We start from the raw sequence: 69,827 nt of genomic DNA on the forward strand, positions 1-69,827 counted from the left end.
GAGCCCTGGAGCAGCTGCCCAGGGAGATTGTGGAGCCTCCCTCTGTGGAGACACCCCAAACCCACCTGGACGTGTTCTTGTGTCACCTGCTCTGGATGACCCTGCCTTGGCGGGGGGGTTGGACTGGATAATCTCCAGAGGTCCCTTCCGATTCTGGGATTCTGTGGAAACGAGCCTCAGGCTCAGCCGCCCCCGTGGCTACAGGGAAGCTGCCGGGCGAGCGGCCCAGGGAGGTCAGCCCTCGGTCAGGGGGGCAGGATGGCGCTTGCCAGCTAAGCAGGTTTTGTTCTCGGTGCAGAAAGAGTCGTTTTGTTAAAACACTTTGAAAAATTGGCACGTCCTTCCTCTCTGCCTGGCTGAGAAGAGCTTCCCGGTACTGCAGGGCAAACACCCCAGGTCTGGCCTCTCACAGGGCTGTACAGTGAGCAAAAGAGAGTGGGAATCTTTATCTGATACTGAGTTAAAAGGAGCAAAGACATTATTTTCAATGGCAACCCTCCATGTGAGGGGTAGAACAACTCATAGGCTGAGGGACCTGCAAGGACTGAAAATCTCAAGGACTGAAAATCCCAAGGACTGAAAATCCCACACTTCATTCAACCCAGCCCTAAGCACAGCTGTTCTTTTTGTCATTTGTTTAATAAATTTAACTATAATCGGTTACACCACCGTAGTGCAAAGACCGCATCAAACATTTGTCTCTCCTTACATCTCTTGGCCTTTGACATCTGCTGAGTTTTCCTCTCAATGTTTTTCTGCTTTTTTTCCAACATTAATCATAACTTAGAAAAACGAAGAAATAAGTGAGGAAATTGCGAGGTGAGTTTAGAATAAGGAAATGCCACTTGGCCCCAAGTGGAAGGACCTTCAAAATCTGAAGTGAGTATCAGTGTTCACGCCTTAGAGGATGGTCCCACATGGAGATAAACTCCATGGGAATTATTTCACAGGGCCTTACCAAAGAAAAAAAAAGCGTTTCTCATAGGAGAACAGGATGTGGTATAAAATTAATACAGTGATCCACGGAGCACATCCTGGTGGTCTTGGTACAGATGTGGAAGCCAGTCATTCCTGAGCTCTGATCTAAGTTTAAAACTAAGTTTTAAGATATTTGACTCAACTCTCATCTCACCTCCCTAGCTGCAGAGGACTGAGTCAGTTAAGTTTTGGGGAGTCCTTGACCTCCCCATTCCTCTTCCCTTCACGTAGGAAGCTCTCCGAAACTCCTGGGTACTCCATTCCCGATCTCCTGGCACAGGAGCATGGCTCTCAGTGCGCTGCGCAGTGGGAGGGGCTATTCCTGCCTTGGATGATGATGTTCCCTGGAGAGGGCTCAGCATCATCCAGGTCAGGTGTGAAGCCAGCTGCATCCTCCCAGGCTTCATCTCTAAGGCAGGGTGCATAAGGTCTTTCTCTGCTTGGCTTTTTTCCTTCCTCTTTGCCACTTCTTTCCTTAGCTTTCCTGGAAAGCCCAGGAATGACGGGAAACAAATGCTGCCCATTTGCGCTCACAGCTCTTCCCAGGAGGCTGCTAAGGAAGCTTCTCATTTTGAGTGCTTGTGCCCCACCAGGCAGGACAATGGACTCTGGAGATATTCCTTTAACCATTGCCTTGCTGGCAGACCCGAGCTTAAGTCACACCCCTCTCTATGCCACAGTTTGCACAATTTTTTTTTTTTTTTTTTTTTTTTTTTTTTTTTTTGGTAAACTGCTTTGAAATCTTCCTGGAAGGAACTGCATGCTGAAACCGAGCCTCCACTTGCCACTTGCTTCACACGTTACCCCTTCCTTCCCCTCAGGGCCGTCCCCAGCTTCCTTACATAGAAAGGTGGCTTACTCACCACATGCCTTTTGTGTTGGATGATTCAACTTCTGATGTGTGAAGAAGGGGCAACCACGTAGGAAATGTGACTTTTTAAAAAAAGGGGGGGATTCCCTTGGCAGTGCTTTCCACAAGAGAAACTAAAGAATTGTGGGTGGGTCTGTTGAAAAGATCACAGCTTGTGGAGCTTCACGAGGAGACCGGAGGGACAAAACCAGCTTTCAGCAGACTTTTCCCCGGCCTGGACACACTCAGCGAGAGAGGCTGGGAGGGATCTGTGGGCTCTGGAGAGCCCATGGACACGCACTATTGTCCTGTGCTATGATGACCACAAGTGTATTTCCACTATAGCATCATTTACCCACTGTGTGGGGTATGAATACCCATGGAAACTTGCAGCTACATAAATACCACTGCATTTACTGTGCAAAGCAGGAGGTAAAGGGGACTCCCCAGAGAATGTCTTTCTGCATTATCTGGGGGGCAGAAAGGCCAGGATGAACTTGGGGAGTCAGAAATCCAGAGGGAGCCTGCACAGCTGCTGCTGGTGGTCTCCACCACTCTTCCTGCTGTTCACGTCCCTTGCTTTCTTGACCAACAAATTCAGACAAAAACCAGCCAGGCTGTGTCAAGGACTGGAGAATTCTTTGCTTTCCACAAGTATGGGTTTCGTGATTAGAGGCCCAGGAGTGTCTGCCCTAGACAAGCCTCTATAATCTGATTTAAATGCCTCATGTTTCACGTGGCAGATCTGCCCAAGAGCATTAACTGCTGGGGTGGTTCACCTGGGCACAGGTGAAATCTCAGCTCATCTCTGACCGTGTGTTTGGTGCTGTGGGTCACTCACAGATGTTAGGAAACCTGAATTTACCTTGGACATCTTCTGTAGAATTTACACAAAGTAGCTTCATAATAGAGGAATATCCATAAGCTTCATCATAGCTTGCCAGAGGAGACTAGAAATAGGAAGAACCCCACACCTGACCTGTGAGGGGGTGTTTGGGGGATCGGAAGGATTTAAAATTACCGGAATCTTTGGAGCTCAGCGAGGCTGAAGAGTTCACACATCAGTGTGAGCTCCTCAGTTATTTCTCCTGGATCTCCTTGCAAGACCATTTTATTTTTGAAATCACTTAAAGACTCAGATTTCAAATGTTTCTCATGAATAAGACACCTGTATTCCTCAGTGGAACTGTTAAAGCCAGTATTTTGGGATGAAATGACCATTTTTATTCCTTTATGGGGCATGGGCAGTTGTTGGTAGTTGATCCTTTACTTAGCACCACACCTGGAGTATTTCTGGGTCCTTCCAGCACCACTTGTGTAACGAACCGAGTTGTTTTGTTTTAAACTGCAAATGGTTCAGAGGAACCATTGTAGATTATAACAAGTTTTCCTGTTTTACCTATCAAACCAAGAAAATGAGCCACATTTTTTCATGTGCTCCTTACTCTGATATTATGACCCAAAGAGTTCCTTGCATGTACTCCTGCCAGTATCTGTCTCTCTCAGAGAGAACAAAAGAAGCACTTTTGTTCACTAGCATCATCAAAATGCCTGCATGCCTTTGCTGTCCTTTCTCGTCCTTCCTGAGTCCACTCTGAACTCCCATTCTGCTGCCTTTTGCCTCCAGGACCATCTGTGCTACTGGAGTTTGTCACCCGTGGCATTTCAGAGGGGCACCAGCATCTGAGCTTGGTTTGGCAGAACCAAATAGCACCTCAGCCCCTGAATTATGAGACACTGCAAACATGAGAAACTCTCCTTCAGCTGATACCGTGAAGCATGAGGCAGGATAACTTTGATACCAGTGTGGAATGACAGAGGTTGCTCATCATCTGCATGGAGCAGAGTGTCTGATCTAGCAGCTGCCTGACTTACAGGGGAATTCCACATGGGAATGACTGAGCAGACACAGGGGAAAGGCCTGCCAAAGCCCTGGCTTGTCTGGATGGTATGAAAGAGCAGAGCTAAAGATAAAACACTTCCACAAGAGCAGCAAAGCAATTGGGAAAGCAGTCTGTGCCTTCAGGGCATTGCTGTTCATGGAAAAAGCTCTGCTCCGAGCTCAGAGCCAGCCTGCTCCCCTCAAGTGTGAGAACATAGATCCTAAATTGAGAGCAGTCACAAACACCGTGGTGGAGAAGGCACTGCACTGAGAAACAGCTGCACACGTGTGGGGAACATGGGTGCTCCCCATGGGACATGGAAACGTGGATGTGAAGTGTGTGATGTACATATGGCTGGGGGTGTAAATGTGCCTGTACAATCTGTTCCTGTGTCCTGGGCACACAGGGAGAATACCAGCGGTGTTGGGTGGGATCGGCTCGTGGACACCGTGGTGTGAGTGCCTGCCCAGGACATGTACAGGTGACACTCTGGGCACATTCATGTGTGAGCACACACTCCCGTGTGTGTGTTCTCTGTGGTGTGCGGGAAGGTATTCACGCAAAGGGCAGCGCCTTTTGGCTGGCAAGAATTCCTGGGAATGCGTCATCCGAGCCCTGGCACAATCAGATTCTGTGTGAGTGAGGACTCAGCCTCTCCTCCTGCCCAGCTGTGCTGGCAGCTAAGCTGGGGGCAGCAGAGGAAACTCTGCCACTTTCTGGAGGAACCAGGCAAAATCTTGCTGGAGTTCTTGGTTTCCAGTGCTGCCACTCGGGTACTGTTCCCCCCCTACCCCATGGTATGAGTCAGTTCCACTGTCAGGAAGCACTCTAGCTACGTGATCTTCCTCTGGTCACTGTCCATCACAATTTTCCCACAAGATAAAGCCACCAACTCCCCAAAGTGCCCATCTGGCTCCTGCATCCACAGCTGAGGTGTCCAGGGTTGGTGGCATGATGGGCAGATGCCCAAAGCACTGCTCAGCCCTCACACACACACAACACTCAGTCACAACACCTTGGCCTTAGTTTTACCTGACTCCACAAATTCCAGAATGATCTTATGCCTTTATTTTCTCCATCACTTCAGCACATTCTGCACCCCCCCACCCCCAGTCTGGCCCCCGGAGCTGGCTGGAATCTACAGGGTTCTGCAACAGGTCATGACCTGAAACTCTGGGGGTTGGGGATGTCATTCCTTGGAGCCTACACACCCTGGGGAGACATGGCCGAGCAGGATGCTCTGACCAGAGATCGACCCCCTGAAGCACCACCAGTGCTGCCCTGGGCACTGCATCGCTCCTCATGGACAACCGGCCTTCATCGGCTTCTGCCCCTCCTCCAAACCCAGGCCCAAGACCCTGGCCCTAGCCCTCCTATTCCATTCCATTTCAGTCCAGTCCAGGCCAGTCCATCCAACTCCAGTCCATCCAGCTCCAGTCCGTCCAGCTCCAGTCCAGTCCAGGCCAGTCCATCCAACTCCAGTCCGTCCAGCTCCAGTCCGTCCAGCTCCAGTCCGTCCAGCTCCAGTCCAGTCCAGGCCAGTCCATCCAGCTCCAGTCCGTCCAGCTCCAGTCCGTCCAGCTCCAGTCCGTCCAGCTCCAGCTCCAGTCCAGGCCAGTCCATCCAGCTCCAGTCCATCCAACTCCAGTCCATCCTGTTGGGGTCCCTCACCCTGCCATGGGGCCCTGGGGGAGGGGCCCTGGGGCGGAGACACGGGGTTTACCTGCCCCTGGTCAGCCTCGTTCCCCATTGGTTGGTTTGTGTTCCCCGGGATGGGCAAAGGTCCCGGGGTCCCGTGACTGCAGCAGTTCCTGAGCAGGGCCCCAGCCATGCGGCTGGAGAAATAAACATCTCTCTGAAACATCTACCATGAATCTGTCCAGATATATTTCCTTTCCACGGGACTCCTGGTTTGATATATACTTGTTACAGTATTCCCCGCTGTAACACATCCAGCTCCAGTCCATCCAACTCCATCCAGCTCCAGCCCATCCAGCTCCAGCCCATCCAGCTCCAGCCCATCCAGCTCCAGCCCATCCAGCTTCAGTCCATCTAACTCCAGTCCATCTAGCTCCAGTCCATCCAACTCCAGTCCATCCAGCTCCAGTCCATCCAGCTCCAGTCCATCCAGCTCCAGTCCACGCCATCCCAGCCCCTCCGCACACTCCCTCGAGGGCCCCCAGGCGGCGGCCCCGCGCCTTCATGCAAATAAGCGCGGGGAGGCGGGTGCTGATTGGCTGCGGCGCGCAGCGGTGGCGCCGCCCCCGGCGGGTGTCCGTGTCCGCAGCCAGGTGCGCCCGGCTGGGGTTGCTCTGTTGCCGCTCTCTGCTGTTACCGCGCACCGCTCCGCACCGCTCCGCACCGCCACCATGACCGTCACACGGCTCGACCAGGGCCAGCGCTACCGCCCGCGGATGGCCTTCCTGAAAAAGGTGAGGGCTCAGCAGCGCCGGGGGCGGCCACACCATTATGGGCGCAGCAGCGCCGCGTCCGGGCCGGGCGATGCGATGCTCAGGGCAGCGCTGGTAGTGCTTCGGGTGATGTGTGTACATAGCATCCTGCTCGGCCACGGCTCCCCGGGGCATCTCTGGGTATGTGGCGTCCGAGGGGTGACAAGCCCCTCCCCGGGAGTTTGGGGCCCTGACCTGTTGCAGAGCGCCGTGGATCCCAGCTGGCTCCGGGAGCAGCCTGGAGGGGCAGCGTGTGCAGAAGTGATGGAGAAAATAGAACTGTAATGTTGTTTATGTAGCTTAGCCTCAGCTGAATGATTCTCCTGACACGTTTTCTCCGTCTCCCATTATTTTTCTTTAAAGTCCCTCAAAGCCGCATCCTTTCCCAGGGAAAACCCATCATCTGCAGTTCCAGGCCACTCAGTGTAGCTCTGGTCCAGTATGCGTGTTCCCAGTGCTTTCAGCTGATGTCCACATTCAGAGGGTGTATTACAGCCAACTGTCTGCTCTCTGCCTCCTTCCAGTTTTTCAGAAATGAGTGTATTTGTGACACAGTGAAGCAGTAGAAGGAGTGGGATGATGTATGCCCACACTTTTGTGTGTAATTTGTAATTTTGTACAGCATTTGGTGGACTTTTTCTGTAGCATTCATTCAAAGCATAGCCAGTTGTAGTGTAGCTGGTATCTGCAGATTTTAAAAAGCAGAGTGTTAAGCTAGCTTTTCTCCCACCCACCTCTCCTGAGTGTGGCTTATCCTGTTGAATGGAATTAACTGAATTTCCAGTGACAAGTACAGCCAGTGAGTTGCTGTTCGAATTGTAGTTAGCTTTCCTCAACGCCCACAGCCTAAGGATGATTCCAGGGGTAAACAGAGGGGAATTTGAGGATATTCAATGCTAAGATATGAGCCTGGCAGTATGTGCACTGTACTTACTACACCAGAAGAAGTAAAGAGGGTATTTTCTTTGGTGCTGTGTCTTGCAGGGTAAATTTGGCTGGGGAGCCCTGCCAAGGGAAATCTCTGGGCCAAATTCTGTACTGAGTAATACTCGGTGACTTGCATGCGGGGGTGCAGAGGAGAAGCTGTGTGCTTTGAGAAAACAACCGCCAGCAGCTGTGCTTCAGCTGCTCCGTGGGAGTGCAGCAGTCTCTGCAAAGTGCTCCGAGTTCCTCAGGTGGGAAGATCAGTCAAAACACAGCGAATCGCTGTTACAGAGTGTGCACCACTCACACTGTGAGCAGCCAGGGGGGCTGAGCACTTCCAGTGCTTTGCAAGTCTAAGACCTGTTAGTAGTAGGAAGGGAAGGAAGCTCCCGGTGGTCAGCAAAAGCCTTTGGCTCTCGTCTCTGCTTTCATTCCTGCTCTGTTTTTTCCAGAACTTGGAGAAGCCGTGTTTGGAGCCTCGGCTGTTGCATGGCAGCATGGTCTGTGTGCAGACAGCCACGTCCTCAGAGCTGCCTGGAAACACCAAGCATCTTTACTGGTTCCCCATGGCAGGAGCTGAGGATGCTCAGCATGCACCCCGCAAGCACCTCACAGGCTTAGACCCATGAGGAGCTAAAATCCTAGAAAGAAGCTTTGTTAATTGCTTAAGCCTGTGCTCACGCTTTGCCACCAGCTGACACACGCTGTGCCTGAGCTGCTCCAGCTGCAGGGAGGGATTCCTGCCATGCTCTCAGCCTGGGAGCCCCGTGTGCCTTTGCAGCTGCCGTGCACCTCCCTGTGCTGCCTCTCCAGCATGAAGCTGGTGACCACAGCAGCAATCCTGCCCTGGGACACGGGGAGAGGACAGGGGGTTGCTGTAGGGGTGCTGGGCAGTGCCCTGTTCTTGCTGTGAGGCTGCTCTGAATGACTCGGGCTGGATGTGGAGCTTGGTCTTTGTGGCTGAACTATGAGGGGATCAGAGACCCCCAAGGCCCTGTAACACCTGCTCATCATGGTAGCACTTAGGTTGTTTTATTATATTGTCCTCCCCTTCTAAACCATCTTGGCTGGAAGAAGAATGGCCCAAAAGTCTGTTGGGATAGCGAGGAAGCCTCTGAAATGCATTTTGGCTGGATGCACTTGGCTGGATGCTGTGAGAGCTTGAATGATCTCAAGCTCTTGGTGCCTGTGCCTGCTCCAGCAGCCAGATCTGGGTCTGCTGGGCATCAGCTGGCAGAGCTGGGCTGTGCTCTCCAGGAGCTGCTGGGCTGGGTATTTTTTCCTTGCTGTGCTACACAAGCTGCACCATGACTCACACCCTGTGGGTAGGGCTGATGGATGCCTTCTTCTTCTGCCTCCTCCTCACTCTGGTCCCTGGTGGCTTCTCCCAAGCTCTGCAGCAACCAGGGAGGGACCATCCCAGGGTCTGCAGCATGGCTGGGGGCTTTTCCAGCCTGGCTTTGCTTCTCCAGGCTTAGACTTTCCAGCAGCTGCTGGCCCTCATCTTCCTGGGCATTTCCCAAGGTGTGTGAGCACCCAAATTGTGTTTTTGCTGGAATCCAGCAGACTCATGCTCTCTGTTTACATGAGGTCCTGGATATGGCTGAAGCTGAACCTTAGGCTAAGCTCAGCCTCATCCCATCCTCCCTCTCCCTGTTGCAGGCTGGGAGATGCCAGTGCTGCATCTTTCTTTGGAAAAAATTCCCTCCAGACTGGGAAGAGCCAGCTACAGCCCTGCCCTCCCCACTCACAGATTTACTTCCTTTAGCTGAGGGATCACACAGTGGGAACATGCCACTTCCCCTCAGCTTTAATTAAGAAAAAGCAGGAAGTTTTAGGTGGTTAATGTTAACAATGGATTTTTTTTTCATTTCTTCTTTTTTCTGATCATCCATTAATGTGCAAAGCAAGATTGGTAGTTGTAGACCTAGAAAACAATTGAGTGAGCCTTCAGAGGCTTGAGTTGGGAGAAGGACTGTACTGTTACCTTGGAAATCAGAGCAGGTAGGGCTGATCCTTGCAAACAGCAGCAGGCAGTGAGCGGGGCTAGAACCAGGCAAATACTCACAATGGAGAAAGCAGCAGATGTTTAATTATAGCACCAGGAGTGTACACCCAGCTGGGAACTGGAAATTCCTGCTGGGAAAATTGATCTTTCTTATATCTGAGGGAAAGGTGCCTCTGTCTGGGTTGATGCTGGGAAGGGCTGATCTCCTCACCTTGGCAGTGTTTTGCTGTTGCATTTCTGAGTCTCAGTACCTGGAGCTTGTGATGGTTTTTCTTACTTTACGGGAGTTAGAGTTCTGCTTTGCACTCAGTGAACTCTGTGACTTTGTGCAATCAGATGGGGACAGACTGTTTTCCTGTTGTCTCCTGAATAGCTTTCAGGATGAGTTCACCTCCAGGCAGAGATTCCAGCTGATATGAAGGGAAATCTCCATGGGGCTCATGCCTTGTGGTGTCTCTGTGCGTGAGGTGAGCTTGCCCCAGAGCCTAGCTCCTTTGGCAGTCCTGATATTTACCTCTGTGTGCATCTCCACCCTCAACCAGTGTCAGGAAGTGGCTTCTGGCTCTGCAAAATTCAAACCAGACAGCTCTTTCCTGGCTGAAAGCATGACAAAATGTACTAGGGCCCTTAGCAAAGCAAGGAAACGTTCCTGCTGCATCCGAAGCAGCCCTCCTGGCCTCCCTCTGGCAGGCTGGTGCTGATAGCAACTCCTGATCCCTGTAATCCAGTGTTCCCTTGGGAAAAGAGACAGAGAAAGGCTAAGTTTTGATCAGCAAGGTGGATGGTTTGCAGCCAGAGCAGCAGGCACCCTCCAAGAGCAGCTCCTTGCTTTTTAATATATTTGTCGTTTCTCCGGTGACAAGAGGGAGTGTGGCAGAGCATGAACATGACAAGAGTTGAAGAGTTGCTGATTAAAGGAAGGGACCATGCTGTGCTGGGGGACTGGGGGGGGATTCTGAGCCAATTCCCTGCTCTCAGCTTGTTGAAGATCTGTCTCTTGAGCCCACCTGGAGAGCAGCAGCCCCGTGCTGGAGCAGGATATGCTGTGCTGCCTGCCTGGAACAAGTCTCCTGGCTGAGCCTGGTGGGATCTGCTGGGTGGTCACTGGAACATGGGTGATGAGCAGGGCTGTGTTTGCCCCCAGTATCTTTGTTCTCTGTGAAGGGACTGTGCAGTTACAGAGAGTGACTTCCCAAGATACATGGGTTTGCTTGGAATCACAGTTTCCTAAATGAGTGCCCTGCCTGCTGGACCATCCTGCCTCACCTCATCTCACACAGCCTTGAACTTTCTGAGGCTGAAATTGCGGGTTCACTTAAAAGATATAAAAAATGTCATCATATTCCATCACTTTGGGGCTGGTTTAGCACCTTTAAAATATTTTATAAGTACTTATACAAATATTTATGTTAAATTTTACCAGGCTTCTCCATTTTAGCATTAATTTGCCACTGCCTTTAAAAGCAGTAGAAAATCCAGTTTTACTGACAAGCTCAGAGTGTATCCTGTCACTACAGTTTAAATCCTCACAGCACTTGGCAAGACTTGGGACCAAAGTCACTGTGGTGCCTGTGAAGACAATACCCTTCATTATGCGTGCATGTCATCAAGTCACACTCTGTTAAATCCTCTATTCTCAGTTAAAAAGCTACAGCCTCACCCTAAACAAGTGTGTGGAGAGACCGAATTGGTCCTGTTCAACCAGTTTTGATTTTTCACTGGAAGCAGAAGACAGAAAGAAGAGCATCTTCCTCAAAGCTCTCATGGCACTCAGATAACCAAAAACTAGGAGAGGAGGAATGTGCCCCAACTCCATCCATCTGAGCACAGATCCCAAGTGAAAGCAGATGCTTTGTGCTTTTGGAATGGTGCTGGTAGGAAGCCAAATAAGAGGAGGAAAATACCTTTGCAAATCTTTATATTTAAAAAAAAATAAAGATAATTGGGAACCAGAAATAAAAGAACTCTGTCCCTGAGTGTGAGACTCATCCTCTGTTAAAAATGAGTCACCAGGATCCCTGAGGAATCCCAGGCTGGAGATGCTGCTGGATAGAAGGATGTCTCTGCCCCATCCTTGGAGGGGCTGAGCTTTGCTGGCTGTGGGCTGAGACCCTGGGTGGGCAAGTGCAGCCGTACACAGCAAAGGTCAGATAGCCCCTCACACGCCTCCTTGTGCCCCTCCTAACAGAAGCACAGATTTTATTCCCTCCCCATATTTCTTTCTAAGTGCCCTGGCAAACAGCCCACTGAGCCAGAGAGGAACCTTTATGAGTAGCAGGGATTTTATTTATTCATTTTTCCTTAGCTCAGCTCTCATGGAGGGGTTCCATCCTGTCCCTCCTGTGCTAGCCCTGGCTCTGTGTGTGTGTGTTCAGTGGCAGTGACCCTGCGAGTCAGTTGTGAGCTGCCCTGGGCTGGAGGTGGCACCTCTGGTGCCAAGGGGAGGTTCAGAGAGGGCTGCAGCCACTGCATCCATTCCTGTGGCACACCAGTGCCCACCCCTCTGGAATATTGCCTGGAGCTGCGGTGGTCCTGGGGCTCCCTCCTGCCCACTCCTGACGTCCATCCTGTCCCATCCCATCCCCTGCTTTGCAGATCGAAACACTCATGATGGAGATGCAGAACCCAGACACGGGAGTCAAGACACAGACACAGACAGTGATGATCACCAACATCCCCCACGCTGTGACAGGTAAGGGCTTCCCTCAGGGAAGGACTGGGCCAGGTTCAGCAGAGAAAAGCTGCGTGTGGACCCCAGGGCTGCCAGTGCCTGGCTGCATGCTGGAGCTCTGTTCCCAATAAATATCTGCTGTACGTCATTTGAAATGTACCTGCTCCCTTTATCTCATTCTCACTCATGTCTCATTTCATTCCTACTCTTTGAATCAGACACAAAGGTTGATCCCCAGGCACTTTCAGCTGTCTCATGGGGGTTAACTCAAGTGACCTTGTCTTAACACAGAGGTGAGGACATGCTGCAGCCTCCAGTCCTCTCATACTCCCAGGGAGGCTGGATCACAAATAAAGATAAATGTTAAAATCCAATTAAAACAAGCAGCCTGGAGGCAGACTGAAAGATGGTACTTCAGAAATGAGCAATAAACAATTAATCTCCCTTTTAACGTTTACTGCTAGTAATAATTCCTGTTGAGTAGGCAGGAAAAGAACAAAATATTCAACCCACTTCTCTGCCTGTAAATGACAGCTTCTCCTCCTTCAAGGAGGCTGAAGGAGCAGCAGACGGGAGCTGTGCTGTGTCATGTACAGTGTTACAGGCAGCTCTTATCACAGCCTCCTTGTGCCTGTTACTCCTTTCACCAGGCACTATCAGTACCTCTCCTTCCCTGTTCTCCAAGCCTCCACAAAAGCTCTTGTGAGGAATCCTCTGCTATAAATATTCACACATACTCCACACACAAGTTTCCTCCTCCTGCTTCGCTCTTTCTTCAGCACTTTGAAATTCCGAACAAAAACTCCCACTGAAACCAATGAGTTTGCTCCAGGCAAGTCAAGAGACTTTCCCCACTGTGTTTGCAAAGCCTCGTAGGCCCAGTGTGTTGTTTGCCCCGATTTTTTTAAAAAATGAAGCTTTAGAGGCACTGAAGTCACTTGCCCATGGGAAGAGGCAGTCAGTGAAAGGGTCAGGAGAACGTGGGTGCATCTGAAGCCTGTTCTCAGCCATCACCCTCCATGCACTGCAGTGCAAACCACATCCTGCCTTACACAGCTATTATGCAGCTGAGCTGGGTGGAGGCTTTGCCTGTACAAAGGGGCTGGTCTTGCCTCCCAGAGCTGACAGGGAATAGTTAAGGCAGCACAAAGAGGAGATTCCCTGTGCTGAAGATGATGCCCCACGCAGATGAAGTGCAGGGGAACGAGAACTTCTCTTGATGTCTGCCCAATGTAAAATCCCACTTCCTAAAAGTCCATGGGTGTCTGAGGTGTTGGCACTCACCCTCATTGCATGCTGTCTGCTCTACTCTGGTTCCTTAACTAGAACTGCTGCGAGTTCCCTCTTGCACAAGTCATAAATTCTAGTCCACCTCTGAGAGGCAAGTGACTTCCACTCCCCCTGCGTGCTGGTCATCCCTCTCTAAATTGATATTTTTAGTGCTGCATGGATACTGATTGGCTTCTGGGTGTTGCAAAAGAGACTGATTCATGTTTGATGAGGGTGTGGTGAAGGTATTGGAGAACGGGACACAGATGCTTTGGAGAGAGCCTGGGTCTGCCTGTGCAGGAAGCTAACTAGTTAAATTCAGTGAAAGTCAGTAAAATGGCTCACAAATAAACCTTGATGTTAAATGTGCACCTTTGGGGGAAAGTGCTTACAGAGGGAGCTGTCTAGAAATGAGTGATGAGATAATCCTTTAATTTCATCTATTTCAGGAAGCAGGCACTAGGATAAGAGCTCTGAGCCCCTATTAGAAAGTTAAGTCATCACTGCAATGTCAAGAAAGGTCAACACCTCACTCCGCAGTCCTAGGGGAGGTTTGGAGGGAAAGGCCAGTAATTGTTCAGGGAACAAGTGCATTTTTGCCCTCTTTAAATGGAAGGAGGTTCATGAAATTTGCCCCCCAGAACGTAAAACTAAAACTGCTGGGGGTTTATGCTGCCTATGGGTACAACTGCTCACAGTCCAACAAAAGAACTGGGAGAGATAAAATGTGTGTGAATGCAGAAATCTTGTTTTCCTTTGATAAATCCTGTAACCACTGCAGCTTGGATCTGAGATTTGGACATCCCTTCTGTCCATTAAAGGACTCTCAGAGGACCAGTCACTGGTCTTCTACAAAACGGAGACAGGACTGTGCTCTGTGAATCCGGAGGTTCTTTGCAGTGAATCCTTCAAGGCAAGGTGGAGCAAAACATCCGCTTCCCTGGGTGTTGCATTCCTTAAGCCCTTTCTAAGCCACTGCTGAGGGTTTAGGTGTTGTTCAGGCCATGTGAGCTGGTGCACACTCTCTCTGTGCCATCCCAAGGTCATTGCCTGCCTCAGGCTCCCTCTCCCAGGGCTGGATGCCTTGGGGGATGCCAGCATGGCTAGTGGGAGCCCAGCAGTGCATTTTATCAGTGCCTCCTTGCCTGGGGCATTTGAAAGTACATTTGCAAAGAAGGGGGCTGATCCTTGGTGGGATCCTGAGCACAGTGAGGGGTGAGGACTGGAGAGGTCTTGTTTCCACCCATGAATGTGGGCACACTCCTGATTGCAATACCTGACCTTTTCTTTGCTTTGCAGGTAATGACATAATGCAGTGGATTCTTCAGCGCTTGCAGATCACTGCGGAAGGTGGGTGAAAATGTAAGAATTGAGGCTTTCTCAGCTTTCTGGGATCTCCAGAGGCAAAACCTTTTAGTTGAATTCTCCCTTGCATAAGAGCTCACTTTTAATTTCAGTGAAGTGTTTCTGTGTAGCCAACATCTGCATTCTCCATTTTCAGAGGCATTCCACCTGGGAGACCTGTTTGTCAAATATGGGTATATCTACCCTCTTCAGGAGCCAAAGAACCTCACCCTTAAGGCAGACGGCAGCCTCTACAGGTTTCAAGTGAGTTGCAGCTCCTCTAAGCTGTTGTGAAGGAGTTCAGCACTAGTTTTTATTAAAAACAGGCAGCTGGGGCAGTTCCCAGGAGCTGTGTAGCTGTGTGGGAGGAAGGAGAAGACTCGGGGAAGTCTGCACAGAGAGGACTCAGATTGCAGTTTACAGCCAAACTGTAATAGTTACTTCAATGAAATTGGTGTACCTGTTCAACTTAAAAATAGCTGTGCTTTCTTCCAAAGGAGTGTTCTCTTCCAGGTCTTGAAGTAGCAAATGGAGTTGCTGGTTGGAAATAGAACGATGTGGTGGCACTGAATAATGAATATACAAAAAAGCACAGTAATAACGGGATGTTGTCGAGGTTTGTGGTTGGACTGTTTCCACTCTGTGGGAAATCAGGATACCTTCACTGGTGCTTGGAATGAGGAGTTCATGAGTTCAGGGCCTTTGTGCACTAACAAGAGGCTTCTTTCCTTGCAGACCCCCTATTTCTGGCCAGTGCAGAGCTGGGCTGCTGACGACACAGACTATGGTGAGTGGTGGCCCTGCATGTGTCCAGGGGTGTGGGTTTGTCACACAGTCCTGCACCACGCCTGCTCCTCCTGTTCTTGTGCTGTGTCTCCACTTGCAATGACCAGCCCTGGCATTTTTTTTCATGCTATTTTGTGAATAATTCTCAGTAATGGTGAACTGAGGGTGTGACCATCTTGTGGTGGCCTTGATGAGGGAAAGTGTTTAAGCTCTTATGTTCCACCAAGATCCATTACACAGGAACACATCTGAATTACTTTGTTGGGGAGGGAAGACTTTAAACAGAAGATTAGATTTCCCTGAGTAGTTAAGTGTGTTCCTGGATCTGAGCCCAAGGCTGTCTTCCTGGAGATTTGGATCAAGCCCTGCATTCAGAGATGGTTCTTTCTTTATAGAAAGCACAGTGACTTCCAATATCTCCTGATGGCTTTTTCCATGTAAATCTCTTGTTGGCTCTCTGATGCTTTTTGTTGTAGAGCTGGACATGAAACTTGGGCTGATCAGCTGGCTTTGCTCCTGTGGGCTGTGCAGTTCACAGACTGATTTGTCCATGCCCAGGTTGTCCTCTGTGGCTTTTATCTGCGTTGTGCTGTAGATCTTCTGAGGAAATAGAAAAGCCCATTTTAGACTGGAATGATTTTATTAGACCTTGAGCAAAAAACACTGGCCTGTGCTCAGAAAACTTGGAGGTCAAACTCTGAGGAGCCTCAACGCCTCTGAAAGGCTTGGTCTGGTGTCCCTTGAGCCGTGAAAGGCTGGCTGAGTTCCCGAGGGAAGGGTGGCTGCTGGCAGAAGCCACACGCTGCCTGTTCTGCCTGGCTGCTCCCAGCCTGGGCATCAGTGACACACCAAAAGCACCAAGTTAATTTTTCTTCACTGAGCTGTTGTGAGCTTGGAGCTCATGCCTGGGAAGACATTGTAGCAGACAAAGGCTCCTATGTTTGTCATGTCTTGGACTTGTTGTCTAAGTATAACTGACTGCTAATTTGCTTCTACCTCCACAGCAATTTATCTAGCAAAGAAGAACATTAAAAGGAAAGGGATTTTGGAAGAATATGAAAAGGTGAGGACACACTGCACTTGTTCCATTACAAGACCCTCATTTGCTACAACTTTAGCCCTTTGTTGCTAATGAGTGGAGCACAGCAAAAAATCACCTCTTCAATTGCGAGATGTTACTCCAACAGTATCAAAAGCCAACATTCTGCAAGTGAAAAAACGACCAGTACAGAAAACTACTGGGAAGTCAATTATAATTTTAGCAGGGGTAATTGCTCTCCTTGCAATGGTATTTTTGAACTGTTGCAATTCTTGTAATTACGTTCAGAACAATCCAGATTTCTTGGCTCAGTCGCCAGCCTGGCCTCGTTGAACTATGGAGAGTCAAGAAAACCCCAGCATGGGAGTGCCCTGGTCAGAATTTTCACACTAACTGCTTTTTTATTTTTATTCCAGGAACATTACAACATGCTCAATCAAAAAATAAACTACAAGTGGGATTTTGTTATTATGCAGGCCAAGGAGCAGTATAAGTGAGTTGACTTGCATTCCCTTGTTTGCATCACTGGGAGGGTGTGAGGAGCAGAGCTTGGCTGTCTTAGTACACAGTTAAATCACACATTAGAAACACCAACTGCAGCTCTAAAATGGCTTGGAGGGGAGGTTTAGATTTTGCACTTGATGTGGTTCTGTGAAGAAGCTGGGTTCTGATGCTGCAAGCCCCCATTAGAGACAACTTCATTTAGCTCAGTGTTCTCCATTAATATTTGTGGATCAGGCACTGGACTTAGGGCCTGTTGTTGGTCTGGGTCAGGAGTTACTTGCACATCTCTCTGCTGAATGGAGTGGTCTGAGTCAAGAAGCAGTAAATGTTCCCAGCAGGGACCTCTGGAGCAAACTGTGAAGTGCATACTTAGGTACCCAGCTAAAATGACTTGATTTTAGGAGCTGAAACCTTCAAATTCCCAGGGAAGTTGGTGAACATGAGATGAGAATACTCCTTTAGAGATCTTTCCTACTTCTGTGGACTCCTCTTACCTTCTTTTACCTCCTGGCACGGGAGGCAGTGCCTCTGCTGCTCAGCAGCCTCTCTGTCTTCCCTGGGATGGCAGCCAAGTCCTCGGAATACAGCTCATCAGATAACTGTCTCATTAAACACGAGACTGTTGTTCTTGTAAATTGAGGTCAGACTTGGGCTAAGAGATGCCAAATGCAGTTTCAAAGTTAGATACCAAGCTTGTGTCTGAACCAGTAGATTAAATTCGTCTGTTTGATGGTGCTGCTGGGGCAGACTGGTGCAGAGCATCCACCCTGCTAACCACAGCAGCGAGGCCACATGCAAACAGCCTGTTGGGAATGCTCCCTTCCCCATGCTAGGTCCCAAATTGTGCTCAGGACTTTTCTGGGAAAGAATTAGTTGGTCCAAGCCCAAACCATGCTAGTGCCTCTTCTGTTTAATTGTGGAGGTGATTTGGGTTTTAGTGCCTGGGAACACTCCTTGGAACCATTTCCAAGTATTTTCTCTGAGAAATGGCCCTGCTTTACTGTGAGACAGGGATGAGACATGTCCAGGATGTATCTCTGCGTGGCAGTCCTTGGATTCTGCCCGGGGACATAGGAGAGGGATAAACGTGAAGCAGCAGGACTGAGGGCAAGTCAGCAGAAAGCTACCAGAGGGCTGTGTGTCTTATCAAAAGAGGATGTGTCTGCTCCCAGCTCAGCTCAGGAAGATGATGATTTCTCAAAAGCCAGAGTCATGTGTGGCCATGTGAAGATGATCTGCAGCCCAGAATTAGCCTGGGCAGGATGTGGTCAGGAGGCAGCATCGGAGCACTGCGCAGTCAGGCCGGGACCCACGGGGCACGGGAGGCTGGAGTGTGCCCTGCTTCTCATCCCACTGATTTTAGGAGGGCAAAATTCATGAATTCCCCTGTTCTTGGCTTTGCAGGGCAGGGAAGGAGCGGAAGAAGGAGGACAGGTACACCCTGGACTGCCAGGAGAGAGCCTACTGGCTTGTGAACAGAACTCCCGTGAGTAGAGGGTGACAGGGTGACTTCAGTGGCTTGGTGGCACCCTCCCTGCAGCCATCTGGGACATGTTCCCATGTGGAAAGGGCATGCCTCTGGGCTGTGTGCCAGGGAAGGGTCAGCCCAGGCCTGCCCTGAGTCCTCACCACCCTTCCTTGGTTGCTCTCAAAGGTCCAAGGGAGGGAGGTCCACCTGTGCTCAAAGCGGGGTATTCCCAAGTCTGGGAGTCAGAGCTTCTGGGAGTCAGCTGGGAGCTGCCAGCAGTGGGAGTGCATCTGTGTGATCCACAGACTTTAAACCAAATGAGTTACAAAGCTTTGATGTTTCCTGTTCACCACAGCCGGGCATGGTGGATGTCCTCGAGTATGGATTAGACCGTGTCACAGATCCCAGTGAAAACAAGGTAAACCAGGTGAGATAGGGTTGGTTTTTTTCCACACCTACTGAGTTTGTTTGGGAGGACCCAGACAACATCCCTGGGACTGTAATTTTTTGGGCAGTGCAGGCTGAGTGTGTCAGCTCTGCTCTAACAGCTTAACAGGCCAGAGGTTGAAGCTCTCTCACCAGGGAGGTGAGGCCCTCAAAATAGGCTCTGGCAGCTTCTTCTGGCTTGAAAATACTTTGTCAGCTTTCTTGCCACACCAGTTAGTGTGAGTGCTTGGCTGCAGGACATGTTTTCTTTGCTGGTGAGACTGACTTAAGGAATCCTCTATCTCCAGGTGCTCGTTGCTGCCTTTTTATTAGTGCTGAAAGAACTGTGTGGGGTTGAGGGGTGTAAAGGGTCAGTGGAAAGATCCAGCTTTAAAATAACATGACAGAATATCTCCCAAGGGGTAATTAATGTGTGGTAAGAAGATGAAGGAGTTGGTATGGTGGGTAGGAGACACAAAATGTTGCCAAAAAAATGCATATTGTAGACCATAAAGAAACAGAATCAGTGAACTGAGACCATGAGGGCTGTAACTGGGTAAACTGGTTCAGGGTCTACAATCACAGAGATCGAGTCAGTGCATGAGGAGCTGGAGCTGCTGTTCCCTTTCTCCATCATCCCTCTGAGATGATCCTGTCTTTGTGCACTTAACAGTGTTCATTTGGTAGCAAAGTCAAATCATCTCTCAGCAATTAAATGCAAATGTTACTGCCATCACACTCACAGTATTCCCACAACTTTGAGTTTTGTAACAGCCTTTAAACATCTCAGCAGCCAGAGCAGGATAATTGCTTTGGCCAGCTGTGCTCTGTTGCTATAGAGACTGAAAAGGAGCAAAGTGTAGGGTTGGGGTGTATTTTATTTTTTTCTTGCTGTAAGTAGCAGCTGCTGAAAGCCCTTTTTTTTTCCTTTCTAAGAGTAAAGAAGTAGTAGAAAGGGAGAGGGATAGAAAAAGGAGTAAGCCAACTTCTCGCCCACAGTTTTACAGCTGACATGGAGGAGATTTTAGGTTTGCAAACGGTCTGAAAAGCTGTATCCATCTGCCAGCTGCCTGGTAGCACAGGGGAAGGGAGCTGGAGGTTCTCTGCCCAGTTCCACCCTGCCCGTAAGAGACACGGCCAGTCCCCCCCACCAGGGGAGGCTCCAAGGAGGGCATAAGCCAAAGGACACCAGCTTTGGGGTGACTTCTGTGCCCTTCTCCTTTGAGCTGGTCTCTGAGCTGTGCCTCCTCTCTGGAGGCTGAGCTGAAGAGGGGAGGTTCTCCTTGCTCCTCCTTTTGCTTTTGAAAGAGTGGTTGGAAATACCTGAGACAGCCAAAGCCCACATGGAGCTGCCTTTGGACTAGCAGCTTTGTTTGTGTCCTCTGCAGGCTGCTCTCACAAACACCTGTGGCTCAGCAGCCTTTGGTGAGCAGAAAGGATGGGCCAAACTCTTGATTTGTGTCCCTGTTCCTGCTCAATCCACCTTCACTTTGTTGGTCAATGGAGTTTTTTATCTTGGCAGTTGAGAAAGGAAATAAAGTAATTAATTTCTGATTTCTTTGAAGCTGACATTAGCAGGAACATCTCTTCTCCTCTTGCTCAGACACTTTGGTGGGCTGCTCTCTTTCTCCCAGATAGAGTCCTCTGGGGATAAACAGATGCTCAAACTCCTTTGAAGGGGACTTCTATTACTGACCCATGGGCATCCCTCATGGTTATAATGAGTTAGGGGTTGTGGATGGGCAGGGGGAGCCAGGCAGAAGCAGCCACCCATTAAACAGCTAATTAAGGGATGCTTTAGCCTTTTGTTACCCGGGTCTCGGGCTCTCATCAAGCCTCACTGCTTGAGAATCACCACTGAGTGCCTGCAGGTACCTGCACAGCCTCTGCCTCCTGGAACCAGAGTCTTTCTGAATGGTGCTTTAGCTCCCCCAAAAATCACTGTGCTGGATTCAGGGGCTGCTGAATGAAATGCCCTGATTTGTTGTACGCAGCAAATCAGCCACAGATCAACGAGTCATTGCTGGCCTTTAATTTCATGAGTCCCTGTCAGTTTGCTTGATAAAGTTCTGCTGCATCATCACAAGTTTGGAAAGCACAGGGTCAGGGGCAGATAAACAAGACGGGGAAAATGGCCATTTGAGCAAAACTGGGGGTATGGACTGTGGCAGATTTGGTTTCCAGCTGCTGGCCTGGATGCACCAGCACAGTGGAGATAAGGGTTGAGATGATCTAATCCCAGAGTCAGGATTTGTCTCTGCAGGCTCTCAGCTGGCTGAGTGTGGGAAAAGGCTGGGTCTGCACCGAGCAGGGGTGCTGGCGTGTGCAAAGGCGTGGGTGTGTGCTGGGGTGCACTTTGCAGGGTTGGAGAGGTGGATCTTCCTTGCCCAGAGCTCTGGAGGGAGGCTGAGCTGGCTCTGCCCCATGCTCAGTGGCCAGTTCCCTGCACAGGATTCCTGGGATCAGCCTCACAGCCGGTTGAGCTCTGTGCATGGAGCACTCAGGGCAGAGTGAGGGATCTGCAGTGTCCTGGTCCCAGACAAGCTCTGCACAACCTTGCAGCTCCATCCAGCTCCATCCAGCTCCATCCAGGCATCCATCCAAAGCTGTTTCCAGATGTTTATGAGCTCTGTAAACAGGGAACAGTGGCCAAGCAGGCAAAAACACCATGACCATCATCTCCCCAGTGTGGTCAGGAAGTCTCACACTGAGCAGAGGAGCAAACAGGTAGCTGGGAATTAGCAGATACCCCAGCTCTTGCAGGAGCTGGTGGCCTCAGCCATGTGGATCAGCTCCAAACAGAGGCTCTGGAGCAGGTCCTGGCTGGCTCCCAGCTGGGCTCTGCAGCCCCTGTGCCTGGGGAGCTCACAGCCGGAGGCAGCGGGGTGTGACCAGGCCAGGCAGGGAGTCCCAGTGCCACAGGGTGTCTCGGGGCTGTCAGAGGATGTGGAACAGCTCATGGCACTCGCCTGAGACAGACTGAGGCCTTTCACTAATTGCCATCTTGATTTGAAGCCCGCAGGGCTGGGGAGCTGATCCGCAGTAATTGCGATAAGTCACTCGTTAAGGGCATTGCAAAATTAATCTCATTATGAGAAATGACTCTTTTGTTCCAAATGTGATTTCCTTCCAAATGAGGCAGAGTGGGTGGGTGGTGCAGGGCACTCTGGCACTGCTGCAGTCAGCAGTGGGGGTATGGGTTGGTGGCGTGGTGGGCACAGCTGGCAGTGGTCAGTGGGACATGGAGAGTGCTCAGGGCCACTTGTAGCAGCAGTGAACTGGGAACCGGTTGTGGGAGCACTGTGGGAGAAAGGGAAATGAAATTATGAGCAGCTCTGGGGTGAAATAGCTGAGATTCCTCCCAGTTACTGGCTGATTGGGGAACTGGAAGGGGCTGAGCACAGCCAGCACCTGCAGCCTCCCAGGGTGTTCAGCAGTGGGCTCCCCTTGGATTTGGCTGCAGTTCAGTGTGTGCCACTGCTCAGAGATGCTCAGCCCTTTTTCTGGGGGAGCCTTGGCAAATCCCCTCCCCACCTGGAGCACCCCAGCAAAACCCCCTTGATTTTCCAGCCCCAGCCGCCCACCACACTGCCCCCCACACAGACTGTGGCAGGAGGGGATCCTTGGTGTGGGGTGCACTTAAAAAAATAAAACCTTCCCTTGTTTGCGGATTTTTCTTCACCCACATATAATTTTTTCTGTTGTGATGGCATTTTAATTGATACCCTTCTGTCTCTATATAACATTTAACTCACTATATTCTCTTTCTCTTTCCCACAGCTGTTTGTCTCGTGTGTGTGGTGTGCTGCCATCCTCTCAGACCCCTCTAGAAGATAAAACCACTTTCCTGCCACGTGAGCTGCCTTCAAGCCACTGTGCCAGCACCCACTTCTCCTTCCCCACTGCACCAGGCCTGTCTGAGGCCCCACTTGACAAAAACGTGGAGGAAAACGGTTTTTTAAAAACCATCTAATGATTTTAATGTGTTGAAATCAGCGCTCTAGCCACACTTGAGTTCCATCAAATGAAACCCTTCAGCTGGCACTTGTAAATCTGATCAGGCCTGGTTTATATCTCAGATTCCCCAAGGAGACAGTGAGCTCCTGTTGTGCAGGAGGCAGCTGGCCTGGAGCAGAAACACAGGTCTCTAAACAGGACACTTTGGGACAGTAAATACAATAAATTTCTCTGTGCAAGCAGGTGATTTCTTTTTCCCTTCCATTTCTGCAGTCTGCCTGAAACAATGACACTGTAGAAATGAGGGGAAGGAATGGTGTCTGCTTGGAAGGTGGCCTGGAATCAGGAGTGCACCTGAGAGCAGAAAAGAGTGAAAAGCTGTTTCCCAGTTCCTCCATCATTTATGAGAGTGTCCCAGGAGCTTGTGAATCAGCAGGGGAGGTTGTACAGCCCTGTGAGCAATGATCCTGCTGTCCTAGAGCTTTTCCTCTCCCTTGATGTGTCAGTCCTTTCCCCCTCTCACACAGGGGGCCAGCACAGCATCACTGCTGGTTTTTGCTGCCCTGTTTGTCCCTGCTGAGTTGTCTGTGCTGCCCACTCAGAGCTGGTCATGGTATTTGCAGCAGGAAAACCTTCCTCCCCTCACAATATCACTGTGATGGGTTTTTTTGGTACCCCACTGGCCAAGCTGTGTCTGGGTCAGGGTCAGGGCTGGCTCTGTGGTGGTGCTGTAGGGATTGGGCTCATCTGCTGCGTGTCTGGCTCCTGCTGCTGAAATGGTGTGAGTGGGCCTCTCAAAACCAAGTGTCAGCAAAATGTGCTTGTTTTCCTGCCATGTAGGGAAGAGTTTCTCCCTCCTGAGCAGGACTGGTGACGATGGTTGAAGTGCAGAAGCAGATCAGTGACCCCACAATGGTCTCCTCACAAAGCAGCCCTGGGAGAACATCTTGCCTTTCCCAAAATAGGGGCAGCTCGGGGTTCAGGGTCTCTGGGGAGGTGAGGGGAGAGCAGAGCTGCCTGTGGCATTCAGTACCAGATGCTTCATCCCTCACAAACTGCACTTCACCAAGGCACTCTGCAAACCCCTGCCTACCACGGGGTTCATTTGATAGAATAATTTTGGGATGCAGGTCTTGACTGAAACAGGAGCTGAGGAACTGAAACCCTGCCTGAGCCTTTAAAAGCTTGCTGGGAGCATCCCCGACTTAGCCTGTCTTTCCTTCTCCCTTCTCCAGTTTATTCCACACAAAGTAACTGTGCTTCAAAGGAAGCTGTGTGAATAAACACCCTGCAGTTAATTTCTTGCCTTCAATTGCCTGCTCATTTGTGGATGACATGTAACATAGTCTGAGTTATTCAAATCACAACGTAAACACCCTTTGCACAGCAGACACTGCTTCTGAGGCTTTTAATTGTGGTGTTTATATTTTGCAATGTGTTGGTTCCTGTCTCCTTTAGCTAATATTGAATGATCTAATCTGTGTCTCGTAAATGAATCTATTTTAGCTCCATTAGAATAACCCCTTAATTGAAGGCATACAGGCAGCCTGTGATGGGAGAAGCAATGCTAAACAGTAAATACAGCTAATGGGACCATTTACCGTGTGGGGATGCTCTTAGCTTTGATGATACCCTGATTAGCTCAGCTGCTGTGTTTGATTTTAATTGTAATCAGAATTAATTGGAGAGCGCTGCACAACGGCAGCCCTGCAACGGTGTTTCTATGTCTCAAAGAAAAAAAGCAAGTGTAAGCACCCATCCCAATTTAATGATTCTTGTTTTTTTTATTTTACAGAAAAATACTATGGAATTTTTTAGGAGAGAGGTAAGTAGGGCTGCCCTCACTTCTGGGTGTTCATCCTGTTAGAGTTGCCTACACCAGTGTGGCTCAAAGCCCTCTGTGCAGAGGGCTCTGAAAAGCAGAGTCCCTGCCCCATGGAGCTTTTATCAATGTAATTTCAGGACATTCCCTCCCACTGCAGGCAGCCAGCAGCTCTCCCAGTGACGGGAAGGCTCAGGCAAGGACAGACACCAGGGCTGAAATCCAATAGATCAGAATTAGTGGTGGGGAAATCACAGTGGCGCCAGTGCAGAGACAGCCAAGAATCAATGATAATTACATGCTAAATCATCCAGAGCATTTGTAGGTGCTGAGGATGGTAGCTATTATTCAATTTTTATATAACATGGGGAGTGCTTTTTAATTACTCACACACTGCAAAGTGCACTTCTGATGTTTGCAGTAAGCTCAGTGAAAACAGACATTTCACTGAGACAATTCAGGGGTTCTCTGGTTCCTTGGACATCCAGTAATTAGGGAAGAAGCAGTCCCTGCTGTAGTTAGCCTCAGTACCTGGGAGAGAACCTGTTTGAGGTCCAGCTAGGGCTAATCTTCAAACCTCCGTGCTCCTAACCATGGTAGTGTCTGATCCCCCTCAGATCATGTACTATCAGCAGGCCATCCTGAAGACCAGGGTGAAATCTTCTGTCTCTCTTGGAGGGTAAGTCCTGATTTCCTTCTGTCCACACATTAATTAGTCTTCAGTGCTTATCTCCTAATGAGCTGATGAAGCTGTCTGTTCTGGCAGCTGGTGACTCAGCCAGGGAATCCATGTGGTGGCCCAGTGCTGTCTGGGTTGTGTTGTTGTCTGGGTCAGGAGGCACGGGGCTGAGGAGGGATCAGAGTCCCAGGCAGGATGAAGAGGCTCCCTGGGAGCTTTGCTGCAGAGCAGCACCAGCCTCTGGGTTGAGATTCCCTCTGAAATCAGGAGATGCTGACAGTGCTCTGGGCCAGGCTGTGATGCCTGGACACAGCCCTGTAGCCTGGAGAGGATCCAGCAGTGTGTCTGTCCTTCAGGATGAGCAGCCAGCAGGACAGACTGACCCCCCCCCCCACTGGTCCCCACCTTGGGCTGGATTCCCCCCCGGGAGTGTCCCTGCCCCGTGGTGATGCTCACCGTCTGGTTTTTCTGTATTACAAAGGGGAACAGCCTCTCCATGAACATCCAAGCAATTAATTAGCAATTCCCCTTCCCAGTGGGAGTGTTTCCTGATCAGATCCTTGATGAAGCATCCAGCCATGGCATTAGGCATTGGTGTGTTTGCCAGAGGCATTTCTGCCTGGAACCTGCTGTGCTGACCAGGCACCTTGAGGTACAACCCAGAGCACCTGCCTGGTTTACACTGTCATTGCCATTAGAGATTCCTGTCACATCTGAGATAAACAAGGTGCTCAGGCCAGTTCCTTACAGAAGACAGTCTTAATGAATGAGATGGGTGGAAGAGAGAGTCTTCTGAGAGCCACAACTTGCAGCACACCAGGAGCTCTGCTCGTTTTGTCTGTCACCGACTCCCAGGTCACTTAAAACTCTCCTGCCTCAGTTCTCCAAACTGTGAGCTGGAGCTGGGGACACCTGGCTACTTCCCAGGAATTTTGTGGTGCTTAACTGTTTGGCAGTGGGGCTTTTCACTCATTAGTTCTGGTGGGATAATGCCTATCACCTAGATCAAAAACCCTCAGGAACTTGGGAACTCCGTGTCAGCTGCACAGTCAGGTCCAAATCAAATTATTAATGAGGATATGAGCAGCAGCTGGGCAGCATGCATGCTTCAGAGCATTGCAGTGATTTAGGAGAAGCTGCAAAGCACTTCCAGAGCACACAGCAGTGCTACCTGAGCTGACAGGTTCAGATTTGCTTGATCAGAATATATGGACTGGAGTGCCTGATGCAGGTGCTGGATGCCTTGGCATTCCCAGTGGGAAGGTAGGAGGGAGCAGCTGTGTGCCAGCCCTGTGCTTTGCTCTGTGCAGGAGCATTGTATAAGTGCAGGGTCTGTGCCAAGGTGCCTGTTAGCAATGGGCCCCTGGACACTGCACCCCAGCTCTGAGCACATGAAAGCACTTTGGCCTGGAAGGAATTTTAAATGCAGAAACCAGAGGATTTTTTTTCAAGAATGAAAAAGGGAGGCGGGAGCTAAAATTCCAGGACATTAGTGAAATCAGTTGTAATTAGAAGTCTGGCCAAGTTAGAAGGTAGGAGAAGTGTTTGTCTGGTTCCTGCTGGGAGAGAGACAGTTCTGCTTTGTGCCAAGCCCTCAGAGCCACTCGCAGAGGAATGAGCCCTGTGGTAGGTGATGGAGGAAAGGAGAAGCTGGGATGAGCCCTCAGTAATCTCTCACAGAGCTCCCTGAGTTCTCCCGTGGCCCATGGGAAGGCTGCAGAGAACCCACCTGAGTGAACACAACCCTTGTGTTCCTTTCCCTGGCCCTTTCCCCCCAGTATGATGCAGGATCAGGCCTTGGCCAGCTGGGTGCAGAAGGAGACAGGAACTGTCCGGGGGCTTAGTCCCACTTCTTGAAATGAAAAGGCAAAAGGAGGTAATGGAAGAGAGTCTTGCATCTCCTTGTATTTGAGCTGACAAATTCACTGCTTTGAAAGACAAGCAGGAGACTTCTGTTTGGGAAATGGAAAAGATTAACTGAGCTAATGAATCGATTTTCCTAGGAAGGCAGGGGCCACGTTCCAGATCCTTGTGCTGAGAGTCCTGCACCTCTGAGGACATCTGTAGTCTGTTACTTGGCTATAATGGGGCTGGCTGTAATTCTGGCTTCCAAATGAATATTTTGATTTTGGATTTGTTGCAGGGTTGTGAAGTACTCTGAGCAGTTCCTCTCCAATGATCCCATCCTGTCTGGATGTCTCCCCAGCAACCCCTGGATATCAGATGACCCTGAGTTCTGGGATCTCAATGCAAAGCTGTATGTATTTGTGTTGTTTTGCCAGCCTGTGGTTTACAGTGACCTTTATACTGATAGAAATCAGGAAAGGGAACCACTGATTTTCGTTGTGGTATCTGATCTCTGATCATGAGCAGAGAAGTGTTCCCTTTCCAGCTTGCCTTGAAACTTTGGGAGTACTCCATGCTGAACTCCCAGCACTGTCTCCTTCAACTGGAGCCTTCCTTAACATTACAGAAATTCCTGAGCTGATGATGGGAGTGCACTCAACCCCTGATGAGTGGGTCTGATCCTCCCCTTGGATGAGTAAAGCCCACTAGCGCAGGAATGGAATAGGACTAGTTCAGGGTTCAGCTGCTCCCCTGGGTCTTTGCTCACCCCTCAGGCTGCTTCCTTAGGAGAGGCTTTGGGTTGGAGGCACACACTCATGGTCCATCCCTTCTCTGAGGCCTCCCTTGGTTTTCCCTTTGGATAGGATTTGCTAATTACACCGTGGCATCTCGGGGCTTGGAGCATCCAACATCTTAGTGGTTCTGAGAGCAGCAATCCTGTTACAGACTGATTGTATCCCATTAGACATCCCCAGGGGATGCCTGCACTGAATGCCTTTATGAGAAGCAAAGCTCTGGGCAGCAGCCAGTGCCTCCTCCAGGATGGGACTGAGTCAAACCTCAGGGCAAGGCTGGGCTGTCGCTGTGAGAGCTGCATAAATCCCAGTTAAATCCTCATCCCGCTGCGGCCTGAGTTGTTTAATTACAACTTACTTAGTGGGTTGACTTCAGGAGCTCATTACACCACTCTGGAAAACAAGAGAATGCTGAGAAGTCCCTTGGCACTGCAGCAAAGGGCATTTTGGTTTTAATTAATCTGCTAATTAGAGAAACCGGCGTTGCTGTTTGTTTTGTCTCCGCGCAGGGTGGAAGTGCCCACCAGGATGCGCGTGGAGCGATGGGCCTTCAACTTCAGCGAGCTGATCCGGGACCCCAAAGGCCGCCAGAACTTCCAACTCTTCCTGAAGAAGGAGTTCAGCGGTGGGTGTGCAGTGTCTGTGGGCTGAGGTGACAGTGGCACAAGGTGCAGGCTGCTGGAGCTGTGCAGCCAGGGCAGGCGGTACCATCTAGTGGCACGGGACACGCGGTACAGCCCGGCATGTCCCCCCGCGGGGGATTGGCAGGGAGGGTTTAGATTGCATTTTAGGAAGGAATTCTCTCCTGGGAGGGTGGGGAGGCCCTGGCACAGGGTGCCCAGAGAAGCCGTGGCTACCCCTGGATCCCTGGAAGTGTCCAAGGCCAGGTTGGATGGGGCTTGGAGCACCTGGGATAGTGGAAGGCCCCTGCCCATGGCAGGGGTGGGATGAGATGGGCTTTAGGGTCCCTTCCACCCCAAAGCATTCCACAATTCTGTGACTGCTCCCAGAGAAGCTGGAACTCGCTGAGCTCACAAGTTCTTCGAGGTGTCAGCAGGCAGAGAACAGGGGAAAGCTGTTTTCCGCTTTCAGTCACTCAGGAATTGGAGAGACTGGTGTGGGGCCAACAAACTGTGCCAAACAAATCCAGGATTTAATAAATGGGATTGTGTTTTCCTCAGTCCCACCCTCTGCTGATTGTGTCCTTGTCATGCAGGAGAGAATCTGGGTTTCTGGGAAGCCTGTGAGGATCTCAAGTACGGAGACCAATCCAAGGTCAAAGAAAAAGCAGAAGAAATCTACAAGTGAGTGTGAAAATTTTCCACTCTTAAACTCTTTGTGTGTGAGTTCCATCACCTTCCACAGGTTCTCATTCTCCAAATGATTTATTCCTGAGACTTTTCCATGTAGGCTATTACCAAATATGGCTGTCTTTTGTCCCCACATAGGAAAGGAGCTTTTGGAGATGAAAGTAGAAGTGGGGTTTTTTAATATATTTACTTTCCCTCTCTGTTCTCTGTTACACTTCAGTCTTAGGATGTAATTTAAATATCAGTGTGGAATAGCAAAGTTCTTGAGGCTGCCACAAGCAAAGTAGGGAGAGGCTTTTTGCTTCCAGTGAGCTAAAATTTGGCTTATATTATGTGCAAGGGGAAGTGAGTGCACATCTCTGATTAAGAGGACATGGATTGCTCAAGATCAGGACAGCAAATTGCAGCAGGGAGCTGAAGGGACTTTTCCTTTCATGCATAGACAGGAATGTGTGAATTCTTCAGTTGCTAATGGCACTGCTGATTCCTCCTCCTGGCAGGCTCTTCCTGGCTCCAGGAGCAAGGCGCTGGATTAACATTGATGGCAAAACAATGGGCATCACAGTCAAGGGCCTGGAGCACCCTCATCGTTATGTTCTAGATGCTGCTCAGACCCACATTTACATGCTGATGAAAAAGGTTCGTTATTTGTTGCCGGAGCCTGAGGGGGATTCCAGCCCTCTGGGCCTTTCCTTTGTGTGCTATCAGCTGTCCCTTTCAAGGGGCCTTTGTTGGAAAATCCCTCAAATTTGCTGAGTTAAGCAAGTGCTGCTTCAGGCATTTGTATTTTGCTGCTGCTTCTTCCCTCTAAGGCATCCTGTCCCCAGGGTGGTGGGGGTCAGGTGGCTGCTGCAAGTCCTGCTTTTCAATTCCAGCTTGGGCACCAGCTCATGCACTGAGAGCAGCAGAACTGGACTGATTTTCATCCGTTGATGAAAAGTTTGGCTGCTGGAATACAAGCTCCTCACCTTGCGGTGACTCTGAGACCCTGCTGGCCCAGGCTGAGCTTCGTTCAGATCTTTTGATCTGGGTCTTACCTGTGAAGCTTTATTGTGAGATGGAAAATCCTGGGAATTTTACAGCAAGATGAAAGGATATTGGTTTAAATAGCTACATTTGCCTGAAAGATGCAAAGTCCCTTGGGCTGCTGGGGGAGATTATCCAGTTCCCAGCCTCCCTGGCTCCTGAGCAGCTGTATTTGGTGGTGATTTTAATAAGGGTGTTTGCAGCCCATAACTACCAGTTTCTCTTTTTTTCTCCTAGTAGGACTCCTATGGCCGCTATTTAAAGTCTCCAATATACAAGGAAATGCTGGCCAAGGCTGTTGTGCCACAAGAGGGTGTCAAAAAAAGGCAAGTGAAACTGGCTGTAATTGTGGGGTTTGTTTTTCTTGTTGTAGCAAGGGTAGAAAAAGTCCAAGTTGCAGCAAAATTACTATGATTTAGATGTTCTCTTAATTAAATAAAATTTTGTGCTGAGAAGATGCTTTGCTTTGGGACTGATGGTGCTGTTTATTCATGAGCCCTTTGCAAGTGGCTTGTGAACAGTCAGAATGGAGTTGCTGATTGCTCAGCTGCCTTCTCTGTTGGGTCTGTTGAGAAGGGCTATGATTGTTGAATTAATTAATAGCTCTTCTTCTGGAAGGAGAGGGCTGTGTCCTGGGCATGGGAAAACTCCTGCCCACAAAACACTGCCTGCCAGAGCAGAGACAGACCCAAGGTTTAGGGTAATCCATGGGATCTGCTCAGCTCTACCTGGACAAAGCCGCTCACCCCCGGTGTGAGGGAAGGTGGCAGGCATGTGGGAACAAGCAGCACCTTGTGAGTGACAGCTGGCACAAGGTGGATGGCCTTGGAAATGGCTTTTTCTCAGCAAGACGAAGGTTATACAGCAAATTCAGGCCATTTGAACTGCAACTGCTCTTAAAGCTGCAGTGTCAGACTGGGTGGTGTTTGTTTCTCTGTTCCTCTTCCACTCATCAACCTAGCAGGCAAGAAAGAGGAATTGTGGATTTTCACACTGGTTATTTCATCTAAAGCCTGTTTCAAGTCAGTGGAAAATGTTCTGCTGCTGGCTGGCCGGGGATTTGGTCAGGTTTTCTGGGAGCCACACATCACACGGTCACCAGCAGATGCTGGTTGATCCCAGTGATCCTGCCTTCGTGTTTGTCAGTGCTTGTTCTGGATCCCCCCAAACCTCAGCATCCCATTAACCCAGAGCTGGTGCCTCATCCAGAGGTGGGACTTGTTTCCACTGCTGGGGAAGTGGCTTTGCTGAAGCAGGTAGTGGGTGTTTTTTGGGGGCGTCACAGACACCAGAAACACCCATACTCGTCCCTGGGTTGATCTTCCTGAGGGCACTAGAGAAAATTCCAGGGATGGGAGTTGTTTGGCTTCACACTGAGTGTGAATTATGTGCAAACACAACAACAGGAGTGATGTGGGTGGGCCCTGGAGTCCCTCAGGAGCAGCACCTCGACACTTTCAGCAGTTCCATAGCTCATGTGTGACACTGAGTCACCCAGTCCTGCTTTAAAGCACTTTGCACTCCTTTGGCCATCTCTGTGTCTGAGCTTGTCCTCCTGGGTAACTGTCCTTCCCCAGGGGGAGGTTTTGGTGCCCTTGTCCTCACTAACTGCCCTCTCCTTCCCCCGTCTCTCTGCCCAGCACGGGTTTGTTCGGACGCCGCCACCTCCGCTCCAGCCCCAGCCCCATCATCCTGAGGCAGCAGGAGGAAGAGGCCAAAGCCAGAGAAGCCGCCAACACCGTGGATATCACGCAGGTCATGAGCAAGCTGGATCGCAGGAACCAGCTGCAGAAGGAAGCTCCTCCCAAGTAGGCTCTGAGCCCCGCAGGGAAAAGACAAGGCGAGGCTGGTGTTGAGCTTCGTCTCCCCTTCCTGAAGGTGTCAGTGCTGCTTTAGGTTTCCCGGGCCGGCTCTGCCCTCAGCCAGCTTCCCGCGCGTTGCCATGGCTTCTGGAGAGCAGATGTCACTTCCCGGCACGCCAGGCAGGGAGTGCTGGCACAGTGCTGCTGTGCCAGGCTCGGGGTGCAGCACCCGGCCCCCTCCCCGCACACCTGGCAGGGGAGATGCCTTCAGCTCCCCGACATCCCCCGGGAGGCTGCAGAGCCCGGCTGCCTCTCCCTGCATCCTGCTCCTCCAGGAGGAGGTGTCACAAGGCAGGGGAAGGCTTTGCCCCAGAGCTTCGGGTTCAGACAAGCCTTCCTTGGAGCAGAGGGGGCTGACCCCGCGGGCAGCAGGGCGAGGTGACTCAGCTCAGAGTGTCCCTGCTGGCCTCCATCCCCTCGGGGGCTGGGCACCCTCCCAAGGGGTGCATCTGGCAGCCTCTGCGAGGAGCACACCCCCCACCCTGCACCTCCAGCCAGCACAGTGGGGCCACGGGCACAAGAGCTGCGTGTGGGAGCAGTAGCACGAGCACTTCTTGAAGGTTACCTGACCGTCTGAATTTGAACGACACTCCCACAGCCCCTGGCACGCTGGAGATGATCAGCAGGAAGCTCTGCTCCGCTCTCCCCGTGACTCCTGTGCCCTGAGCTGGGTGTGCAGGTGCAGAGCTGCCCCTTGCCAGAGCCCGCACAAGGCCAAGAGAGATTTTATCAAATCCTTCCCACCTCTTGTCTTGTCTTTTTCCTGCTCTTCTATTTTCTGTTGTTAAAAACCCAACAGGAGGTAGCTGCAGTTGTCGATAGCTTGTAGCCCAGAGGCAAGGGAGAACAAGGTTGAGGTGTTAAGAACTGATTTCAACTTTAAGTAGTATTTTCTTTTTCATTTGCTCTGTCTCTTTTGCTCCGTAGAATGAGGCAAGCTAAAATACTACATTAGTGCTAAAGAGCTCAGGGAGATTCCAGGCCTTGCTGGGAAAGCCCAGCATGCCTGGACCAGGCCAGTGATTACCAGAAATGTGAAGATTCCTGCAAATTCCAGTAAAAGGAACTGAAGGGGCAGAAAAGCTTCCTTGTTTGTTTGAATTTAAGGGAAGCAGAGGAACTGGGTGGAAGCACTGAGGTCTGGGAAGCTGCCTCTCTCCAGTTCACATTGTCCATCCCCTTTTAATACTGGTAGGATTTTACAGAAAATGAGAGATCATAGAATCCCAGAATGGTTTGGATTGTAAGAGACTTAAATCTCATCTCATTCCACCGCCTGCCGTGGGCAGGGACAACTTCCACTGTCCCAGGGTGCTCAGAGCTCCATCCAGCCTGGCCTTGAACACTCCAGGGATGGGGCAGCTTCTGGGAAAAGCTGGCAGGGAGTGGGAGCCCTCAGATAATGGGGTGCATGCAGGCCCTTGGAGCCCTGGAGGGTCCTTGCAGGGCAGCTCCCCGTGAACAAGGGACAGTCAGGATGTCACTGTGTGCCCAACTGCTCTGACAGTGACTCTGGCCCTCCCTGTGTGTGCCATCAGAGGCAGGATCAGGGCTGGACACTGATCTGGTGCCACTCCTCTCCTCCACTTGGGGCTGAGCCAGGGAGATTGTCCTGCCCTTCCTTAACCTATCAGTGATCAACATCCTTAGAGGAATTCAAACTGAGTTACCCCAGACTTCCACTCTGATGTCTGTGCTGGGTCTCTGTTGTTACCCCTGCTGGCAGCAAAGGCACATTCTGCACTGTTGTACAGAGGAGCAGGCTCAGGCTGCCTTTTTAAAAAATTCTGCTTAAAACCCCAAGGCTTTGTTACATCAGGTGCTGAGCACCCTCAACCTATTTTGACATCAGAGCACTGAAAGACACTCCAGAACCTGGCAGGGTTGGCCCAAAGCTACTTGGCTGTGATGAACTCTACATTCTCTCTAGAGTTTGTGTAACATGGAGCACTGAGCATGTTAGGATTGCCAGTATGTAGTAACATGTGGAAGATCAAGTCAGGGTATAAATAATAAATAACAAATCTGTGTGTTCCCGTCAGTCCCTCTGATTCTACTTCTATTTTGTCTGCTGCATTGCTTGTTATGTTCTCTGTATCCATTCCTTTCTCTGATTTTTCATCATCTCTGCTTGGCATCGCTGCTCCCCTCCCATGGGTTCGTGCTGCATGCTTGGGAGTCACTGTGCTTGTGGGACTCCAGTTACTGCATGTGGAACAAACCCCCATCCTTCACACACAGGCAGGAGCTGTCTGTGCCCTGCCGCAGGCTGATGGAGCTGGCACAGCCCAGCCTTCTGCTCCTCATCCTCTGCTGCTCAGTCCCCGAAGAGGAAGGTTGCCTGGTACAAGCTGGACTTCACTTTGTGCCACCCAAGAAATTGTTTGTTTCCATGTCTTGTTTCATTTTTTGGCCATGGCTTCCATGCATTCATCTGTCTAATAAAAATAAATGTAGAAAATGGAAAAAGAACCGAGTTCATCCTTCTCTGTTGTGTCTCAGTGTGTTCATCCTTCACTGTGCCATCCCTGCATGTGTGTGTACATGTCCTGTGCATGCCCCTGCTCTCAGCTCCTCTCCTTGGACACTTGAGCTGCATTTCATTCCTGCTGGGAGTGAGTCCTTGGGAAATGGGAGGAGACCTGGCATGCAGCATGTGCTGTCCTTGTCCAGTCTGTGCTTGGGCTTGTCCTGAGGGCTGATTGAGCTGTGCTGGGGCCTTCACAGCCCCAGCCAGGGACACTGGGGGCTTCAGCATGAGATGTGAGTGGTACTAGGAGCCGTCAGGGCTGGGGCTCAGGGTCTGTTCCTGGCCCCGGCTGGTGCCGTGGGTGTGACTTGGTTGTGCTGTTCATAACCAAGATCACATTCCCGGGATGACAGCCTCCTCCGTGCCTGCAGCTAATCGTTGTGAGGAATGAGACAAGCTGGTGTCTCCTCCAGCATCCCGGCGGGTGTGGGGCTGGATCTGTCAGCACCCGCTGGGGCTGCGGCAGCAATAACCCCGCAGGCAAGTTGTGACACCTCCGCGCTCCGGCGGTGGGAGGGCAGGGAAGGGGACAGAGCTGCGGGAGAGGGGGACACTGGCATAGGCCCGGCTGGGGTGGCTGTCGCCGCCTCCCAGCTGAGCCCTTCTCTCCTGGCAGCACCAAAGGAGGAGAGGGATTATCTTCCTGATGAAGCCTGGGGACACCACCCTGGGTGTCACGCCCAGACCTGACCGAGCCTCTCTCCTTTTCCTCCCCACAGCCAGGCCACCTCGCGTCCTGCGCCCCTCGCCCGGCTGCCCACGCTGGCCCCAGCACCCCGGCATCGCCACCAGCCGTCCCCCAGGCCCTGCCTCCCGTGTCCCCCGGGCCCCCAGCCCTGCCGCACGGCACCGCCTGCCCCTCGCCCATCAGCCTGGCCCTGGACAGCACCGCGGGCACCCAGCTGGACCCCCGGGCGTCCAGCCCCGGCCCCTGCCCGTCCAGCAGCAGGAGGTCCCGCCTGGCTGCCCGGTCCTGGGGCCGGTTCCTCAGGAGGGGCTGCTGGACCTCGCCCACCCTGGCCACGCTGTCGCCCCGGTGCCCGGCTGTGCCCCACGGGAAAGTGCAGCCGCTGGGCGGGCGGGAGCGGCGGCTGCGGCCGGACACCAGGACGGTCAGCAGGTGAGCACCGCACGGACACCTGGACACCCACCCTGGAGAGGGCTCAGCTCCGGGATCGGTCCGGTTTGGGGTTAGCCAGAGGGAGAGGCCTCTGAGAACCCGTCTGACAGTCGCCTTTCCCACACTTGCACCAAAGCCCAGACTCTGGAAGCGTCTCTTCCCTGTCTCCACTCCTGCAGTTTCCCGATGGGAACAGGCCAGGAGCCCATGCTGGCAGTGCCTCTGCTATTCTCACACCTCCTGTTCAGGGTGCAAAACCCCAGGTTTTACTTTTAATCCGTGAATTTGGAAAACCTCCGTGTTCTTGAACACTGGTTCAGGTTTGGTTTAGTGATTTCAAGTCAGAGGAGACACAAAAGTGACAAGGGAGGGGAAATCTTGAGAGAGAGTCGCTAAGTGTTTGTTGTTCCAGGGCAGGACGGGTGAGATGGGGAATTTTTGCCTTGAAAGGCTGCCCCTGCAGTAACCAAGCCCTGGCCATGTCCCTCACTAGGAGCAGCATGTCCCTGATCTCGTTTAACCCACCTCTGCTGCTGGCCGAGTGGATGAGTCCACATTATAAATTCCAAAGCGCAAACCTGAGGGCTCCTGCTCCACCTGGCTCTGCGCTCCGGAGCTCTGTCACACGGCGCTGCAGCTTCAAACGGGTGGCAGTGCACATTCCCTTCGTCCTCCCTCTCTATGGGCTTGTGCCCGGGAGTTTTGCTTTGGGATTTGGGGCTCGAACAGTGGAAATCTCAAAGCCGAGCTCGTTTGCCGCCTCGGAGCACATCAAAAAGCGCCGTGTGTGTGATGAGTTTCTCTTTCCCAACACAGCTTCTTCCAAGTCAAAACGGCCGCGCCTTCGGACAGCCGAGCCCGCCCCGGGGGCTGCGGGCCTGGAGAGGACAGACACCACCGAGCTCGGAAGGGCTCTGCAAAGGAGTTGATCTGCCCCTGGGAGACCCCCACGGAGGAGGGGAGAGCGGGGTAACCCCGACATGGATGCTGCTCCCAGGCCTGAGACCGCAGTGTTTGCCGTGGGTGGCTCAGCACAGGGACCGTGCTGTTGGAGAAGTGTGTTAGAGCCATCCTCCAGCGCCAGGGACACTCAGAGCACCACAGCCACAGATAAACACCCCCTGGTGTGCCCAGCTGTTTGTGATCCAAGAGCTCCAAGCGTTTCTGGACTGGTTTTCTTTCCTATCTTTGGTGTATTCAGTTCTGCTCATGACAAACTTGTCGATAAACGAGCCTGGTTTCATGCCTTGGAGCAGATGGAGGATGTGTGGGTGATGTCCTGGGAAACGGTGTCTTATCGGAGTTTCTGGCTTGGCCATGAGGTGTCAGCACACTGAACACAGCACAGCTGGAGCAGGGCTGGCAGGGGGTTGTCAGAGCAGGGCTCAGGCTTCAGTGCCAAAACTGGGCCGTGCTTGTGTCCCCCAGCCTGGACCCATCTCCTATTAATTTACAATTTCCAAATTTTAAAGCATGCTGATTGAGAGACAGCTGATTGCTGGGGGAAGTGGAGTGCCCCTCAAGAGCAGCTGTGTGCTGAGTGGCAAAGCATCATTCCTTCACCCAAACCAAAACTGCTCCCAGAGGCATCAAGGAGTGCAGAGCCCTCCTGCATTAGCTCCAGCTTCCCAGTGCATGGGTTTGAAACCATGGCTCGACCTGGGAACACCTGGGGAGATCCAAGCCAAACTCCTGTTGGTGTTTTGGGCCCCTCCAAGCAGGGATTGATGCATTGCCACAGCCTGTGCTGATACTGTGAGAGTGTTGGACTGCTGCCTTCCTTGTGTCAGTGTTTGAAGGTGGTTGTTTTATTCCCTGGAGGAATTTCCTTGGTGTGTGTTCTGTGGGTCCCTGTTCTGTACCTTGGCCGTGACCTGTGACTTCTGATGTGCTGTTTTGTACTTTCTGATTATAAATGGAGTTTTTCCTGTGTGGCTGGTGTGGTTCCACATGCTCAGTCCTGCTGTGGGATGTTAATCTCTCCTCACACACCCCCACTGCTCCCCATTTCCCCCAGGTCTGAGCTGACACTTCCCATCACAGGGCAGTTTGGGAAAATCTAGAGGCTGCTTCTGTCTCCAAAGAGTCTTTCGCAGGGGAGCCAAGGGTTGGGCAGGAGGCTGCTGGCCCTCACTGCCCGTGGTGCTCCTCTTGTACAAACACACGTTGGCTCTCGATGGCTTTGCTCTGTCAGAGGGACCTGGTCCTGCTCTGCAGTCACCGAGAGTGACACCTGTTACTGATGAGAGACAAATCTGGTGTCTTCTGCAATTTTTGTGTGAACGTTGTTAACTCAGCCAGTCCTGGCAGGACACTGGTGATGTATAATCCAGGAAACACAACAGGAATGCATCGTGATGTGTCAGAGAAAATAATATAGTATTTAATGTCATGTACATACCATAAGAGCCATCCTACTGTAAATATTTCTCTCATTGGTTTGGGGCTTCTCTTGGGAACCTCCTTGCCTTTGAATACTCCTCATGCTCATCTGCACCAGAAAAAGGAGTTCAGATGCAAAACTGCTGCTCTTTCAGGGCTGGGACACCCGGTGCAGCAACATCAAGGCAGGTACACACCTATCCCAGAGGCCAGCACTGGGAGTTCCCAACATTTATCCCTTCAGGGCACTGCTTTTTATTCCCAATACCTTCCAAATATCTTTTCCCCCAATATCCTTCAACTACAGCTCATTTCCCTGGGGGCACAAGGCGCTGCCCTGTGCATCTCAAGCCCTTGCCCGGCCCTCCTCCCTTTGCTTTGGCTCCCCCGGGTGCCTGCTGGCTGCAGGTTGGAAATGACAGCTCCAGAGGCCCCGGCTCGCTCCTGCCACCGCGCTGTGCTCGCACGGTGACATCTGAGGCTGTGTCCCCCGCTGGAGGCCCGGCGTGCCGGAGTCGGGAGCGCTTTCAGCTCTGGCACTTCAAATCCCCTCGCTGTGCAGAGCCCACTTATCGCTGCCTGGAGTCACCTGCAGGAATTAGCTCGCTGCAGCAACTTAGACATCCAAGGTATCCCGGTAACGTGAGGGATGTGTAAGGTTAATGACTGGAAAAAGTGATCGCTCCCTGTGGGCAGTTTCTCAGAAAACTCCCTGCTGCTTGGCTGCCAGAAGAAAGGAGATTCCAGCAGCAGCAGCGGCGAGGGAGCCCCGTGTCCCCCGCAGAGGCTCCTCTCTCGCACCTCCCAGGGCTGCACAGACCCTCCCACTCCGGCTCCTCGGTGCTGGAGGAGCTCCCACGCTCCAGGTGCTGCAGGATGGGCTGCAGTTGTCCAGCTCTGGATATTCACAGAATGAACTTGGAAGGGAGATTCTTATCCGAGTGGTTCTCCAAGTGCTCCACTCCCAGGTGTGGAGGTCCCACACCCACTGTGGGATGGGCTCCTCCAGGTTCCTTCACTCAGGCTCACCCACAGCTGCTGGGATTTGTTGTCTGCACCAGCCTGGAAAACAAGAGCAGCTTCTGGGGTTCCCCCGCACCTCCATGAGGGCTCTTCCCAGGCTGCCTCAGCCACCAACCTCAAGGGGACACTGTTGGGATAGGATGGGAACGAGTCCCACGCTGGTGACCTTCATCCTTCTCTGGAGGGATGGGGCTGCCAGTTTTGGGGTCACAGCCTGTGCTGGGGAGGAGAGCTGTGTGTGGGAGCACGGCCAGCTCGAAGAACCTGGTTAAAGTCTCCAGATTAAGGATCTGTTTTCCAGGCATCTCTCAAATCTCCCTTCAAGCCTGACATTTCCCTCTCCTCTCCAGCTGGGCCACATGGCCAGAACACCGAGGGGGTGTTTCTTCCCTGGGGTCTGGGACTGTGCATTGCTCAAGTCTCATTAATTTAAAAATGGAACAAAGAATGCTCAGCATCCAGCAGGATCAGGCCTCGGGAGCAGGAAGTACCAGCTGGCCCGGGAGAGGGCTGGTTCCCATGGGATTCCCAGTGTGGTTTTGGCAGGCGGCGTGGTTGGGATGGTTCCGCAAGCAGGCTCTTCCTGCCTGGAATGCCAGCCCTGGAAGAACAGCTGACTCAGAGCGTGACAGCTCCTCACAGCATCTTCTCCTGAAAGGAGCTGTCAGGGAGGGCTCCTGACACCGCTCCCTCTACATTTTGTGCGGGTGGCTTGAAAGCCAAGCTGTAAACCGAGCCCACGTCATGGTGCTCTTGGAAACGCCTGCCCGTGGGTGGAATTCACCTCTGAGCACCGCCCGGCAGCCCACCCCGCTCCCAGAATAGGATGTCAGCACAGACCAAGTGCTTCGTGCTGCATCCACCCCAACATCTGAATATCTGAGTTGTGATAAACACACGATGAAAGAATCACCATGACTTGGCTCTTTGGGGTGCAGGACAAATGCAGTCACGGAATAATTTTCCCCTTGCCACGAGGGATATGTTTTATGCATTTTGCAATTCACCTGGCCCAGAAGCAGAGGTGAGCACCTCACAGGATCCCTGTCAGTCAGAGGTTCCCAGATCTGTTCTGCACCACACTAAAGAGGAAGAGATAAGCTCTTGCAAGTCAGTTTACTTTTTAAAATTCATGTTGCCATAGCAGCTCAGCACACTGTCTCAAGTCCTCCTTCTTGCAAAACTTTGATCACCATGAAAACAGAATTATGTTGTTCTCCAACACATTCTACACATAAATATATTGAAGTTCCCATAGTTCATACCTCAACACCTCTGCAAAGACCTCTTTTATTTCTTGCTCACAAAGAATTTCTCTGGCCAGAGGTCAGTGCTTTAAAGCTTGGTTTAAAGGCATCTCCTCAGCACCTTTGTGGTCCTGCTGCCTGTGTTCCCAGCCAAGGTTCTGGTTCCAGTGGTTTCTAACACATTCTGGTGCACCACAGCGCTGAGCCCAGCCACCAACTGCTGTCCCCAGGATTGCAGGGATACCCTCCTCCCTTGGCTCTGCTCCAGCCTCTTCCCTGAAGTATCAAAAGAGCACAAATCCCACTGAAATATCCACTCATTTGTTGTTATCCAAGGGAAGCACTGAGCTGTGTTATCTCCTCTAGTCCCATCATGCTGGATTCCCTCTGCCCCCAGGGAAGGAGTCTGTCACCCGTCTTGGGATGAGATGGATCAGCTGTGGGAATGGTTTATTATTGGCTCTAGGGGATGAACTCTAGGCTGGACAAGAGTTCTGTGTGGGTAGGGTTTGGTGACAGCTCTGGGTGGGATCACCTGACACCAGTGGCTTTAATGAGAGTTTCTGCATCCAGCACCAGTGTGCAGGCACCTGCTGCAGCTCCAGGGGCTGTGGTCTCTGCAAGCTCTGCTTTCAGCCTCAGGAGTCCTGGATCATGGAATGCTTTGGGTTGGAAGTGACCTTAAAGCCCATCCAGTTCCATAAGGACACCTTGCACTATCCCAGGGTGCTCCAACCTGGCCTTGGACACTTCCAGGGATCCAGGGGCAGCCACAGCTTCTCTGGGCACCCTGTGCCAGGGCCTCCCCACCCTCACAGGGAAGGATTTTTCCTCAGTATCCCATCCATCCCTGCCTTCTGGCAGTGGGAAACCATTCCCTTTGTCCTGTTACTACTTGCTCTTGTAAATACTCTCCCTCCACCTTTCTTGTCAGATGTCCCATTTTCCCAGCTGCATTCACCAGCAATGCTGGAAAAGACCAAGGGAAAAAAAAAAAAAAAAAAAAAGGAAATTAGGCTAAATAGAGACAAATTTGGAATAAGAGCCTACACATTCATTTGATTAAACAGCTCATTACCCCAAGCCCCCCTTTTGCTGTTGTTGTTCTCGTGAATCCACCTCCTCACACAGAGAAGACCCTCCCAGACCAGGACTGGGAAAGGTCAGTGGAATTTTTATTAATACTCACAGTCAGACTTCTTCCAGTCGGCTTTCTCCCCCCCCAATAACTGAAGGGAAAAAAAAAAGAAGAAGAAGAGGAAGAAAAAATTGGGGTAAAAGTTGAAGAACACTTTAATTTATAAGAAAAAGAACTAAATAATTGATGTAGTCATGGTGCCAAAGGTAATTTCTGCTGCTCCCTCTATCTCACAAAGACATTTAGCATTGATTGAGATCAAAGTATCAAAAACCCCTGCTGCTGAGCTGAAAGGCAAAACTTTCGGCTGCCTTTCTCCGCTCTAATAATATCGTCTTTATGTAGTTAATAAACTGCACACTTCAGTCAAACTATATCATTACAGAAGACTTAGGGAGCTAATAATTTAAAAGCAAAGAATTGCCTCTGTTCTTCGCTTTGAACTAAACAACATTCTGTTGAATGAGGGGGACATCAAAGCTTTGTTACTATTACCAATGTGGCTGGAGCATAGGGCCGCACAGAGTGTGTACTTCAGTCATCAAGAGAAAAAAAAAAGATTAAAGATATTGGCTTATCAACCCACAGGCAGAACCAGGTGTTTTCTTTTCTACTGTGCAAGCATCAGGTGGTTTGCTTATCAATGAGTTTTCTTGTTAAATAGATGTACATGACTTAGGTTGATCCCGCCGATCCCGTGGCCCTTTTCTTTCCTGAGCCATCTTTGAAAAAGTTGGGCTCTGGGGATGTTTGTTTGCGGGAGGACGCTTTAATTGGGCCTTTTGTCCAGGGCCAGCTCCTGTTCCTGCTCCGCTGTCACTCCCCTGTCGTGCCAGGTCCCTCCCTGCTCCCTCCTTCCCCCCCTCCCATGTGCCATGGGGCAGCCCCCACATGAGGGGCAGCCTCATCCTCTGGGGATGCACCAGGGTGGGGTTAGATTAGATATTATGACAAATTTTTCATGGGAAGGGTTCTAAAGCATGGAACAGACTGCCCAAGGTAGACAGACAGTCACCACCCCTGGAAGTAGAGTCACCACAGAGTGACTGATGGAGTCACCATCCCTGGAAGTGTTCAAAAACCACGTGGATGTGGCACCTGGGGACAGGGGTTAGTGGTGGTCCTGGGTCATGGTTGGACTTGATGATCCTAAAGGTCTTTTCCAACTGTAATGACTCCATGGTTCACCCCCCCACCTGCCATCCCATCCCCACCACTTCAGCTCCTCCCTGGCAGAGCTGGCTCTGCTCTCCCAGGGCAGAACTGTGTCCTGGCCACCCAGGAGGAGCCTCTGGCATGGCTGGGAGTGAGGAAGGCACCGCCCTGCTCCTTCCTCTCTGTATGGGGAGGACAGGGAGCGCCTGGGTCCTGCTGCTGCCTTCTCCAAGAGCTGCTTCTTCCCCCTCTCACCCACCATGCAGCAGCCTGGGGAGCTCTGGCACTGCCAGGAGTGGGTGTCCATGGAGGGTTTGAGTGTGGAGATCCTGAACTCTTTGATGGGTGTGGGAATCACTTGTGTTCATCCCAGCAATGCTTCTTTGCCAGAAGTTTTTTCTCCAAGTATGGCCATGGGGGACAGAGGGGCTTTCATTATCAGTCCCACTGAAACATAGAGCTTTTCCTGGGACATTGGGCAGGATCAGTAAAACCAGTCCAAGGAGCCTTCAGGAGCTTTCCTCTCATCCATGCCTTCCCTGCGTGGCCACATCTGCCCATGTGTGTCTGGGTCTGAGGTCTGACTCCAGACTGGAATTTCTGTGGTTTTTGACTGGAAACCCTTGAATGTGGGGCTGTAGTGTGAGCCCGGAGGCCTCACCAGCACAAACCAGGTCAGCCATGGGGCCAGGGAGCCTCTAAACCCCCCTGCTCTGGTCTCCCGGGCTGGATGGGTCCCTGGATTCTCCAGACAGGCCTGGGAGCTGGCAATGTGGTGTGGGCTCTATTATGGGATACTTGCACTTTCTAAATGCCGCTTTTCATTTGCATCAAAAACTCTCCTTGGTTCTTGGCAGTCTGGGTCTCATCCCCTATTAAAGACTGGAATTTAAAAAAGCAGAATGGCTTATTTCAAAGTAACAATTCGAGTGCTTTTTGAAATGCTGTCCTTATTCAAAACCACTTAAATTTATACATATTTCTAAGTCGTTATTATCCTCAGAGGCTGAACCAATTTGGGTCTTGGTTTGTCCGAGTGTTCTCCTGGATTTCTGTGTCAGAAAGTTGAGCTGCCATGTGAGCGGATCGGACGTTAACCACAGGTAACAAATGGTTTCCTGGGAATTATTGCTGAATTGTTCTTTAAAATACTTTGCAAAGCCTGTTACTACGAGGAGAAAAATCGTAACAAAAGGACTTTGGGAAAGGGATGATCTGATTTTATCCAGTCAAGGAGCAGGAGTGTGTGCCTGAGCATACTTGTAGACATGTGTGCACGGGTGTTCTTTTGGGGACTTGGCTCTTTTCTCAGTGGAATTGGCTTTGCCCTGCCTTGAGAGTGAGATTTTAGACCTGCTGGGGGCTCTTTTTGCCTTTAATTTTGACAAGATTAGAGCAGTATTGTAATGATGTGACCAGAGAGGAGCTTGTCCATCACAGATACCATGTGCAGGCCATGTGTGTTGTGTGAGGACAGAAATAATCAAATGGGGAGGTGGGAAAAGGTCTTGTAGCCTCTCTGGTTCAGCCAGCACATGGTTCACATGCAGACATGGAGCCACAGCTCTCCAAACTGCTCACTGAGATGTTGTTCTCATCTGCCAGGGAGGCTTTGAGCTGCTCTGAGCTCGTCAGACTGATGCCATCCTGGAGTGTGTCACACCTCAATCAACCTGGTTGTCCCTCAGTGGCAACCTTTGAGCCAAAGGGGACCCTGGTGTCTTCTGCTTGACTTATTTGGGCTTTCACTGATCACGCAATCACAGAATCATCGAGGTGAGAAGAGACCTTCAGGATCATCCAGTCCCACCATCACCCTGACACCACCATAATCATCCCTAAACCACAACCCCAAGTGCCACATCCAGATGCCTCTTGCGCACTTCCACGGTGACTCCACCATCCCAATGCCTGGCCACTGACGGGGTCTGTTGGACACAACACCCAAGATCTGCACCCAGAAATCAGCATGAGGTGGGTTGTATTGGATACAACCTTCAGGGCAAAGTGCTTAAAGCAAATCCTAGAGCCCAGTGTCTGCCTGGCTGTCCATCTGTCTGTCTGCCTGGCTGTCCATCTGTCTGTCTGCCTGTCTCTCTCCAGGGAAACTCATCCCTGGAGTCGCTGTTTCTGCAGGATTTGTTCACAACAGTGCTGGAGTGAGGAGAGAGGTTCTGGCTGGACAGAGCTGCAGAGCTGGAGCCAAGCTTTGCAAGATGTGGTAACACAAAGATAATAAAGCGCCTCCGATGGAGTGCAAGGCAGAGGGAAGCTGTCTTTAGCCTTTACCAAAACCACTGTCAGTCCTTTGCCTTTGCACAGCACAGCTCTAGCAAAGCTAATTGGGTTAGTGCCTTGCAGGGGGTTCTCAGTGTCTGCAGGAGATGGGCTGCTGCAAACACCTTCCCCTTCAAGGCACACAGCGTTGCCTTTTTCACACCACAGCTCTCTCCCTGGCTTCTGTTCTCGAAAAGCAAAAGTCCCAGGCTGTTCTTCAGTATCAGCCATTACAGTGTTTCAGCTCTTTCCTCCCAGCCATTTTCAAATGTTCAACTTAAAAGGAAAATGTTTCATTTTAGGCCAAATCCCCCCCTCCTCTCCCTTTTCCCTCTCTTCTCCTTCGTCCCCCCCTCCCCCCCCCCCCCCCTTTTCTCTGGAAGAAGAACAAAGTCATTCAAATCAGGAAGCTGAGGAACTCCATGTATACTTTCCACTGGGACCTCAATCCCTACTGGTTTGGCATGATTTGATTGAAGTGTAATTTAATCCTTCATCATTTGTCATAATGTCATTTATATATAAAAACAACACTGCATCCAAACTTCAGATCAGCACCGAGGAGCTCTCCAGGAGGGATGGGAAGGGGCTGAGGAGCAGCCTCTGCTGATGGAGAGGGGGGTGAGGAGCTGGCAGGCAGTGTCCCCGTCTCTGGGCATGTCATGGTGAAGGCAGGTCACATCGTGTTAGAGGAGAAGGGTTTGAATTTGCAGGGAAGTGAAGGGGTGGCTGTGAGCACATCTGTGTGAAAGGGTTCAGGTTGGGTGGGGGAAGTACCTGGGCAGAGGTGAACAGCCTGGGTTTCAGCGTGGGCCAGAGACTGGGCTGTGTTTGCTCTGGAAAGTGTAGTGATGATGGTGTCACTGCCTCTGTCACCAGCTGGAGCCAGAAGCCTGCACTCCTCAAACCTCAGCTCTTTTTGTGGTAGAAGGGAAAAAAAGGGAACAGCTTTTCATGGTAGGAAATTTCTTCCCAGCCTTGCTCTGACACCATGTTGAGGTTTCCTCCATCCCCTCCTCTTCAGAGTGACCTCTGTGTTGTTGCTGTTCACCTCCAGGTGCCAGGGTTGGGGCTGGAGCAGGTTTTTGTCACCAAGTTCCTCTCCCGGAGCCTGTGGGTGAGGGAGCACGAGCACCAGACTCATCTCAGGGCTGTAGGAAGCTGAGTCTTCATCCTTTGCGTTGAATGTTTAGCTAAGCACAGTTAGAATGCCAACCACCTTCATCCAGGAGAGGACACCTGGGAGAGGACAGGCGGGGATGCAGTGCAGGCTTCAGAGGCCTGGTGGCTCCTGCTGGTTTTGGACTTGCTGCTCACATGGTGACCACAGACCAAGCCCTGCCTGGTCTGCCCTGTGGAAGCTCTTCCCACTCCAGTGTTTCCTCTGTGCAAAGGGGGCTCCTGGATGGGCAGGAGGCTGGTGGAGGGGCAGGTTCATCCCTGTGTTGTTGCTCCTGTTCTTCCTCCCTGCAGCTCCCACAGAATAAAAGCATCTTCTGAAGCTTTGGTGCAATATTGGACCAAAACCCAGCCCAGGGGTAGCTGAGAGGTGTAAGGAAAGCTCTGCCCTGGAAAGCCCCAGGGGCTTTTGTTTCCAGATCCACACTGCTTGGGCAGGGTGTGCTCTCCCCACAGAGGCACCCACCTGGCTCTGCACCTGGGCACAGTGGCTTCTCATCCCCTCTCAAGCTGCTGCCTCCCTACTCCTTGCCTGAGTGTTTCTGGCATGGTCTGGCCTCACAGGGAGGCACGTCCTGGAATGCACCCTGGCTCATCCTGAGGAGCCTCTGTGCAACAGGAAGATTACGGCTGATCTCCAAATGTCACGTGAGGTGTTTAACTGGGGGATTTTTTGGAGAGAGATGTTGAACATCTTTACTTCCCCTTCCTAACTGTTCACTGAACACCCTAAAAGGAAGTAGGAGCAAGGGGAACAGATAAACCTTATCCCTCAGAAAGAAAACATTCCTGGAGTCAGGGTATATCAGCCAGACACTGCCTGCCTTCCCTCAGCTCGAGCTGTGCAGGGATTCCAGCAGCCAGAGCCTGGGTATCCCAGCAGCCAGAGCCTGGGTATCCCAGCAGCCAGAACCAGGATATCCCAGCAGCCAGAACCTGGGTATCCCAGCAGCCAGAGCCTGGGTATCCCAGCAGCCAGAACCAGGATATCCCAGCAGCCAGAACCAGGATATTCCAGCAGCCAGAGCCTGGCTCTCTGCTGTGTTTGGGACAAGAGCCAGAGGTTGGAGGCTGGTGGGGGACAGCACCCAGCACTCTCAGAGCCCTTGCTGTCCTGCCTCCCTCCCCAAGGGACCAAGCTGCCAGCTCACCTGCAGCCTGCTCCAGTCTTACCTGCTGTAATACACCCACCAGAGAGGGGTGGGTGAGGGTGAGAACCCCACTCAGCCCCACCAGGCTCCTGTTGGGGTCAGGGCTCTGCCCCATCCCTCTCTTCTCCCAGCAGAGCAGGCTGTCTATTCCCAGCACTTGTCAAAAATTAAAGCAGAACCTTCTTTCAAATGTTCCATCTGTACTTGGCTGCTAGAAAAGCGATTCTTCCTCCAAAAAAAATTTGCATTTAAAATTCCAAATATGCACTTTTGCTCAGACGAAAGAATGTGTGTTCCCGCTTTCAAGTCGGGCTCCCTGTGACCTCTAGGTTTTAATAATTTCAGCAAAGTGTCATTTGACAATTCAAATACAGGCCGTAAGCACAGGAAAGTAAATGTCCTTTAAGATAAGCACATATTATATTGAGAGTTGATGATGAGAAGATTTCACCTACAGCTAGAAACTTCAGAGCGATGTGTATGACACTGCTGCATATTAAAAACCACTTTGGTGAAATATTGGTATTTCCAGATTCCAGCTTTGCCAGTGCTTCAGCGTTTCCACTGTTTAATTCATAAGAAGGTGTGATGGCCTTGTGTATAGAGGGTTCACTGTTTAGCTTTTGCTTCCTAATTAAAAATAAATCAGTGTTCAAATCCTGCTGGCTGCTGATCCAAGGGGGCGAAGGACCATGGCTGGGATGGCTAAAATCCGTGCTGCCAACCCAGTCCTGGCCCGGGGATGTTCAGAGGGCTGAGGCTGACCCCCCTAAACTCTCAGCCCTCAGGATCTGCTCACTGGGATTCCTCCTCATGCTCTGGTTTCCCCAGATCCCCTGGGCTTTGTTGTGCTGCCCCAGCCCCTCACACAGAGCAGGCTCTTATCGCCCCGACACCCAACCCGAGCCCCCGGTGAGCGGCAGATCAGCGTGTCACCATAATTAATAGGCCTCCCTGTGGTCCCTGGTAATCCATCCCAGGGCTGCACAGCCCCGGCTCTGTTTTGCTTAGGTACATGGGAGCCTTAGAGCTGCCCCAAACAGAGCCTTTTTCATGAAAACTGCTTCATTCAACACCTTCTCAGGGCTGCGGGCGCAGGGAGGGGGCGAGTTTACACAGATGCTTGTGTCTCAGGGCTTGCTAGCAGGTGTCTCCTAACTTTACACAGACCACCCTCACACTAAAGGGACTCTTTTGCTTTGAGCCTGTTTGAGTTACATGGCTTTGGTCTCCAGGTTCCCGTCCCGTGGGCGATTTATGGCTTTCCTGGCTGACAATGCTCCCGTGAGCGCAGGGACGGGTGCCTGGGGCCGGGTGGCTTCCACGGCCTCCTCACATAGCTGGGCTTCCCTGACCATGCCATTCCTCAGGCTTTCCAAGGAAAGGAAAACAACAACAACACCCCTGCGGGGATGTGGGGTCTTTCGTTTGTTTGTTTATTTAAAATGGGTTGAGGGGGTGGGGGGAAGAGTTAATGATAGGTTTAGGGAAAGAATTTCCCCTGAATCTGGCCATTTTCTGTTGCTGAGGTCATATGACAGCTGAGATCACACAATTAGAAATGTTTTGAGGCATTCCTTCAGCCTTGAGAGGGGAGGAGGGAAGATATTTAGGATTTGCTGTCTGTAGTTTGGGGAACACACACCTGGAGAGCTCTCCTGTGTAGGGGGGATGATGGAGAGCACTGCCTCCTTCCCAAGGGGTACTGGTGAGCTCCAGCTGCTGCTCCTCAGGGAGAATTTGGGGTCCCTCAGGCTTTGGGAAGCCTGGGTTGGGCAGTTGCCAAATTTGTACTCCTTTTTGCAGTTATCTGAAACTTCTTCAGTTCTGATCAGGAGTTAGTGGGGAGGAAATGTTATTGGGTTGAATGGTCTGGGTTGGCAGGGACATTAAAGATTGTCTTGTTCCACCCCTGCCACAGGCAGGGACACATTCCACTATCCCAGGGTGCTCCAAGCCCCGTCCAGCCTGGCCTTGGACACTGCCAGGGATCCAGGGGCAGCCACAGCTGCTCTGGGAACCTGTGCCAGGGCCTGCCCACCCTCACTCCTCCTTCCCAATATCCCACCTCTGGATAGTGCAGCCCCAGCATCCCAGCAGTGCCTCCCCAGCTGGTGCAGGAGCAGGGATGGGTGCTCAGAGATATAAATGGCATTTCTAGTTCACGTCCCTATCTGGTGCAACGAGGAGTAGCCACAAGATCCATCTCCTTCTCCTGCTTTATCAGCTCCCACTAGAAGGGAAAGGAGGACAGTCTCCTGCTGATCACAGAGATGTTATTGGCTGAGTTTATTCTTGGCTGCTTGATAAGTTCATGCTTCAGCCCTCATCCCTCAGGTCATTTAATATTTTGCTCCTGACAGGGCTGTAGAGGCACCAGTTGAAGGCAGCTGGAGTGTGTCAGGCACTGGATGGTCCCTCTGAAGGCAGCTGGTGCCGCTGGGGAGGGTCCCAGCAATCTTCCCGTGCCCCCAGCCCCTGCCTCTCTCACACAATGCTTTGTAAAAGCTGTAAGGGATTCGTTTGGAGAGGCATGATAAAAAATAAATGACTTTGTTGTGCTTTTGGAACAAAATAATGCTTTAATAGCAGAATCCTTTTCAAAGTTAGCAGTTAAGAGTAAGCAGTACTTTAGGCAATCCAGGCATCTGCTGCAGGGACTTTCCCTCGTAATTAGTTAATGAGCTTGATGTACTTTTCCCGTCTAATTAAGGTGCCATCTTTTTAGCCTTGTTAGGAAAGGTAAAGTTCTGAGCGATGTTAGAGACAGGTCCCCTCCCCGAGCCCTGGCTGGGGCTGGCAGCTCCCCCGGGTGGGCCAGGGAGGTGTCTGTCAGTCTCTGTGTGAGAGCTGGAGCAGGGTGTGACCAGATCTGTGTCCACCTTCAGTCTGGGCATCCTCCTCACTGTGCTGCCCGGGATAGAGGTGCTCAGGAGGGTGCAAAAGCAGGGCTGGAGTGTGGGACAGCCTTTCCCAGCTCCCTGAAAATGGGTGACTTGAGAATCCGTCTGCATGAGCAGAGGGGGTTGTGCACACGTGAAGAAACACCCCAGATCCAAGGAGAAGCAGCAGCTCTCACCAAAGCCAGTGGTTTCCCCCAAACTCAATAGAAAGAGCTACTTTGAAAGGCCTCTGAGGGCTGGGAGCTGTGGGCCCAATGGCTGGTCAGAGCTGTGGGGTCAGAGTTTTCTCTGGCAGCAAATGAAAGCAGCAACAGCTTCAGTAGCTGGAAGCTGCTGTGTGCTGGAGTGCCAAAACACAGGAGAGAGCACTGGGAGCAAGGATCCAAGAGGAGCAGGGCTGCAGCGCCTGGCACAGGGACCTGCTGGCTCCTGTGCTGGGTTTGCCCGGGCACCTTCACCAGGGCTGCAGGAGGGACAGGCACTGGGACCACAGCCCCTGGTGTGCCCTGCCTGGGGTGGAAATCCCGTTGGATGGCACAGGAGGCAACATTCACAGACCTCCACCACTTCCCATCACTTCTACAGCTCTACCCAGCTGTGCTACAAACCATCTTAAAGCACAGGGGTTTGGGACTTGTCTCTCCTGGGGATGTGGGAGCAGCTCCTGCTCTTCCACGGAGCATCTGGAGCACCAGACCCACGTTAGGATGAAGGAGACTCAGTAGAACAGAGTGACTGCTGCCCTTCACAGCCACACACTGAGCTGGTGGCCACCCTGGGATGTCTGTCAGCTTCTTTTCCCAGCTGACCCCATTTTTATATGTTCCCCGTTCATAGCTGGGCTCCAAAGCCTGGATATATTTCCTCCTGGCCTGCCATCATGCTGATGGGATTTAAATATGAAAAGCATTGCTCTCTGTGCAAGTTCAGCCTTTGGTTAAAAGTGCAGGATGTTAAGAGGTGTGGGATTTTTTTCAGTCTCTTGTAAGGTCTTTTTCAGTGTTCCTTATGAGATGGCGTTGAAAGTCTCTGTAATATAATGATCCCACACATGTATAGGAAATATCCCTCCTCCCTTCATGCAGACTTTTCCCAGTTTAATTTCACAGTTTACTCCATTAAACCCTTGCCATCCTTTGCCATGAGCTCTGGAGGTTTTGCTGCCACGTGGTGCATGTGGCTGCTGCTTCTGTATCTGCCTGGGATTGATGTGGACAGCCTTCATCTCCTGCAGCCTTTTGCAAAGATCAGTGGGCTTAATCCTTGGCCTCCAGGATCTACTGAGCTCTCTGCCTCTTGCCCTGTGGTTCAACTTTTCCTTGGCAGCCTTTGAGTAAAATTTCATAGAATTATAGGCTGGTTTGGGTTTCGATGGACCTTAAGGATCATTTGTTCCACCCCCCATACCATGTGCAGGGGCATCTTCCACTAGAACAGGTTGCTCCGAGCCCCATCCAGCCTGGCCTTAAATATTTCCAGGGATGTGATGTGTTTGGGAGAATTCTAGTGATGGGAAGTTTGACCTCCCTTCAGTTTTTGAAATGCCAACTCCCAGAGACTCAGAGGACTGAGCCAAGAGTGTTCCTTGGAGTAGCAGGACCCTCTCCTGAGCCACAGCTCCCTTGGGCTGCCAGGGCTGGCACTGCTCCTGGGCAGCTGCAATTGGGAATTATCCCACACCTTCACTATTGCTCATTCCCGCCCAGGTTTGGAGGACTGAGATTGCAGAAAGCTCCTTTTTACCCCCAGAATCTTCAGAATAAGAGTAAAAAGGTAGGAAAATGGAGCAATCGTGGGTCCAGCTGCAGTTTTACGGCTCATAATTGTCTCCTCCAACCCTTTACTCAGATTTTCTTGCATGGGTCAGCCCAAGGCTTCATCCATAGTCCAGTTCCGTCAGGGGTGCTCTTCCCATTGTCTTTTGTGGGCCATAAATCCAGCTCCCTGAAGGTGACCCTCAGCTGCCCCCTCCCTCAGCACCAGGCACCCCTGTTCCCTCTGGGATGGCATTCCCTGGCTCAGAAGCCTTGGTTCAAGGCAGGGACAAGAGGGGACATTCGGTCAGGCTGCAGACTCTGACACACACATGGCTTCCTCTGCCCAGCCCAGAAAAATAAGAGATAAAGCAGGGATGGAAGACAAAGAAAGAAAAGAGAGGCAGGAAAACAACACGAGGAGAAGGTTATGGCTGTAAAACACATTTTGGCACGAGCTTCCCCCATAAAGTGCGGGCACAACGCGGCGGGGTGAGCGGGGAGGCAGATCCCCTTCTTCCTCCCCAAACCACGCACACCTCGCTGCTGGCACTGTCACTGCTGCCACCTCGGTGTCCCCGGAGAGGGGCTGCCAGTCATTCAGGGTGCTTTGAAGCGGGCACAAAGGAGCAAGTCATTTGAGACGCTTCCTGCCTGGTGGCCTGTATCAGCTTGTGAATCATCCCGACGCTCCTGCTTAATCCGCTTGTGGATCTTTGAAGCCTTTTCTGTCTCGCAAACAAATGATCAACTGCAACTTATTTTTAATCCATTAAAAGGTTCCAGATATTCCCCCCTGTAAAAACAAAATACCCAGCCTTGGAACCTCAGGGAGGAGCGAGTTTTGTAAGTATTGACTCGGTCTCCGCTGAGCACAGCCAAATATTAGCATCAATTTGTGAGTTGCTTGCAAGGAAGAAATGTCAAAGGTTCAGCTTTTGCTGTGAGCTAATCCTGGCTATTAAAATACCAGGATCTCAAGGAAAGGAGCTGCAAGACGGTGTCAAAATGTATTGGATACAGCATTGTGCATGGCACACATGATCCAAGGTGGCCACAGAGTCAGGTCTGGCATTGGGAAAGAAATTCAGGGACTGTTGTCTTCCATTTGCAGCTGGAGGTACCTGGAAGGACACTGCTCTGTTCCCAGACATTTACCCTCCCATTAAGTTTTATGTGAATTAATTGATGCTTTCCATTTCTTCTTCCATGTTTTGCTCTGAACAAAAACCCTAAAATTACAAAATCCAGCTGAAACTTAATTGAAAACAACAAGTTCCATCTGGCCTCACATAAATTATGGCTGAAGTTGCCATTTTAAAGAATGGTTGTTTTTGTTGTTGTTGTTTTTTAATGCTGAACTATAAATCAGCTCAAATGGAGTTCAAATCAGCTCAACATTGGGACCAGGTTTGCTCAAGGAGGTTGAAAACTTGAGCAAAAGGTTTTGGGAACAGCTCAGCTGAACTCTGCACTTGCAAGGATCCAAGAGAGCCCAGGGTTTTGTACTGGACATTTCCCAACACCTAAAGGGGCTCTGAGAGAGATGGAGAGGGACTGGGACAAGGGTCTAGAGTGACAGGACAAGGGGAATGGCTTCAAACTGACAGAGGGTGGGTTTGGATGGGATACTGGGGAGAAATTCTCCCCTGTGAGGGTGGGGAGGCCCTGGCACAGGATGCCCAGAGCAGCTGTGGCTGCCCCATGATCCTTGGCAGTGTCCAAGGCCAGGCTGGACAGGGCTTGGAGCACCTGGGACAGTGGGAGGTGTCCCTGCCCATGGCAGGTGGATTGGACTAAATGACCTCTAAAGGTCCCTTCCAACCCAGACTGTTCCACGGTTCTGTTCCTGAGCAGGTGCTGTGTCCAGGCACCGGTGTAAGAGCAGCCCGAGGGCTCTGCCCTCCTCTGACTCACCTGCTCTTTGATTGAACCTTAAATTATATTGCTCTGAGGGTGGTTTTAACCACATAATCTAAAAATCCCTCACATGGCACTGAGTTTTGGTTATGCAAGCAAAGCAAATCTGCATTTCACACCCTTCCCTGGCTGTCCTGGCACCGGGGAGGTGCAGGAGAGCTTCTCCTCCCCACAGCCCCCAGTATGGGCTGTGGTGCCAGCCTGGCACTGGATGCTGCTCTCTGGGAGCTGCAGGTGCTTGTGCTGCTGAAATATGGGCAGAATGGTGAGAATACGGTCCCTTAGATGCAAAATGTGTCTCCACATGAAATGGGGTCCTCAGCCCAAAGAGATCTGTGTCCTTCTCAAAATGACAGTCTGGTGTGTGCTTTGGAAAACTGTGATTTCTTCTGTCTCCTGAGGATTGAAGTGTTTTCCTTCACCATCACCAGGAGTGAGGGATGGGCAGTGAGAACCTGGCACTGCTTGCTGCAGAAATGCTGTGGTTTTATGGCCTGTCCTATCCAGCTGTGAGTAGCACAGGAGAGATCCTGTGGGATGGGTTTGGAAGAGGAATCGGGAGCGAGATTGCTCTGACATGAGGAATGAAAACAACTCTGGTGAGCAGTGGGGCTGCAAGTTGTGTGAAATGAGTCAGTTGTCTGAGTGTAAGGTGCTGCTGCCCTTGGGAGGCTGACTGGGCTATTTTTTGGTATTTATTTAATCGCTGCACATCTTCAGGACACAAATACTCAGCTGATCCTTCTTCCTCTTTGGCTGACTGCACCTTGTGGAGCTGAGCATCCTCCTGTGATGTGTAAATGACGAGGGACTGCTGGTGATCAAAGAGCACTGGCTTGATAGACACATTTCAGCTTCCTGTTTGATACCTGGGTGGCATTTCCTATCAGCCCTCATATCCCAGTGTATCTTTTCCAGAACATGCATTTACAGGATTAATTCTCTTCAGGCAGCCAGTTCAGTGGGAGCCATTCCTTCCTCCAGCCCTGCTTCTGCCAGGCTTGCCATGGCAGTGCCTTTGCTTCTATGAGTAACTGCAGGCACCCCAGGATCCCCTGGGATGTGATTCAGATGTGCAAATTTTGTTCTGAGCAGGAGTGGGGGATTAGGATCAAGTTACTGGGGAAAGTGTTAGTCCTGTGTTGTGGTAGCACGAACAGAGCAAAATCCCAATCTCCTGCCATGTGGAAAAGAGGATGGGGGAAACACAAATTATCCATCCCATCTCTGTGTGATGGGGCAGTGCTGGGGAGCAGCCACCTGCCCCAGCAGAGGGGTTGTGCACATGCAGCCTGTGCCTGGTTGTCCCTTGGGCCAGTGGGGTTGGGACCCCCAAATCCTTCAGTGGGGTTGTCAGAGCCTGAGGAAGTTCTTCAAAACAAAACTTTGCCCTCCATGCAGATCTCAGGTGTGAACTGGAGCACTTCTGCTGTAGCTGATTGGAAAATTCACAATTCAGAAAATTCACAGCAATGCACATTAGAGGGTGAAAAACACTGTATTTTTTTATTATTTTTCACTTTAAAAAAGACAACTAGAGTTACTGTTATTCTACTTTTGTCCAAGGAAGGCACCAGTCCAGTGTGTGTGGGAAATGCTTTAGCTTTGTCCCTTTCTGATATTTCCTTTTGCTTTTGGTCACAAAGAAAAAGCAGATCAGCCTCTGCCCCTGCCACATCCTGGAGGAAGTTGTTCCCTGAGTGCAAACCTGTAGGAAAAGGGAATTAATTGTAGGTGATTTGTATTTAGGTCCAAAGGGCTCTTTCTGTTGAGGGGGAATCAATCTGTCGGAGCATCTCACTTGACTTTGCATTTGTTCCTGTTTTTCTGGGAGCTGGAGCTGAGGTCTGAGGTGTGGGCACAGCCTCTCCCAGCCCTAGAGTGTGATGGGCTCCAAAATGTGGTGGGCAGAAGCCAGGCTGGAGGGAAGTGATGGTTTGAAATGGGGTCCTCAGCCCAGAGAGATCTGTGTCCTTCCCAAAATGACAGCCTGGTGTGTGCTTTGGATAACTATGATTTTCTTGTCCCCTGGAGACTGAAAGGTTTTCCTTCACCATCTCCAGGGGGAAGGGATGGGCAGTGAGACCTTGGCACTGTCACTGCTTGCTGCAGAAATGCAGTGGTTACATGGCCAGTTGCTCTTTTCCCACTGCTTAACCTTCCAAAGTGATGGAAAAATACCTCAGACCCCTGAAAGCAGCAGTGAATGTCTAGCATTGGCTCCAAAACCTTACAGGAATCACAGGGACTTTGATCTCCCATCACTCCACCCCCTTCTACTTTCTGTTGTTTAAGATTTACCAAACGTTGCATCTCCTCGCATCAAAATTCACCTTGGTTTTGCTACAGATAATCATGGGATGGTGATAATAACAATAAAATTCCGAGGAAATCTCCCTGTGGCAACAAGTAATTGACCCAAGAATTTTCACTACAAGGAATTTTTTTTTTAATAACCACACAGCACTGGAGATGCTCGTCCGTCGGGGGATGCACCGCTATTGTTCTCATCAGTCCTGATGCTTTGCCTTCACCCTTTGAGTTTTCTCCAAGGATTGAGATTATTTGGCTTCTTTGAAGAACAAAGGATAAAGAATTTTTTTTAGATGACTGGCTATTTTGATCTGCAAGGTCTGCACGCAGTGTGAGGGAACAAACATCACTAAATCATTAAGGGAAAAGGGAAGGGTATGCATAATGGAAAGAGAAACACAAAAGCCACCGAGTCCGGTGGTTGCAGCCAAGCCTGGGCGTTGTTTTCAGCCCCACTGCTGATCCTCCACAGGGTTTGTTGCTTTGCTTCTCCAGGCCTTGGTTTCTCTAATCGATTGTTTGGCACCATAACACTCACATCCACTTTGTCAGGTTTAGTTGTAATTCCCAATTCCTTTGGAGAAATAAAGGGCATTGAGTAGGATCTTATTTAACCAGCTCCTGTCTTGAAATGTAGATTTGAAGTGTCATAAAAGGGTCTATGAAAATCCTGTTTGGCTCCCTGTCTGTACCTTGGGTACCTCAGAGGGGACCTTGAGGGACACAACTGGCCAAACCAAGGTGTCCCTTTTCCCCCAGGAGCTGTAAGGATTTTGAGCTGGCCCTCCTATTTTCCAGCTCCACAGAAAATCAAGATCCCTTGGAATCTGTATGGCAGAGGATGGAACACAAGCACACCTCCCATTCAAATGTGCCTTTTCCTTTTGGGGAGATAAGAAAATATCACATGTTCTGAGGAAATAGGATTAGCTTGTAATTAAGCAAAAATCCTCCTATTTAGCATAACAATTTTTTTTCTTAAAATGAAGAGTGAATATTACCTGTTAATTACAGGGTACACAATATATATAAAGCAATGGCTAATTTGTATGAGTGTCTATTTTTGTTCTATTTGAAGAAATTAAACTTTAATACAGTCATTTACCCAGATGCATAAGTAGAAGATGTCTCCTGGACTTCCAGCTAAACAAACAGCATCCTGCTGAGCCGAGTCCACGCTGATCCTGCCAGCTGGAATACAGCAGATGATGCTGTAGCTGACTTAGAAATGCAGTGTCCAAGCTCAGCTCGGGGTGGTCACCTAAAAGGGGAGCAGATAACACACCTTGAGGCTGTCACAGACTGTGCAGGGCAGTGCAAGGCTGTCGTGGAGCTGTGAACCACAGAGGAATCCTGAAATCTGGAGGAGTTTTAGTTTGGATCCAAGCTCTGCAGTGTGATCCTTGGCCAGGGCCTGGAGCTGTGCTGGGCTTCTCCTGGTTTTGGGGAAAAAACTGAAAACCTGCTGTTGTTTTGACAATGTTTGGGCTTGTACAAGGGAGCTTGAGCTGTGTTGTGGCTGAACTTTGCCTTTTCTTGGTGGATTTTGGGAACTGGTTTACTTGAAGCTGTGCAGAGTGAGTGAACTTACTCCCCTCAAATTCTGATCCCTCTGTTACCCACCAGTTTTAGATTTAGTTCTGCATTCTGCAAACACTTAAGCACGTGTTTTGTTTCCCACACTTACCAGGAGTGCTCTCTCACACACAGCCAAACACATGTGCTGGTTTTCACAGCATCCAAGGGGCTGCCACAAATATTTCAGGTTCAACTTCCATTTTCACATCCCATGAATTGGACCTGGTCTTCTTCCAGAAGCTGCCCTAATTAGTCACTTTGATGCTCTGATCCCCTTCCTGCCCTCTGGACACATCAACTTGTGAATGTCCCTAATCTTCAGTGGGGATTTTTCCCAGTGATTCCAGGGTCCAGATGTCTCCTGGAGATGACTGAGTGTTCCTGACACACAAGTAGCTGTGTTGGTCGTGGGGTTAACTAGAACAACTTCCGAAAACACACAAAGGGGGAAAACTTCACCTTGGCTGGAATGCCATTGCCATGCGGGAAAATATTCCCGGCTGTGGCTGGCTGTCCTTGAGAAATGAACAGTCCTGGTGTGCTGCACCTCCGTGTGCTGACTGCTGGCTGTGCAGCAGGGTAACACCTGAGGGAGGGCCCTGCCAGATGGCACAAGGCCTCTTTTTTTTCAGGAATATGGATTATTTTCCAAATTTCAGCAGTTCTGTTCCGCTCTCGCCAGCCCAGCCTGGCAGCTGAGCAGGTTGAGTTCAGGTCTGCTCTCCTGCCTGAGCTTTGGGTGCACAGGGCAGGGCGTTGTCCCCGATTTGGGGGGCAGGACAGTCCCTGTCCCTGGTACAGGAGGCTGATGTCACCCTGTGGTGGCTGTGCTGTGCCCTGCCTGGGAGCAGAGCCACCCCCGTGCTGCTGCTTCCTGCTCGTAGGAAAGAAATATTAAAGTCTACCTTGCAGAAAAGTGAGGCTTCCTCAATTAATAAACGTGCTCACAGGCTTGCCAGATGAAAGAAATGTAAAATACCTTGATAGCTTCTTTTATGATCATTAATAATAGTATAACTTACCTGAAAGGCACAGTGCGTGTCCCCAGCGAGTTTTGATCTCTTGTCATGCCTGGCTATGTGGGATGGGGAAGGCTCTGTCTCTTTGGGGAGTTGTTAGATGAGAAAACAGGCAGCAGATATTTCTCCACCCCCTGCTCCGCTCTATTCCCAACACTGCTTCGCTCCCAAGGATCAATATCTGAACTGAGAAATTATATTATTAAGCTGCATATTGTAATCAGACATCAAGTAGAGTCCAGTTCCCCCCTCGGCACGCATTAGCATGCCCTGGTGGAGTGGTGGTTCTTTTGAAAAGATGAAGAGCATCATCCATGCAAAATATGTGGGGTGCAGGAGTGGGCCAGGCCTTGTGCAGAGCGTGTCTGACGACTCCGTGCCTCACAATTTGCATTACAGAAAAACAATCTTTTATTTATTTAAGTTGGAAATCCCTTTGCATCTGAACTTCAAGTGTGCAGCAAACACACTTTGATCATTTTAATGCAGAAGTCACTGATTTACAATAAATATTGTGTTCTCTTTTCATACTTCTTTTTGTTCTTTGAGGAGATTAGAGCAAAGGAAGGAAAATAATTTTTGACCTCATTAGAATTGTTCGTGGTGGAAGGAAATGTGCAGAATGAGGAAAATGCTGGGCTTCAGATGGTCCTAAGCTAAGGACAGGCATTACAGCATCGATGGGTCATTAATTCCTGCAGCTGATTAGGGCTGGGAGGATGACTCTACTCAAAGTGCCTCTGAATGGGATTTGGGGGGGGGTCTTGCTGTTTTCTGTAAATCATCAGGAGGGGACGATGGATCCTGGGACACATCCTGGCATGGGGTACACCTGATGATTTGCCCTTGAGGGGTTCCAGGCTTGTGGATCCCTGAAAATCACTTACTTTCTCTGTATGCCAGGCTGTGAGCTTGTGCTGCCGAGCAGAGAGGGGGACCAGGATTAAGCCCAAAAGGGGCAGTGAAATGTTAAAAAAGCAGCAGCTTTTCTGGAGCATCGGGCATGGTTCTGCCCCCAGGTTAGAAATTTGCCAGCCAGCAGGTTTGGTGGTGTCTGTGAGAAATCAGTGAGCTCGGGATCGGGTCAGGCAGCAGCTGATCCCCTGTGATCTGTTAAATCTGATTTTTGGGAATGGGGGCTTTGCTGGGGCGTTGTGGTGGGTTGTGCTCCTGCCCAAAGGGGCTGAGCTCCCCCACAGCACAGCTCCTCGCAGCTTCCCAGGGAAGCTTTCATGTGGATTTGCAGAATTCCTCCCCCTTTTGGGGATAGAAATAGATACAAAGTGGATACCTAAAAAAAACCAAGAACAAAACCCAAAACAAAAACAAAAAGAAAACACAACAGAAACAAAATCCCTCCAAACATTAAAAAGCCACAAAAGAACCCAAAACCTCAAAACAAAGAAACCACTCCCCCCAAATCCCATCCAGCCCACCTCGAACAAACACAGCTTTCTTCGGGAGCAATGCAGTGTAAAGGGAAGGGCTCAGGTCCCTTTATTCCCCCACTGCACTGACACTGATCCAAGCTGACTCGGGGCTTTGTGGCCTTGCCGATGTCAGGAGCAGCAGGTCCAGCTTCCAGGTGTGAATTCCAACTCGGCCCCCTTTTAAAAGGGGCTTTTCTTGCTGGGCAGGCTCGGCGAGAAAACAGTTAAACAAAAGGGTTGTGCTTTGCTTTGGGGTCGCTCCTGCCTCTTCCCTTCTGTCCTTTGCTGCTCTTTTTATTCCCTTATTCCACGTGGGTTCCTTTTACTTCATTCATCGTAGATTTTTCCCTTTGTTTGTTTGTTTGTTTGTTCATTTGGTTTTTGTTTTGTTTTGTTTTTCCATCGTGGAGCAAACCTATGAAATACTATTCCTGGTCTAAATTTCTAAAGAAAAAGCCACAAGGAAACTCAGGTTGCTTGAACTTTACTCAGGGATGTAACTGGAACCAGTACGAGCCACTGGGGTATTGGCTGCACCAGGTAGGTTGGTTACTACAGGCCATAAAGGGTTATTTTGTACTTGGTCGGAAGTTCCCAGCTGCTTAAACTGTTGTGTATATGAAATTTGCAGTCCTGAGCATCAGGAACAGATGTGGGGAAGGAGAAGGATGGATTTGTTTTTCACAGGGAGGGATGTGAGTAAAGAAACGGAGAGGCATCTTTGGGGTCTCCCAAAACAAGTTTTCTTCCAGTGCAGGGAGCTCAAAATCCAGGCCACCACCCTCCCTTTCACTCCAGGCTAATTTATTGTTATCCAGGGTTGCAAGCAGGACAGTTTAGCCCAGAAGTGATCCACTCAATTATCTGCTACTGTGTTACTTCAGCTACAAAGAGCCCAGAGACACATCCCCTTATCCGGAGCATCTTGGGCAAACAAAGCAGGGGGGTTAGTGGCAGTGTAAACACATTTAAATTACCCTCTTTGCAAAACCCTGATCACTCATTATGGTCAAATCCAGCTGGATGGAGCCAGAGTGACACTTGAAGGTTTTTGTCTGCTGGGAAAATGTGTGTTGGAGAGCTGTGAACAACAAACCCAATGTCACCGTGCCATGTCCTGAGGATGTTGAAGTCCTGGGCTGGTCAGCAGTTGTCCTGCTCCATCCTGGCTTTCATCAGGGTCTCCTGGTGAGGTGTGACTCTGCCTGTTCCTCCCAGAGATGGAGCTTTGCACACAATGATTACCAGTACTGCAGCTCACAGGGTGCTTTTTCTAGTGGGGGCAAATCTAGGGAGGAATAAAACCCCAGAGATAATTTATGACCCCATTTTGCACCCAAATGCATCCCCTACTTCAACCTCAGCAGGTGGGGAAGACTAAGAAGGGCATCCTGGGGACATGTTCCCACCCTGTTCCCACCCTGTTCCCACAGTTTTCCAGCTCCATGAAGGAACTGGCACTGCAATGGGCCCATGTCCCAAGGATCCTCTCCAGGGCACACCTGACCCACCAGCCAGGCTGACCCTGCAGGTGTCCCAGGGCAGGTGGACAGTACAGGACACCTTGTTCTGACCCAGAAATCCCAGTTTGGGGAGCTGAAACACCAGACAGACAGTGGGGAAAGTCAATCCCACCAAACCTCTGGTGGAAAAGCAGTCACCCCTGGCTGCTGCTGTATCCCCTCCATCCCCAAGACACGTGTGGGAGGTGCTGTGCAGGGTTTCCCTGCAGTGACCCCCCCTTATCCATGCCTTGTTTCAGCTGGGAAGATGCTGGGAGCCATATCACCCCCAGCTAGGGACAGAAATTTCAGCATCCCTGGGAGAAGCCTGCCTCTGCCGGTGCCAAACTGGGAGTGTGCTGAAGGTGGAGGGAAGGAACTGGCAGGAAGAGGTGCAGGACCTGGTGATTCCACCTGGATCCACCTCTACCTGCATGGGAAACAGCCCCAGGTCCCCCCTTTCCCCACAGCCCTGCCCGAGATGTTTGAAAAGGAATAGCAGTTTTCACTTTAGCCTCCTTTCCCGTCAGTTTAATGGGATGTGATCATGCAATTCCCTTCATGCAGTCAGCAAGATTTGCTGGGAAAACTCTCTGGATCATGGTGGTGTTACAGTGGGTCTGAATTCCTCCTTTCCTGTGAGTGGGTTTAGGGAGGCTGCTTCCAGGGATGGCACCAGCACATCCTGAGAAACCTCCATCAAAGCTCAGCATTTTCCAGTTATTATCTAGTGGCTGACTGAGTTTAGGTTTTCTGCTGACAATAAAACAGTGGGTAAAAGGAAGCGATTAGCAGCTTACAACTATATCTAGTTCCTCCTGAGCAAAGCTCTCTGCTTTATTTTGGGCTTTGGAAGATGAACTGTACAGTGTATTGTCTGAAAAGGCGTCCTCTGTTTTGGAAAATCTCCATATATTTTGTTTCCATGTTATCTGCATGGTTGTAATTAGAAAATTATGTGCCTGCTACATGACCTCCTCATAAAGAACATATTTAAAGTGAGACAATAACATTCAATTCCCTTTCTAAACCATCAAAAAGAAAATGGTTTTCAAGGCATTTCTTCCTCCTTCCCAATTCCCTCCCTATGGCCACTTGGGTGGTCTCATTTGACAAGTTTTACAATAGAGGACTTTTTTTTTTTTCATGGACAAACATGTAAGTGCAGGAGAAAATCTGCAACTGGGAAACAAATGCTTCAACCCCCTGCCTTCCCCAAGAAAAACTCAGAGGCTGAATGTCAGCAGATCCTGGCAAAAGCAGGGTGAGAGAGAGACCTTGCAAAGCGAAATCCACCTTGGTTTTTTGCTATTTATCTGCATTCCTGCTTCAAAATTCCCTAATCGGTGCCCGTGGGAGGAAGAAGCATGTGTATGGACCCTGAGGAAAGCTGGGAACAACAATGGGGACCCACCTGTGGCAGAACCTCAGCTCATCCCTGCTCCAGGGCAAGGTGAAATGCACAGCATGGGCACTGGTGGGACCACCAGAATCCACAGGTTTTGGATAAAATTGCATTGCAGGGGAACAAGCTGGAGCACTGCATGCCTGAATATTTCTCAGAGGGAATAAGGAGCAGGCTTGGAGGTGCTACTGGAATTAAACAGGAGCTGCTGTGAGGGACTTATTGGAGTGTGAGAAAATGCAATTTTTTGTATGCTAAGGATGCAGAAGATGAGGTTGATAGTGCCTCTTTTTCATCAGTGAAAACCCTCTAGGCCCCAGAATCCCCAGGTTCTGTGGGTGTTTGTTGGAGCTGGGCATGGCTTCCCCAAGCTTCCAGCCATGAGTGCCACACGCCATGGGCTCTCCTCTGCTCAGGGAAATGCTGCTTTTGCAGATCTGTCCCCCCTCTCAGCAGATCCCTCTGGCTTTGTAGCACCCTCAGACCCCAGGGAAGGGGCTGTAGGTGCAGTGCAGGAGCAGGAGCTGCTCTTGGGGCTCTGCTGGATCAGTGGTGTTGGCTTTGGAGCTGTGATTCTAGGCTGACCCTGGTGTGAGCTGTGTCTGCACCACACCAGCCACTGCTCCGTTGCCTTTTCAATCTGCAAGTGAGCAGCTTCCTGATTTTAGTGCCCTGGATGACCAGAATTGCACATTTGCCTTTGCATGGTCACTGTGTCACACAGGAGAGGAGCACCTGGGGGACCTGCAGAGAAAGGCAGGGGGAGAAGGGAGAGCAGAGCCAGGTCTGACACAGGGTGGAGACAGCAGAGCACAGGTGCACCATGAGAATGATGGAAAACAATTTTGCTTATACAGAATCAAATGGAATAATTGGGATAACTGTCCATCCCTGAAGTGAATGATTGATTCCACTTGTTTGGAGGAGAGCAAAATGAGGCTTGCTCTGCTCACTGCTCTGGGAGGGTGCTGTTCCTGTAAGGAGCCACCTGCATCATGTCTTGGTCTATGGCTACCAGGGACTTAACAGAACAAGAGCTGGGAGCTCCCAGCACGTACCTTTGGTAGCCTCTGCAGGATCACAGCCCTGCAGACAAATAACCTGCTACGAGCTCATCCATGCTGATCAGCAGAAGTATGAGCATGGTCATCCCTTCCACTGCTGCCCTTTTAAATCGCTTTGTCAAGCTAAGAAGCCTTTAGTATAAATGGGTATTTATATTCATGACCGCGGGCATCAGAACAGGAAGGAATTTGCAGCCTCCACTTCTCCTTTCTGCTCGTTCAGCTCAGCCAGGCCGGGATGTGAAGGACAGCACCTGCCCACCCCAGGCTGCTGCTCCTTTAGGATGTGGATGTGCAAGCAGGAGCCTGTTTATCTCCTCTTATTTTTTAATGATCTCTTTGTTCACCAGCTTGTGTGTTTGTGCAGCAGAGGCCCCACAAGCAGAAAGCAGAGCAGGTCTCACAAGAGCAGCATTGTGCCTGGGGGATTTTCCATGCTGTGGTGCCAGGAGGGCACAGGTGCACAGCCAGGGAGCAGGGGACACGTCAGGGCTGGTGACAGTTCAGTGGCTGCACTGTGCTCCCACCAGGCCTGTGCACCTGGGATGTGTCAGAGGCAGGGATACGAGCTGGGTTTTCAAACAGGTGAGCGGCAGCTTTACCTAAAACCCCATAAAATAATAATAATAAAAATTCATGGAGATGTAAAATGTATTAGGGAGCCTCACATTCAGACTCTGGAGAGGGGAGCTGTGCTGAGCTGCACCCTGTGAGAGGCAGAGCCGTCATTGGGAGCTTCTCTTTAAAGCTGGCAGAACTTGTTTGTGCATTTTTTGGATTAAATCTATGTAGCAGTTAGAGCACCCGAAGATGGGTGAATGCAGCAGAGCATTCCCCAGTCTACAAAGAATCATAAAATGGTTTGGGATGGAAGGGACCTTAAAAATTATCTGATTCCACCCCCCTGCCATGGGCAGGGACACCTTCCACTGTCCCAGGCTGCTCCAAGCCCCGTCCAACCTGGCCTTGGACGCTCCCAGGGACCCAGGGGCAGCCACAGCTTCTCTGGGAACCTGTGCCAGGGCCTGCCCACCCTCACAGGGAAGGATTTTTTCCTAATATCAAAACCTGCCCTGTGTCAGTGTGAAGCTATTCCCCCTGTCCTGCTCTTATTTCTAAACCAGCCTCTCTTTTCTCCCCTTTGCTTTTCTCCTACGAATAACTCCCGGCACGGCCCTGCCTGCAGGAGTGGCTCAGTAAATGGCTCACTTGCAACAAGGTCTGCAGGACAGTCACGTCCAGCTCTGGACACTGCAAACCTGGAACTGAGTCACTGGCTCAGTGGGACTGAACTGCCCAGTCACATTTACCTACATGACAAGAATTTCAAATACAACCCAGTTCTTGTCAGGCCTCTTCTGTAGTTAGTCGTATCTCAGGAGCTGGGGAAACACTGGTGTAAAAATAATTCATAAACAATCGGAAAATTATAAAACCAATTGGAAATTATGAAAGAAAAATGTGCCAGGTTCTCTTACAGCTCTGTGTACTCTCTGTCTGTCTGTCTGGGCCTGCAGACTTTGACACTGAAATGACAGCAGTGATATTGTGAATATTTAAAGTCTAAGCCATCATTAGCATTTCTGTTTAGGTTATTGCTTCATGTTGTCTCTGGCATTTTATCTTCACTGCAAATGAGGTTTGAGATCTCCATCTGGTCCTGGTGGACAAAAGCTTTCTTAGAGAAAGCAAACAGCTTCAGCAGCAGCTTCAAAGCTGCTGGAGTCTCATGTGAAGATGGGAAAGCAGCTCTGAACCTGCTGGATTTCACATCCCATAAAACACAAATTGGACCATAATTTTCATGTCACTAAGTCATTCTACCACACTGGGCCACTCAAAGCATAATTTCTTCTTTCTCCAGCTTTTTTCCCTTCATTTTTTGTAAAGCAGTGGGATGGAGTTTACCCAAGTGGGCATCAGATCGAAATTCTGAATATAAAAGGGGCGCATGGGATTCCTCTCAGGAGTGAGGGGGTACAGGACACCCACATCTCTCCAGGAAGAGCTGAATGAACACTGCTCTGAGTCTGTGGAGCAGAAATAGCACAGGGTTTTCCCACTTGGGGCAGAGGATGGAGGTTTTCTCCTTCCCATTACAGCCCTTGCCCCTGCATGGATCACTTGGGCTATTTTGAGCAGTTTGACTCAGGGGTGCACAGCCACTGGAGCCGTTCCCAGTACTTAGCTGGAATCAAAGAAGTGAAATTCTCAAAGGTTAGTAAATAGACACTGGGTAGGAAAAATGGAGGGAAAAAACCATCTTCAAGTTGACCTTATCCTGTGAGACCTGTGGGGTTCCTGTGCCTCTAAAGTTCATCCTATTACTTGGCAGTGTTGGGTTTACTGTTGGACTCGATGACTTTAAAGGTCTTTTCCAGCCTAAATGAGTCTGTGATTCCATTATATTTATAGCCAGATTTTGCTCCATGTAAATCCCTGACACAGCCTGTGTTCACAGACATCTGGGTGGGTTTTTTCCCAGCAGTAGCTGAACTTATTCAGTACATGGCAGCAGAGGAAGAAACAGCACCTGGGTGCCATGGGGTGAAGGAGGGGAAGTCCCACTATTCTCCCCTCAGCCTACTCAGGACTTTAAATGACAATTATTTAATATATGGTATAAAGATATAATCTGTTTTGCATACAAAAATGGGTTTATTTTAGTCATTTTCAATGTTTTTTCCTGAACCAGTCGAGCTCTTGGTGCCCCTCCTGGATGAGGGGTGGGGAACACACCTCGTACAGCCCAGTTTGCTGGGGATGCTGTCGCTCTCCTTACGGGCTGCTGTGGAATCAGAACTACGGGGTGTTTTTATTTACTTGGAGGACAGGCTTTGAGTGACAGATCAAATGGCCAGATTTTAGTGTGTGTTAGGAAAATTAGTTAATTTGGCTAGAGAAATCAAGGTTCCCCATGGAGTTTGCAGGGTAGAACTTGCTTCAGATGGTTCGTAAACAAAGGGATGTGTTGCTAGGATTGTGAAGTTCAATGGATTTTGCTTTTGCAACCCACTGTTGCAGTTTTACTCTTTCCCTTTCCATCTGGGAGATATTTCATTGCCTCTTATTTTTTATGTTTTCCTTCTGATTTTTCTTTATTATTTTTTTTAAATTTTGATTTCTTTCAACAATCCTAACAGCGGGATTTGCATTTGCAGACTGTTTCAGGGGACATAAAAAAACCCCAGATGGTAAATAAATAGCAAAAGTATGAAGTGAATTTTAGCAGAAAGGGTGCTGGGGGAGCCTGGCCAAACCAAAAGCATCTCAGCTAGGTTAGGCATGTGCATCCTTGTGCAGGTGAAGGTGGGGATCAGGAAGCAGAGGATCACAAAGCTGTGGGAAGTGTGTGCAAGGCCATTCCATGCCACAGCTGTCTCTCTGTCACCATTACCCTTAGGCATGGTTAAGCTGCTCCATCAGGATGTCCTGGCATGTCTCCCAATGCCATGGTGTTCCTTAGTGACTCTCTGGATTTGTTCTCTGGCTGATGTTGCCCAACAGACCAGGATTCCTTGATCTTGCCTTGCTTGGATTCTTCCATGAATTGCAGCCATGTGTCTGAGGCACTGGGCCCTTTCACATAATTGGGCAATATTTGCATTAAGATGAACTGTTCTTTCCCAAGCAAGGGCGAGTGGTTGTTCCTTCCATTCCCAGGAGTGCTGGTGTGAGGTCCGGGGCTCTGGATCGGGACACACGGCTGCGAGTCTGGGACAGAGGGCTACAGGGGAATGTTTGTTCCTCGTGTTTTTCCCTGGAAGCAGCTGGTTTCCCTTTAGGGCAGGGCACTGGCTGTGCCTGAAGGCCATTTGGAAATGGAAGGCAGGATTCAGTGGCCTGCCTGCTGAGTGGGGCTTCTTGTCAAAACTCTGCAGGGCTCTGCACTTGCAGTCTCATGTAAGGTTAAGGGCAGTGGATTTAGCTCCTCAATCCAAGCCAGTTTGGACTTGGACACGGGAAGATCAGCTCCTGTTGTCCTGGATTCCATGGAGTCCACACACGTGAGCACAGCCCCCCTGTGCCAACAGAACAGGAAGGATGGCTGAGGCTGCCAGGGGAATGTCCTTCCCACCGTTTGATGTGTGTGTGCATGTGTGATTCACTTGCCAGCTTTGTCCAGCTGGAATTACCCCTGAACCTTCTTTCCAATAAAATACTGATTCATGACTATTCCCAGAGGTGGCATCTCAGTGGGTTAGAAATTGAGGCTGGTGTCAGCTGGCATGTTAATTGGCATTTATGTGTTTGCTCTGCTCCCTGCTCACCAGTGCAAGACCATGAGTTACGACTTGTCATGACTGGGTTTCAGAGGGCTTTTTTAGAGTGGTGCTTTTATTCTCATCCACTATCCCATCCTTTCTCCTGCTGTCTGTCTGATTTATCAGACTGGTTTAACATGGGCTTGTTCCCCCCTTTCTCCTCCTCTGTGTCTTGCTGATATTTGAGCAAATCACCCCTGTTTTATATGAAGTGAAAGATAAAGAATGAGGTTGTTGTATGCACTGGGCAATGGAGATGATGACTGAAATGGCCATTAATGATTGTTCCCTGCATGCCCAGGCATGACTTTAATTTCTTGCTAATTCCAGCTCTGGCAATGCACCCTGGTAACACAGTCCACAGCCTCACTTCTCCTGGAACCAGCCCAAAAACAGATGGTGCTGTCTCTGAGATGTTGCTCTAAAGGGATCAAGCCCTTGGTTGGTTTCTAGCCCATCAGTTTGGATTTCCAAATGCAGTTTGTGATTCCTTAGATTTGGTTTTCACAGAGGTTACGCAAAGCTTAGTGAAACTGTTCAATTTGAACATTTACATGACCAAAAATTGAGACTTTTAAACCCAACAGTCATATCTGACGACAGTCATTAAGTAAGCGATTAGTTCATCTGTGACAGTGTTGAGGCATGAAAATGCCATAATTTTTGGGTGCAGATGGGCTCTGTTGAGCAGGGCAGTCATGCCCAAGAGAACCACAGGTTTTGCCTGTTTTCAGTAGTCTCCTTGAAATTACATTTTTTATATCCTTAACAACTGGTTCCTGTTTCTCTTCTACCAGAGGCACTATCAGAGCTGAGCAGCACTAATTGGAGAGGGGGAGTGAGGGGAAAGGGCACAAAACCCAGGAGGAAAATGGGGGAGAGTAGATCCCAGAGGCTAAGCTTAATACCATCAGACTTGGATGGAATTATTCCTCTTGCAGACCACAGAAACATGACTTTTGGTGGGAGTAAAAAGAGGGGAGGCACGATAAGGCTGGTGAAGTCAGTGCAGTTGGTGCAACGAACCCGGGGCCGTTTCCTGGGATGCCTGACAGAAGTTTCCTTCTGTGGGAAAAATCAACGACTGGAATAGGTCAGTCTTTCTTGCCACGGCAAACCTATACTTAAGTGTGATTAAAATGCTTTTCAGCAAAGGAAATACCCTGTAGTTTAAGCCAAACGTGGGGACATCCTCTGTGCCTCTGATTGATGTTATGGTGGTTTGTGTGGTGTACTATATCCTGAACCAGACCCAAGTCAATTAGGCACCATTTCAAAGTATTTTCTCGTGCAGCCCAAGGTTTTGCTCGTGCCAGTGAAACCCGAGACTGGGGGAAACGATAGCAGAAATGAATTCTGTGAGCGAGCGCAGCCGGGCCATCGGGTTAGCAGGCAGCAGGCACGGCAGGATTCCCTGCTTCAAGGAGCAAGATGCCTTTTTCAAGTTGTGAGATTTAATGGCCTTTTTGCTGAGATCAAGTGTAGTATTGGTTTAATATCTGATACAAGCTCCATCAGGAAAGTATATCCTCCCTTTGCGGGGGGACGAGGCGATCTAACCATGAAATAATCAG

General features: G+C 50.4%; 1 protein-coding gene across 4 annotated transcripts; it reads left to right on the forward strand.

The window, feature by feature from the left end:
• Positions 1 to 5,979: 5,979 nt before the first annotated feature.
• Positions 5,980 to 37,473, forward strand: RGS9 (regulator of G protein signaling 9). 4 transcript variants are annotated; one of them, XM_069032459.1, is made up of 19 exons: positions 5,980 to 6,143; positions 11,689 to 11,785; positions 14,333 to 14,383; positions 14,535 to 14,641; positions 15,113 to 15,164; positions 16,168 to 16,226; positions 16,619 to 16,695; positions 18,111 to 18,192; positions 18,530 to 18,592; positions 24,353 to 24,382; positions 24,997 to 25,058; positions 27,202 to 27,315; positions 28,210 to 28,325; positions 28,917 to 29,004; positions 29,511 to 29,649; positions 30,277 to 30,362; positions 31,677 to 31,791; positions 35,148 to 35,548; positions 36,365 to 37,473. In XM_069032459.1, the coding sequence occupies exons 1-19, from the start codon at positions 6,081 to 6,083 to the stop codon at positions 36,519 to 36,521; spliced, it is 1,959 nt and encodes a 652-aa protein (XP_068888560.1). In that variant the 5' UTR covers positions 5,980 to 6,080; the 3' UTR covers positions 36,522 to 37,473. The 4 variants fall into 4 exon arrangements, with proteins under 4 accessions (XP_068888560.1, XP_068888561.1, XP_068888563.1 ...); XM_069032460.1 differs by lacking the exons at positions 35,148 to 35,548; positions 36,365 to 37,473 and having other exon boundaries at positions 31,677 to 35,119; XM_069032462.1 differs by lacking the exons at positions 5,980 to 6,143; positions 11,689 to 11,785; positions 14,333 to 14,383; ... (4 more) ...; positions 18,111 to 18,192; positions 18,530 to 18,592 and adding exons at positions 21,998 to 22,062; positions 22,381 to 22,454.
• The last annotated feature ends 32,354 nt before the right edge of the window (positions 37,474 to 69,827 follow it).

The sequence above is a fragment of the Aphelocoma coerulescens genome, chromosome 18, assembly GCF_041296385.1.
Source record: "Aphelocoma coerulescens isolate FSJ_1873_10779 chromosome 18, UR_Acoe_1.0, whole genome shotgun sequence".
NCBI lineage: Eukaryota > Metazoa > Chordata > Aves > Passeriformes > Corvidae > Aphelocoma > Aphelocoma coerulescens.

What these genes read in the sequence shown, in the direction of transcription:
- RGS9 (XM_069032459.1), top strand. Translation starts at nt 6,081, where the DNA reads ATGACCGTCACACGGCTCGACCAGGGCCAGCGCTACCGCCCGCGGATG. An exon ending in CATCCCCCACGCTGTGACAG is followed by an intron (nt 11,786 to 14,332) that starts GTAAGGGCTTCC and finishes TTTGCTTTGCAG; the next exon opens with GTAATGACATAATGCAGTGG. An exon ending in TGCTGACGACACAGACTATG is followed by an intron (nt 15,165 to 16,167) that starts GTGAGTGGTGGC and finishes CTACCTCCACAG; the next exon opens with CAATTTATCTAGCAAAGAAG.